This window comes from Lactuca saligna, chromosome 2 (assembly GCF_052625555.1).
Source record: "Lactuca saligna cultivar CGN05327 chromosome 2, ASM5262555v1, whole genome shotgun sequence".
NCBI classification, from domain to species: domain Eukaryota; kingdom Viridiplantae; phylum Streptophyta; class Magnoliopsida; order Asterales; family Asteraceae; genus Lactuca; species Lactuca saligna.
The window spans coordinates 182,481,464-182,553,552 of record NC_136418.1 but is presented as its reverse complement, the minus strand read 5'-3'; the positions used below and the strand labels follow the sequence as shown (position 1 = coordinate 182,553,552).

Here is a 72,089-nt window from a genome sequence, read left to right as displayed (position 1 = left end):
TGACTAGCAATACAAATATTGAACCACACTTTATGGAGAAAAGAAAAGTAAGCACCTCTCCATACTTTACTTGCAATTAAAGGAGCAACCATAACCCAAAAGCCAATTATAAATCCAAGCACAATGCTGATGATAAATCCCCAGTTTTGTCCATCTGATTCATCATCCTCATTTTGTTCTTCTCCGCTTCCTATGCTTGCATCAGGTGAGGCCCATTTCTTGTTGCAGACAACTGTAAGTGGAGGCCCACAGAGTGTGTTTTCCTTGAAGCTCGATTCATTTAAGCTCTGAAGCTGAGTACCTGTTGGGATTTCTCCCGTCAGTTTGTTGGAAGACAAATTCAACCAATTTAAGGCTGACAACCTCGACATGCTCCAAGGAATCCTCCCATCAAGCTGGTTCATGGAAAAATCAAGAGATTCAAGTAATGTCATTTCACCAATCTCCTCTGGAATTCTTCCTGTTAATTGATTTCCTGACAAATTCAACCAACGCAAACCTACAAGCCCCATAAGTTCTCGTGGAATGGGTCCAGAAAACTTATTACCTGAAAGATCCAAAGTTGTTACCAGATATAAAATGGTGCTATATTCAAACTCTCTTCCTTTAGTCACCAACAACGCACTACCAAGAAATTGATCCTGAAATGGCACGTCATATAGAACAATCGGACTTGAGCCTTGCCTTCCAGACATGATGCTGAAGTTGTAGAAGCATCTCGGAAGGGTTCCTGATAGATTGTTATGGGCAAGATCCAGGATCTGGATTGATGTGAGACGACATAGTTCATCAGGGATTTCACCTTGCAGCTTGTTTGATCTGAGGTTGAGTAGTTTCAACTTTGTTTCTTTTCCATCTATCAAGGATGGTATTCTTCCAATGAATTCATTCTCAGCAAGCTCAATAATCTGTAAGCTTTCAGAATTCAATAGAGATGCAGGTAGTTTGCCAGAGAGCGTGTTGTTGCGGATGTTGAATGACAGAAGGGAAAATAAGTTCCCCACAGATTCTGGAATTTCACCAGAAAACTTATTGTTCTCAAAGTTTACAACTGATAAAGCTTGCCAATTCATCCAACAATCTGGAATAACACCCGACATGTTGTTATTGGCTAGATCAAGAACTTGTAGGGGTCTATCTTTTTCCAAACTTGGACACAAGAACTGCTCAATGGAACCTGAAAGATTATTGTTTGATACATCTAGAAAAACAAAGTCAGCTTCAGTGAAATTTCCAGGTAATGGACCTTGAAAATAGTTGTCACTTAGATCAACGATTGCATTTGGTGCAAGGATGCTAAGGTCTCCTTTCAGAATCCCATGGATACTATTTTGAGATATATTCAAGAAAACAATATCTGAAAACGAGCTCCAAAACCAACTTGGAATGACATCTGAAATTCCTGCCTTGGCTATGTCCAAATCAGTCAAGTTTTTTTGTGACTGAATCCATGAAGGAAAGTGAGGGCCTAAACTCCAAGAACCTATTCTCAGGACCTTAAGTTGGAAGGGTGGGACCCAATTTTTGTCTCTTAGTTGTAGCGATAACATGTTTGCTTCTGCCCATATGGTCTTCAATGATGTGAGATTGGCAAAGTGATTTTCCGTTAGAACACCCGTCAATGAATTGTGATGCACACTCATGTAATCCAAGTTCCCAAGGTGTCCTATACTTTCAGGTAGACTTCCATTGAAATTGTTGTAAGAAATCTCTAACCAAAACAATGATGTTAAGTTCCCAAGTGAATCGGGTAGAGGACCAGAAAGGGAGTTAACATTAAGCATCAACTCCTTCAAGAATGACAATCTTCCTAAAGAATACGGAATTATACCAGAAATGTAATTGAATGCAAGATCAAAAGTGACCAAATGTTGAAGTTGTCCTATTCTCTCTGGAATAGAACCAGAAAGGCGGTTTGCAGAAAAAGCTAAATACTCTAACTTAGGAGATTTGCATTCACACAAATTAGTTAAAAGCTCCGATACACTTCCACTGAAATTATTAGATCGGAAATCAATGTGAATCAAGTTGCAAAGGACGCCAAATGAGTTTGGCAAAGCCTCCACAATATGATTTTGTGACAAATCGATACTAACAAGAGAAGTCATATTATGAAGGCCACCAAGAATTGGACTTGAAATATCACAGGTACTAACATCTAGCGACACAAGGCTTGTTAGGCTCATCAACCCCTTCAAAACAGATGGTGAATTCATAAAATCATTTTCAGTAACATGAAGAAATTTTAGATGAGTCAGGTTGTTGAAACCACTAACACTATCAAGAACCGGACCATGGAAAAGGCATCTAGACAAATCCAAGGAAACTAGCTTACTTAGACTAAAAATCCACCCAGGCATCAAAGTGTCAAAGAAGTTATAAGAAAGATCAAGAATGGTAAGCGAAGTGAAATTAAGTTTGGTTGGGTGACGTGGGATTTGAGAAAGATTACATGAAGACAAGTGCAATTCGTTCAATGCTGGAAGGGTGTGGATCGCTTGAAGCCATTCAGATACAGTGTTAAGATCATATCCAGACATGTCGAGGTACTGTAGTAAAGGGAGACCCGACAACCAATCCAAGCTCTTAACAGTAAAATCACTTAGCCATCGTCCAATTCTGAGATCAAGGACAACCAAATTGGACAGATTACCGATTTCATGAGGAATGTTACCTTGGAATTGTGATAGTGAGAGATTCAGGTATCTCAAGTTTATTAGAGAACCTATGAAACTTGGAATTTGAATAGCTTCAAAATCGTTGCAGCTCAAGTCAAGGTACTTAAGTTGCTTCAACGATAGTAGAGAAGGATTTATGCTTCCTCCAAGTCTCTGATTGGATGCTTCTTCAAGATCGGGATCAGGTCCTTGAAGATGAAGCTCTTGGACATGGCCAGTAATGTTATCACAGACGATTCCAGCCCATTGACAACAGTCCATATTCTTGGCACTGCTCCAAGAAGAGAGGCGGTTGGAAGCATCTATCAGATCATTCTTAAACTGCAAAAGCGCCAATCTCTCCTTCTTAATGCACAAAATATGTCCTGGGTTTTTGTTGTCACACAGACAATTAGTACACAATGACGCAACTGATAGAAGCCAAAGTAGCGTGAAAGAATTCATGTAAAGTGTTTAGATTTTATTCTGAATTTTTTTGTGATTATAAAGAATGTTTGCAGGGACCAGATTTAATTGATATATACATATACACCACTTGCATAGGCATGCAGACTTTTGACCATGCTTTGAATCTTATTCAACTTTTGGATACAAAAAAGTAGCAAGAAATAGTGATGTGTACAGATTTTCTAAAATTCTAGAATTTAATAAACCTTTGGTTGGAAAGTGACTAGGTGATAATGATATGAGCATCACATCATTTTCACTTTCTACTAAGAAGGAAACTTCCTTTAACCTATCCCCACTACTCGCCCCTAGCTTCACCATAGAAAGACTTTTGCAATTAATTTGTAATTTAATGGTGGGAAACGGGAATTTGGATCTTTCTTCCCACTTGATTCTAGAAAGATTCATCAAACACGTGAATGATTACAAACCGAACAACCATCACAGCGCCACCCATCTCCGTTCCCGGAAACATTCGCAAATCAGACAAATTATCAATCAAACATTTAAAATATATTATTTGATTAAAAAAAGATATAGCCTAGTTTGCTAAAATTGAAAAGCTTACTCGCTATGCAACAGTCGTCAAGAAACAACCATCTCTAGTTTTGCTAAAATTGCTAAAATTTGTGGTGTTTGGAGACTTCTTTGCAAAACTGGGGCTTGTAAAAAAGGGGTAAAGATTTCTTCATTTTTAATGTTTTATTTTACATAACAGAATATTTACATCTTTGCGTTTCCATTTTTAATTGTTATTTTAAACTAATTATTACATTCTATCTATAAACTTATTTATTTAAATTAAAAATATATAATAGTTATAATTTATCTATAGCTTTTTTACAAATTGCACCATTGAAAACATCTCACCAATAATATCATATATTATTACAAACATATAAATAACATAAAAGGATACATACTTTTTAATGTTAAAAAATATAAACTACAATCAACAAATAAAAAGATAAACAAAATAAAACATCCATCTTAAACTATTTAAAGATTTCTTTTTATTGACTTCATTAGATTTTACAAAATATTACAGTGAATGTGATATGTGACCACCATTAAGCATTAAAGTAATAAAGTTTTGTTTTAGTTCATAATTTTTAAGAACAATACAATGTATTTAACAAAATCACAAACCGTAAAATTTTAATTTAATTTTTGCTAGATGAAGTATGTTATAGTTATCTTAATGAATAACATAATCTTTATGTTTCATTCCCTAACTCTAACACGGAGTTCTTCAACTAAATAAATTGTTTGTTTCTGCAATAGTCATATAATTTTGTTTGTGTATAGCTGAAAGAGTAACATTCAACATTCTACCGAGGCCTGGACAATCAACCAACAACCATTATCCCTTCTATTACGAACACATATACAAACATTCTTTTGCCGTAAGTGGAGTCGACATTAGTCTTTCAAGTAAAGACATACTTCCATTGATTTTGGGATGCTTTGTTCTTATTGGAAATATTACCCTGATATGTATGAAACAAACTACTATATTTTAAAACGATAAAAAAAAAAAATCAGGTTTCATCAGCAGTCATTTTGTACAGCAAACATTTTGGCTATCTACGAAACCTCTTGTTGGAAGAGTTTTTCTTTTTGGGCATGCAAACACAAAACTTACACCAAATATCATAAAGAAACTCAAAATACTTGGTCCTCCATGAGTTGCTACCAATCAACGGACCCACCACAACCCAAAATCCAACCACAAACCCCACCACTATGCTTGTAATAAGTCCCCACTCTGGGCCATCGGAGCCACCGTCACCTTCTTCTTCTTCACCGGCATCATCCTCACCCTCACCCTGTCTTTCACACATTAATCTCACCGGAGGTCCACACAGTCTGTTCCCAACAAAGCTCCATTCCTCAAAGGTCTGAAGCTGACCACTCAACGGAATTCTTCCCGTCAATTCATTGTAAGACAAATTCAACGAATTCAAGAAACTCAATCTTGACATGCTTAAAGGAACAATCCCATCAAGCCGATTCCGAGACAAATCAAGAGCTTCCAACATCTTCATGTCACCCATATTCACTGGGATCTTTCCAGTCAAACCATTAACTGAAAGATTCAACGATCTTAACTCCACCAGCTGTGTAATTTCAATCGGAATATCCCCGGATAAATCGTTTCCCGAAAGATCCAAAATCGTCAATAAACCAAGAATGCTCCCATACCCATTCACCCTCCCCTTCATCATCAACCAAGCATTTCCCCTAAATTCATCTCCGGCGAGCCCCACAATCTGACTTGGGTCAACTTTTCCGGTCATGACACTAAAATTGTTGAAACAGTTTGGTATTCTTCCAGAAAGATTGTTGTCAGCAAGGTCCAGAATCTGGATAGAATCAAGTCTACAGATTTCATCCGGGATTTCACCATTGAATCTGTTTGAACGGAGGTTGAGAAGCCTCAAAGTTGTAGCTTCATCACCGATTGGTATCGGTATGCTTCCGGTGAATTCGTTTTCTGTGAGGTCAATGATGAGTAAACTCTTGGAATTCATTAGATTTACAGGTAATTCTCCTGAGAGCTTGTTGTTCCGCATGTTTAACGACTCTAAAGATGATAAATTCGCCAAAGATACTGGAAGTTTGCCGGAGAAATTATTGTTCTGGATGCTGAAGATATTCAGAAACTCCCAGGTAGAAAAGCAATCAGGAAGAACACCGGAAATATTAGCATTCCCCATATTCAAGTATATAACCTGTTTCTGTTCTTCATTAGAACAAAAGAAATCATCCACAGACATCGATGAGAAATTATTATCTGAGATATTCAAATACTGCAAACCCGAAAACGAATTCCAGAACCAACTAGGAATGTCATCCGAAATCCCGGTGCTTGCAAGATACAAGATGGACAGATCCGTCTGGTTTTGAAGCCAATGAGGGAAATTTGGGCCTAAACTCCATGAATTTAAGTTCAATATTTGGAGTTGAAAAGGTGGTTTCCAGTTATTATCTAATAACTCGAATCTTAACGTATTTGCACTTGCTCGTAAAGTGATTAGGCTTGTGAGATTAGCAAAATGATCTTCAGTTACAACACCGCTTAAAAAGTTTTGTTCGATGTTTAGGCTTGTCAGGTTCGTAAGTTGGCCAATACTTTGAGGAAGAGTTCCATTGATTTCATTATACGAAAGATCTAAGTCCACCAATGATGACAATCTTCCTAAAGAATCGGGCAATGGGCCAGAAATCAAATTGGAAGAAAGATACATCGTTACCAATGTTGATAATCTTCCTATGGAGTCAGGAAGTGTGCCCGAAATGGAATTACGCCCGAGTTGTAGGGTTTGTAAAGATGATAAATTTCCTAAAGAATCTGGAATTGACCCCGAAATGGAATTCCTGTTAAGATCGATATGAACCAAGTTCTTCAGGTTTCCAAGTTGTGGTGGTAAATTACCAGAAAGCCCACTCCCGACAAACCTTAGAGACTCGAGTTTAGATGATTCGCATTGGAACCAACTTGAGAGGACCTCTGATAGATTTTTCCCATCAAATTTGTTCCATGAAAGACTGATTTCCCTCAAGTTACAGATGTTTTCTGGCGTAGTTTGAATACTCGTGAGTTGATTATTTGATAAATCAAGGGTAGTAAGGGAATTGATGTTCATAAGACCAAGAGGAACCGAACCTTTGAATTCACAATTAGCAAGGTTTAAGGAAACAAGACTCCGAAAACTAGAAATCCAACTAGGTATGGAGTTAGTACTGAAATTGTTAAAAGAAAGATCAAGCACTGAAAGCAAACTAAGATTGATGGTTAAATTAGGCGTGATAGGAGGAAGTCCACAATTCGATAAATGCAGTTGTTCAAGAGAAGAAGGGAGGAGGGTTCGAGTCACCTGTGACCAATCGAACACTCGGCCGACCTGAACTCCGCTCAGGTCAAGGTGGCGCAACCGTGAAACACCCGACAACCACCGCAAACTCTCCACCGTCAGCTCATACTGGTCGTCACTATAAAGATTCCGGTGGACACTGAGCACACGTAATGCAGATAGGTTCCCGAGTTGAGTCGGGATCTCGCCGGAAAAACTTGAGTCGGAAAGATTCAGATACGTCAAGTTTCGGAGCGACCCGATGTAGGTCGGAATCGGGTTCCCGCCAAAATCGTTAGAACTCAAGTCTAGATACTCGAGCGAGGTCAAATTCTGCAAGGAGGGGTTGAGGTTCCCTCCGAGCTTCTGTACCGATGCGTCTTGGTTGTCAAAATCAGCCATGTCGTCGGACCCACGAAGTCGGATCTCGGTAACCCGACCCGTTTGGTTGTTGCAGGTTATGCCGTACCATTTGCAGCAATCTCCGTTGCTATTGTTCCAGGAAGAGAGGAGGTTGGCATCATCGATGAGGTCTTTCTTGAACTCCAGAAGTGCGGTTTTCTCGTATTCGATACATAAAGAATAATGAAAGAATGTAAAGATAGTGAGAACGTAAAGGTCTGAGAAACGAAATGTGTGGGAAGTCATTTTTTGATGACCAAGAATCTGTAAACTGAAAAAAAGATTGGATTTCTGAGTAGTTTTTGTAGAGATTGGATGCGGGGACACCAGCTTTGACCTTTTACTAAAAGGTCAATGAAACAACTATAATAGCCGCTGAATGAAGGAAGAACCAAGTTGCCTTTTGTTCCCACTTCCCATTCCCATTCCTATTCCCATTGCTGCAGATTATGAAAACTACATTATATATCGGACAGGATATTAACAAATTTTGAAACGAATTGCTTTTTTTTGAAAGAAGAAAACGAAACTAAATTATATATAGTTAACAAACGTGAATGTATTTTTATTGAAAATTATATAGACAATATAGTCCGTCCGATGTCATATGTTCGAATATTTCCTAAACCTATTTAAAGATAGCAACCCAACACCTAAAAGTTTACTACCTTGCTGTTGAGGTGGTTTCCATTTCCAACGCCGTTGTTTTGGATCAAGACCTTCATATATATTTGTCTCCTTGTGAAACTTGGGAGTTAAGAGTCGCAATTATACTGCCATGTGTGGACCACATTAGGCGAGAGAGGATAAGGTGTATCATGTATGTATACAACTATACAGTATCAACAAAACTAGTAATAAACTAATATATTAGATGCCCATACAAATAAATGGTGATGGTCTTTCTTAAGAAATGGATATCACGTCAGGAATAATATTATATACCCATACAAATAAAGTGAGTTATACGTTGAAGTTAAAAAAATCACACAATTTACCTACTGAACGAAAATAAATAAATAAAAATTTACGGAACTTGGAGTCTTGGAGCCGTAAATGAAGGGATTTGGGCTCTGCAGTCGTAGCAAAACACGGTAAGGCTATAGGAAATAGAGTTCGATAAGGGAGATGCTAAGATGTGTTATGATTGTTACAAGCATCTTCTTAGAGGTGTTAAGCAAATTACTAAGATTATGAAAAGTGGTAACACCTTGTCACATCATCTTTTTGAGTGTCATATCATTTTTCTTTTTAATCATCTAGCTCGTAGCATTTGATAGGGAGTGGTAATACTCATAACACTCTATTTTTCTTTTCTTTTTTTTATTATTTTTTTTCAAATTTAATGGAAAGAGGAAATGGCAAAGTGATTAGGTAAAATTACATTTTTTTAATTAAAAAATATGAAATTTACATATGCAAAATGATGGATTAGGCTACTTTCCTTCCAACCAATCACATTACACCATTTTGTTCTCTCTCTTCTCGTTGTATACATAGGGATACATTCAGTGGCGGACGAAAAAAGTTGTCACAGTAGTGGCACAATTTTTTTTTGTCTGAATATAATAACATAAAAAAAGTTAAAAGTACTAGTACATCAAATCGATCCATTACATCTTAATATCTAAATTTGACATCTACGGGTATATATTTTTTGAAACCGATCCATTACATCTTCGATCTTCACTTTCATAAGTGCTTCTTTTTCAACATAAGAAATCAGGACATTGTTCAAAAAATGATCACCTATTTTGTTATGCAAATCCGTCTTCAAAAACTTCATTGTTGAAAGACATCTTTCGACCGTTGCGGTTGCGATAGGTAAAACCAAAATCAACTTCAACAACCTATAAACCATAGGATAAGACCGATGTTTCCCCGTTTCCACCATCAAACAAGAAAGGTTGGAAATTTCTTGCAAATTAGTGAACCGATCATCTTTATGCAAAGTGTGATAATATATTTCAAGTTCACCATCAAGTTGCATTAGAAACCGAAGGAAATGATTGATTAGAAGGACATAGTCTTTTAGAGGATTATTCAAAACTTAAATCATTGGAAGATGGTCTTTTGGAGGATTCTCCAACACTTGATTTATTGATGCTTGTTCTTCCAAAAAATACTCAATTTTATCCTAACAATTCAATATCAAACAAATAAGCCATCCAAGATTCCAAGTAATTTCAAGTAATTTCAAGGTTAACAAATGACAACTACTAATTTCAAGTAAACAAGTAATTTCAAGGTTAACAACTACTAATTTCACCTAAACAATAAGAAATTTCAACAAAAAAGCAACTAATTTGACTAATTTCATAAACATAAAATTATCAATACTTACTTGTTTCATTGTATTTGTAGGAATTGAAAGGAGTGTCAAGCCAAGCCAAGCAAAATCGAATGGTTGAAATCGATTGAAGGAAGCAAGTCCGAATGTCAGATTTCTTTTGTCTTCGTCGACTGCCTTCACTTCACAGGTGCCGATTTTTTTTCTTTGTCCGATTTCTCATTCGTCCAGGAAGCACTCCAATTTCTTTTCTTCAAAATATCGATGGACCTAATAGAGATTTGGGGTATTGGGCTGATTCTAAATTGGTTTAAAACCTTAATAAGCAACTTGGGTCACAACCTCAAAATGAATTTGGGCTGTTGGGCTAACTTTCTTTATTTTGTTAGACTAGCATTTTTTATACTTTTATTTTTTGGGCCTCGAATTCTCGAAAGTATAATGTCACCCGAACGAATTTGAAGCCGGTGCACCTAATAGAATTTGTTTTACCCTAACGGACCGAAGCGGAGCAGTGGCCCCAGACCCCCCGAGCACCACACACATCTGCCACTGGATACATTGCTAAGGGGTGGTGCTCAAAGGGGATTAGCGAGTGGATTTATCATGTCCACTCCGTTTAGCTTAAAAACGAGATGTTAAGCTGGCAAGGATAGGAGAGAGAGAAGAGAAAGTGAAAATGAGTGTTTTGATTGAATGATGCTTTTTTATTTTATTTTTCTCCTAAAATCAAACCTATTAAATTGACATGCTACCACTCCCTACTTTTTATGCTAGACATGCCAAGATTACGTGGCATTAAAAAAAAATCTTACGTGACAACGTGTTAAAAGTGCTACCACTCCTTCTAGGGTGTTGATCGATGTCGTTGTATCAATCAAAAATAAACCAACTAACCTAAGTAGATAGGGTAAGTCGGGTCGAATCCACAAGGAGTTTGTGGTTAAACTTTATGTAAAAGCAATAAAAAAGAAAAGTATTACTAGCAATTGTCACGAAAAAAAATTAAAGAAAAAAAAAAGAATCAAACAAAAGCTTGGAAATTTATCAATCAAAAATGAAAATCTCAATGAGAAAACTAGAGTGCTCCCGGTTCAGTCATGTACAATTTAGGTTCACACACTTTCTTCCCTAGAATTCTAATTCAACCACTTAGATGCAATTGGGGTTTATTAACTTGTAACACATAGTTTGGGCACACTAAATGTTCATTCAACTAGTTGTCTTACTCATTTATGTCTAAATGGATTAGGAACAATTAGTGAACTAACAATAAAATGTCTTACAACTACCTATTACCGCATTAGGATTCAACATCATAAGTTGGAATAATATATGTTGATTCAATCACTTGTCTTTATTCCTAAACTAATTGAACTTGGAAAAAATGATGAATTGATAATAGCCTATCTTAATAATGACATCAAACAAATCATACTTCCCAATTTCAATTATCATTACCAAAGTGATGGGTTTTGGTCATAAGACATCTTATGTGCTCATACAAACCCTAATGCTTGGATCTAGGTTTCTCTATTGTACATGCTTTGAATCCAAGACTATAAACCCTAATTCTAACATACATATAATCATATTAACATGAGAATAAGTTTATAGTGTTACATTGATTGTTATGTAGCAATAACAATCCCAAATCTCCTTGTATTGACTTTGGAATGCTTAGAGTCACAAGTGTCACTCCTCTAATGGCTTACAAACACCATAAGCAAATGGAGAAGGTATAAAGAAAGAGGTAAGAGGTTAGAATTCGTATCTAGGACCTCTTGGGAAGGGATACACGAATTCATGGCCCTAGGGGTGTTTATATAGGTGTAGAGATAGGGTTTCAGTCATTATCCTTATCTAGTTGATTATCCATTAAGCAACCAATAAGATAATCCTTGAATCCTTATCATACTCTAATTCTAAGGGATTTACACCTCAAATTCGTTCACCATATATATAAGATAATTCTTACCTTATTTTGTAACTATCACATAATTACAAATCAGCCCCTCTAGTTTAATTAATTACATTTGATCACAAAACTAATTCTTAATTAATTATTGACCAATATTAATTAAACAAATATGATTTCTCCTTTAATATATTATTCTTATAACATATTAATAAATCATATTATCCTCTCTCTCTTTATTCATTTCTCCAATCAAGTTGCTTTGGTGAAGGCAACCCAAAAGGACCATGCACCATCGGGTCAAGTACATACCAAAATAGTTATGGACTTAGACACTAATCCAACAGTCTCCCACTTGGATAAGTCTAACAACTATTCTGCGTATGACTTCAGATCCTGATCTGCAATCGTAGCTTTCCAAAGCCGCTGTCAACTCTGATCATATCAGATACGCGTGTCCTTAGATAAGGGATCATATATTCCTCCATTCTAGATATCGTATGAGATATGATTTCTAATCATTCTCTTTGTACTATATCTCGATTTCCGATTTATGACGACAGACTAACTGAACAAATCAAATTAGCCTCAGCCCGGCCGAGCATTTACGTATGTCATCACTAAACCATCGAGGGGCCCAAAGATATCGCTTTTATCCTACTTTGGATAAAAGGAACAGATAAACTTTGATACAATGCTCGCTTGCACTCACTCACCGAATTACACACAACAATATGTTTTATAACACCAAGTTACTGCTGCGTTTACATATTATCAATGTGCAACCAATTCACAAGATACAACTCACACATCTCGGTTTCAAGAATATAAGATGTTATCGTCTCACTAATCACTCGTAATACAATTCATGGAGTGATCCAAGTGAGCGTGGGTTTAATCCAATGCTCAAATCATATTCATAAGCACTCATGAATGTTGCAGCAAACATTTGCTTATGTCTAATACTTTTCTAGACAATCCACACACCAATTCATGACAGTCTTCATTCATATCTACTTCCAACATATGAACGACTGTGGCCCGTTCGAATAATTCGATTATTCTTAATAAACTCAATTATTCTGGAAGTCAAAACATGCAAAGTGAAACACAAGAATAATACTAATCCCATATGGCCTCAAACCTTTGAGTATAAACAAAACACGTTTTATTTATCACCATATCGATTACTCATTATTTGTCGTTTCGGGTAATCAACTTCTTACTTGAATTATTACACTTGTCCCATGCTCCTAGCATGCACACAATGTTTACCTATGGTTCTTACTTTTGTGAAATAGACAAACTGAACACATTTCCAATCATTCTCATTTTACAACTCCAAATCCATTTTCTTAAGTGTAAGAATATCAAATTCTTGCTACTTATAGAATATGCTAGATTCTAACACTTTATGCAACGATCCTTTCGTAATGTCACTGCACCAAAGTCACAAAGACTATTGCCAATGATATTACAAAGTCCTCTATCGGAGATTGTTACAAGACAATCCCTTAGATATGATGTCTCTCTCTCAAAGTACATTCCTTTGAACATCCTTTTGCATAAAGGTTTCTAATCTAGTCATAGATTTTCAATATTTACTTCCCAATATGGACACGCTTCCATATTTTCCATATGACAACTAATTTCTTAATAGAATCTTATCTATTCGTAATGATGTCGATATTGTCCATCCAATATGGAAACATTTCCATTATTTCCAATACTATACTTCCAACTACTCACAAGTGACCAATCCTCGTCGAACTTTGGATTGTCCTTTGATAGTTGTTTAATTATTTTAGTCAAAACCGATTCTAGTCCCTTTTCCCTCTAAATGCACTAGACATTTGGAAAATCTTAGAATGGTCAAACATTAAATCATTTGCAATCGATCCTATACTCGAAGCGTATGGGACATGATGCATAATGTTTTATTTGCTATGTTCTCAAAATTCGAATTGTGAAGAGGAATGCCGTAATCATAATCGAAATTTTAAGAACACACTATGTACCCTTGACTAAATTTATTAACATTCCACAACCTAATCCTTTAGATTTGAAATGAAGAATAATATTCTCTCCCTTAATTATAGCAAAACAACCTTTCAACTCTTACAACTTTGCAAAGTATGACTCTTGTTTTCTATAATTAATATTGCCAACTATGCAATACGTGCCTTAATAATCATACAATCATAACATTTATGCTCCCACTATCATGATGATTATTATAAAACATAACACTTATGCTCCCACTAGCTTCGACATGTATTTATAAACATCTTAACTTTCAGAAAAACAATACTTATTGAATTTCTTAAGTTCATGTTTCTAATACTTAGTGCTTTGATAATCTTTTATCAAGGCTTCTTGAACTTGTACACCTTTGCCTTTGATAGTTGATATGTGTGTCGAAACAATTAAGACTAATTTCCAAACCTCACCATTCAAATTATGGAAAGGGATACCGTAACCATGATTGAATTCGAGAATGCAATTTTACAATCACTATCTTTTAAATTTTTTCTTAGTGAAAGCATTTCCTCACAATCATTTTTCATGAAGGAGGAAATCTTATGACACTTAGATTTAAACGGTGTATGTGTTCCTATCCATGCGAATTTGTTAAAACCAAAGTTTACGACAAATTCAAACTCATATGGATCGAACTTTCTTAATCTTGATTTCTTGCCTTATGGTAGCACAGCTGCCCACCACATCTTCCAAGTAGTTAAGTATATTACCTTTTTCCTATCAATGTACCTTTCATTGATCAAGGTCCTTGCCTTTTACGCATTCAAATGAGAACTCATAGGACTCACATGCATAATTAACTCGATTGGATTGGCACAGAAACAAAATAATGTCTTTACGATAGGTTGTAAACCTCAACTCGTGTGCTAGTGATGATCAATAAGGTTTATTTGATTTGTTCTTGAAACCTTTCAAGACCATTAAGACTCCCACTGACTCCTTGACATATAAGATTCTCTTGTCAATAAACATTTGTTGACAACCAAATATTCAAGAGTTAGTGTAGCTTTTATTAAAACACTTCATAAATTGGTACTAGTTGGCCTTTGTCTTATTCAAGACATCACAACTTCCCACATTTGATGAATGTTATAAACCTTTAATACTTTTCACTCATTGTCACAATCTTAACTTTAAGACTTGTTATGGAACGAAGTATGATAGACTTCTTGATTTAACCATTTCTTCAATCCTTGACTCCTCTTCTTAAACATACAATTGTACTAAGACTCACTTAGAGGATCATTTGAGATATGGTTCTTAATCATTAAGACCTATCATAAAGCATAAAAGCTACTCTCCCTTCTTCTTAGAATGGAGAAACTTTTATCTTTCTGCCTACATGATTCTTCTTATTCGTTCTACTATTGATCTAAACCCTTTAATCAATTTAGAATTACACTTAATCTAGTAAGTATAATCATATTTACTAAGCCTTTTAGTAAATCATGATGAATATCTTTGTTATTCTTATGGTGAACTTGATCAACACACAACTTTGTGTACTCGATCTCCTAGTCCTTCACTTGACACATTGTCAACGAATTTGTCTAATTTCCAAATATGAAATTTCTCATTCATCATGCAACCATGTTGCGTGATTCCAAATTTCTATCCAATTGAAACTTTGGGCGATGAGAAACTCTCCCTATTTGGTAAATTCTTGACACTTCCATAATAACATTACTAAGAATCATATCCATTCGTTGTAGAAATATTCGAACATCAATTTTTCATAACGATTTCATTGCAAGGAAGTAAATAAATAAATAAATAAGTCAAAATTTATTTTATTTATAAAAGCAGCGGAAAAATTTGTCCTTACAATGCAAAATCCATTGAAAACTATGTAAAAGAAAATTTCTAACAACTCTATCATAACTATCTAAGCTCAAAATCCAATCTTCAAGTTCATGCGATCGAGATCCATCACTTGTGATTAGATTCATCTTGCTCTCTGATCAAGCTTCCCTTCTTTTTCACCGATCCTTCAAAACATTCAAATGCAATCTTATCACATCATGTATTAAGAATCAATGAATAGGAACTTAATGGAGTTAGATAGTGGATTCTTACCTAAAGCGTAGTCATACTTTTGACTCTCCCATCTCTTAGATCTCTTAGGTAAATAGGGCAACTTCATCTCCAATGCCCCTTCTCTTGGCAATAAAAGCAAATTGACTCTTTTGGAACAACACATGGAACTACTTCAGACATCGCCTTTCTCTTATGATCAAACTTTTCGATCATTGCATGTCTTTCATTGCCATTGTCTATATCCATAGAGGTCTTGAAGGCAGATTCACCAATCAAATTGCTTTTCTATTGCGCCAAACCATTGTTGGTTCAGCAGCAACAAGCATATAGGTGAGATCTATAAGGGTCACGTCGTAGCTCATCATATAGTACTCTCTTGCGAACTTACTATATGAGTTGGGAAGTGACTGAAGAACCCAATCAACAGCCATTTCCTCACAGACAACGGATCCCAACAGTGTGACTTCATCCCTAGGACGTGTGCACACACCGACTTTCCTTCTTTATGTTCACTTGCCAAAAGGGCTTGAGTGATCTTGAACTTTTCAAGCCTTTGAACTTGTGGGTTAGGGAGAATAATTGGAGGAGGAGGAGGAAGTGAAGCATGATTTCTTGTTCCTCGATCGAATCGTGGAATATCATCTTCATGTGGAATGCTTGTTCCACGGGATTTGAGAAGACCATAGTTGTCGAACTTTGACATCGGGAGAAAAATGAATTCAAGTTAGTTGATTGATTGAGTCCTTGGTAAATCACCCAAATGAAATTCCAAGGCTAGGACCCAACACAATATCCTACAACTCGGGAGAGGGATGCCGTAACCCAAATTGCAGAACATTTGAAGGTAAGTGAATGACGATTCACTAGTTTCCACCATGTAAAAACGAAAAAGAAACTTAAGTTTTAAATCTATGAAAACTCCTAGATCCTTTGAGATTTATTGAACATTTCAATGGCATGTTTAAATCTCGATATTCCCATCTTGTTTGTGACTGGGATGCCGAGGATCACAAAGCGGGTGTGAATAACCATGTAAACTACATGGTGCCCTCACATGTTACAATCACCTATTCGATGTGCCGCTAAACCACACACGCTCCACCGAACTATGACAAACATTGAGTCACCCTTTGCTACCTTTGCTTAGAACCATTTAGTGTGCCGGTAAACCACACACGCTCCACTAACGTCTTCGCAAGGGCACAAAGTGTAATTTCATGGAATTGCATCAATTCACTTTTGCCTAAGTAACTAAGATTGGGAATTTGAAAAACATTTAGTTACTTTGTATTTCATTATACTTATAATGGAAGGTTTCGTCCTATCCTACCCGTTCGGCTAACGACCTTCCACTAGTCAAGAGTGCGGTGGGTAAGAGTGGATACCCATTCAATCGCCATTTTATAGGCAATTTCCTTAAACACCCCTTATAGACCAGCTTCGTGAATGAGGCCTACTAACGGTAAGACTGACTTTTACTCATACATATATATAATGTTAGACCTTTAATGTTATATATATATAGTATAGGGTGTATTTTATACTTTTAAAATACTATATGGTTAACTTTAACAATTACACTTTTAATTCAATTAAATGGTTAACCTAAACTTTTATGGATTTATTAAACCTCTTTTAATTATACTCCTTAATTAATTAATAAAAACATAAGGGTGTGATTTGAACTTTTCAAAACATTACTAGAGTTTTAGAATTTAACATTTCTAATTAAACTTTTAATCAACTTTTAAATTCCAAAACTTGAGGGCAAGTTTTGAAACCTTTTTCAAAACATTAGGGTTTTAACTATTTAAATTTCAAAACAACAAAACTTTTGGGGTTCAAATTTAAACTATAAAACCTAAAGGGATAAATTGAAACTATTTCACAAGATAATTCAAATCTAAATTACAAATAATCAAACTTTATCTAATAAAACAAGTGATTATCTAAATTTTGACAATTATCTTCTATTTAGGTAAGGATAATCACATAATAATGAAAAAATTCGGATTTTATCACAAAAACGAGTTTATGGTAATTATCCAAAGCCAAAACAGGAAGAAAATCGCGAAAATGAGCTGTCAGACACTTTGACTCGTCGAGTCTGGGCTTGGACTCGTCGAGTCCAACTGACTCGGCGAGTTCACCAAGTGACTCGGCGAGTCAAACCTTCAAAACTCAAAAAAATCGATTTTCAGTGCTTATTACGATTAAATATGCATCAATACAATTGAAACCAACCAAGGCTTTGATACCACTGATGGGTTTTGGTCATAAGACATCTTATGTGCTCATACAAACCCTAATGCTTGGATCTAGGTTTCTCTATTGTACATGCTTTGAATCCAAGACTATAAACCCTAATTCTAACATACATATAATCATATTAACATGAGAATAAGTTTATAGTGTTACCTTGATTGTTATGTAGCAATAACAATCCCAAATCTCCTTGTATTGACTTTGGAATGCTTAGAGTCACAAGTGTCACTCCTCTAATGGCTTACAAACACCATAAGCAAATGGAGAAGGTATAAAGAAAGAGGTAAGAGGTTAGAATTCGTATCTAGGACCTCTTGGGAAGGGATACACGAATTCATGGCCCTAGGGGTGTTTATATAGGTGTAGAGATAGGGTTTCAGTCATTATCCTTATCTAGTTGATTATCCATTAAGCAACCAATAAGATAATCCTTGAATCCTTATCATACTCTAATTCTAAGGGATTTACACCTCAAATTCGTTCACCATATATATAAGATAATTCTTACCTTATTTTGTAACTATCACATAATTACAAATCAGCCCCTCTAGTTTAATTAATTACATTTGATCACAAAACTAATTCTTAATTAATTATTGACCAATATTAATTAAACAAATATGATTTCTCCTTTAATATATTATTCTTATAACATATTAATAAATCATATTATCCTCTCTCTCTTTATTCATTTCTCCAATCAAGTTGCTTTGGTGAAGGCAACCCAAAAGGACCATGCACCATCGGGTCAAGTACATACCAAAATAGTTATGGACTTAGACACTAATCCAACACAAAGATCATCATATAAAGCATAAAACAACAATTCAAATTAACTAGAATCAAGTAATAATCAAGTGTGTTCATCAAAAAGTCCTAAACATCCCCGGAAGTAACCCAAATGAATTAGCCTTCCATTGAGTTCACAAAAACACTAACTTGGATGAAATAAATGAAATGCATAATAGAATTCATAATCAAACTTAGAATCATCAAACAAATGTAGCCTAATGATTATCAAAGTATGAAACAAATAAACATTGGGAGGAAGTAATCATTTCTGAAAATTTCTAGAATTGATGAGAATCACCGGTTGAATGATCTTCAAATGTTTCTTAATGATGAATCGAATCGAATCTTGCCTTGAATCCAGATTGAAATGGAATGAACTTGTGTTTCCAAATGTTTCCAAGGATTTTAGAAGCCTCAAAAACACAAGAAAAACTCTGAAAATCGCAGGTGGTAACCCTAAAAACGAATTCATAGGCTCCTATTTATAGTGTGTGACAAAAAGTAAAGAAACCGGGTGATGTGGGACGTTGGACGTCCTAAAAGACGTCGTAGATGTCGTATATAACGCCCAGGCGTTCTTTGTACGTCTTTGCATGCCATCTATCATCCTTCAAATACACTAAAAATGGCCAAAAACATCAGACGTCTTAGGGGACGTCTTAGACGCGTTCTAGGACGTCCTTCCTTGATTTCTAAACTTTCCGAGACACACCGTTCCAACATAGGATGCCCTTAAAACGTCTCGAAGTCCTAGGGGATGTCTTAGACGCCATGTAGGATGCCAACGGGTCCTTCTCTTTCTTTTCTACTCCGAAATTTGACCAGATGCTGACCGTTTGACTTGGACGTTCTAGGGGACGTCTTAGACGCCTGGAGGCGTCCTTCATCTTCCGTGCAAGTTTTGGTGGCCAAAACGACATAAAGCATAAACACAAAACACGAAAGTTGTAGCAAATTTTGTCTAGTTTCTGGAACTTTTTTACTCGTGTCAATCAGGGCTCCAGAACTTGAGATATGACCAAAACATTGAAGCATGGTCAAGTTTCCCAGCAACGTTTCTTCATTCCTTTAGCAATCCGTTTTACTTGCAGATTCCGCCCACTTTTAGTACAACATATTGACCTGCATATGAAGTCCAACAACTCATCAAAGTAGTGCCATTCTTGGACAATTATACATCAATTCAACAGATTTATGACAATTTAGTACATTCATAAAATAGACTTATCAAACCTCCCTAACTTTATTCCAAACTCGTCCCGAGATTGGCCTGAAATAATCAGCATAGTCTTATTCTCTTATCCTAAGAAAAACTCAATGGAATCACGAATTTCGTACTTTTTATCACAACATTTCCAATAGCACAATAATCAACTCAAAACACATGTTATGCTTATTTTACTTTGTTGTTTGAAACCCTCCACTTTTTGAACCCTTTCCAATAATCAACCTCATGAGTAATCAGTTGAACTCATTGCCAAAGTCTCGTTTTCAAGGTTCACTAACATAGTTAGCGCGGTCAGTAACACTTAATGGACCAACCCATACACTTCCGCTATCGAGGGGTCACATATTGTTTCACACAATGTCTTCAACTTGAACTTTTCTTCATATTTATCTTGATTGTGCATTCTTCAAGTTCTTTTATGGCTTCATCAGATTTGATTATCTTTGTATTTGACTTGAGCTTGAATATATATATATATATATATGTATATACACACACACACACACACTTGGAAGTTCTTCAATGTCTTATGATGCTTTTTTTTGTGAAAAATAATAATAGTCCCCTCCCAACCCCAAAGGCGCAGGAGTAAGTAAGACCAAGTACTCCGAGCGTGATGACACATATTGTTCGGTTGGGTCCTCAATTGAAAGATCGTAGGCTCGAGCCAAAAACCTTCATTTTTCAAACACTTAGGTATTTCACATAACAAAATTTTAAATAAATATAAATATTCCCAAACTGGATGAGCAACCCACAAAATCAATATTAAATAAATATTATGACTCGATGTACGAAACTCCTATCATTTTCCATCTTGATGAGTTACATTCAAGATACAAAGATGCTACTAACTCATCACATATTTCATGGAACCAACCCAAGAGAGAATAATAATAATAATGAGTTTAATAACAGTACATTCATCCTAAATAAAGACATGAAAATCAAAAGAAAAAATAAATAAAAAGAAAAATCCTTCATCACACAACCATAAAAATAAAAATCAAAAGAGTATCTCACCAAAGTCCATTGTGGAGGTAGTTGTGGAGGATAACGTGGGTACGGTGGAGGATACCCAAAGATCGATCCAGCTAAATCCTCAAAGTGAGTAGAGTCCTCTGTAGCTGGTGGTGGCTGATAATGCTCATACTCGGATGGCGGTGGATAGTTGCTCGGATCCCCGGATCGGTAGAAGACCAGAGCTGGAGCTCGATATTGATATTGTGGCTGATCAATGTCCATCGGTTCATACTGGACTCGACGCTGTCTGTAGGCAGCATCGACATAGTACTCTTGCTGGTACAGCTGACGAGTGGCAACACTATAAGTGTTGCTAGTTGTAATGCCGACCTGTCGCATCTGCTCAGTAAGATCAGCTAGTGTTGTGTCGACACCCTCCATCCATATATATGTTCTCCCCATCCAAGTCTGCACCTCCTGGTTATGCGTGTTCTGCCTCCCCATAAATTCCTCCCAAGCTGCATGCATGTTCCATCCCTGACCTGCTGCTTGTGTCTGTTGATGTTGCTGATCCCCCTGAAAATCACCAACGAATGGTTCCTCATCCCCCACTTTGAGTGGTGCAGTGTATGTCAGATTTGTGGCAGAATCCCTCATAATATGTCTCCCATTTTCAACATGAAATGAGATGTGTCTGAAAGAAGTAGCAGTCGGGCGAAGGATACGCTGGTATGATGTAGCTCGTGGGACCCTGATCCTATTCCCCAACTCCCTAGTCACATATATTGATATCATGGCGACATGGGGGGTGGTGACTTCGTGCTGGATATCAAAACAGGACCATATGTTGCACATAGCATTATATGCATAAGAAATAAAGATGGATCCTGTCATCAATCCATATAATACATATAAATCATGCGTCCTCACCGCCCTGGGATCATTATTCCTCGGGTTCACATTTTCTGTGATAATGTTATGTAATGCCTTTGCTAAAGGCACCCATTCGCGAAATCTGTCGTATGCCCTCGTCCCCTCACAGAATATTGTACAATATACCTCTGTCATACTAACCCCAGGGTTACCCCCCACCTCGTGTCAATACATCTATACTCAGTCGGCTCATTCTCAAGATCATGCAGATAATATCCAGTATCTACATAAAACATTGTAACACCCCAAAGTTTGGAAAGCCAAGAAAAGAAAGAAAACCTCAAGTTTATGGGAGACTTGGCGAGTCCATGGAGGGACTCGGCGAGTCCGAGCGGGATCCGGGTTGTGGTGAAAGCGACCGACTCGGCGAGTCGGCCAGGGAGACTCGGCGAGTTGGGTCTGAACGGGGAAAACCCTAAACCCGGGAACTTGGAGCCTATTTAAGTGTCTCATTCTCCTTCCTAGGGTTCATTTATTGCCTCTCTACGCCAGAACATCAAACCCTAGCCGCCATTTCCGTTTTTGGAGCTAGATCTTGCCTTGAAGAATGCATTAAGCTTGGAGGAGGAAGAAATACCTTAGAGGTGCAAGAAGGGATTGTAGATCTGGATTGTGGAGTCATTTCAGACCAAGTGGAGGTAATAAGTTATTGCTTGGACTCTCTTTTTCATCTAGATCTACTCTTATGTGTGGGTTTTGGCCATTGTTGGTATGATATGTAACCAATTCGAGTTGGAGGTTCAGATCTGAGGTTGCTACCTCAGATCCATGTTGGTTTTGGTCTAGAATCCCCTAAAGTATCAGCCTTTGGTATGTTGAAGAAGCATGTTTGCCATAAACCCGAATTTAGTGTGTTTTAAGCTTAGATCTCTCAATCTACACGTAAAGTTTGCCACTTTACGTGGGGAATAGGCCCTAGAAGTATGGATCTAGGAGTTGGAAGTTCAGTTTGGCTCGAAAAGCCACTGCATGGATTGAGGAATGGATAGACTCGGCGAGTAGCTTGAAGGTGAGGAGGAACTCGACGAGTAGGATGAACAACTCGTCGAGTCGGATGAAGATAGGCATGGCCTCGGCGAGTTGGATGAACAACTCGACGAGTTGGTTGAAGATTGTCTAGGACTCGGCGAGTCAGATCGCGAAACCCTAAACCCTTCGAGTCGAGACCCGAATCAGTGAGTCGGGTGGTGACTCAGCAAGTTGGACAGGACAGGAATTAGACCTAGTTGGACTCGGCGAGTCATGGATTGACTCGGCGAGTCGAGTCGCGAATAAGAAAGACTCAGGGCATATGAACTCGGCGAGTCAGTAGATAGACTCGGCGAGTAGGGTTGACCCGGAAGGTTGAATTTGACCAGGATTTTGACCTTGACCAGATTTGACCTTGACCAGATTTGACCTAGTAACCTTTGGAGGTCAGTCGGACTAAGTGTTATATTGATATTGGTAGCTTGAGGAGCTAGTGGAGCAGCAGTTCGGAGTCAGAGGTCAAGTAGCAGTCAAGAGGATTAGGGACGGGTCTAAGTCCACAATAGGGACGGGTCTAAGGCCACAATACCGGCCCGTCCAGTTAGCAGTAGTTTCCGGACTTTGGCCCGATGCAGTAGTTAGTATGTTTGATGCCTTCGTGGCTCAGACAGGATTTATGTGCTATGTTTTATGTGTTATGTGTTATGTGTTATGTGTTCCGGGCTACGGCCCGATGTAGTATGCAGTATATGTGTTCATGCTAGTTGATATGTTATGCTATGCTATGTTCAGTCAGTTAGCCCGGACTTCGGTCCGATGCAGGGGACAAGGTCCCAGTCAGTTTTCGGACTTCGGTCCGATGCAGGGGGCAAGGCCCCAGTTAGCCCGGACTTCGGTCCGATGCAGGGGACAAGGTCCCAGTCAGTTTTTGGACTTCGGTCCGATGCAGGGGGCAAGGCCCTAGTTAGTCCGGACTTCGATCCGATGCAGGGGACAAGGTCCCAGTCAGTTTCCGGACTTCGGTCCGATGTAGGGGGCAAGGCCCCAGTTAGTCCGGACATTGGTCCGATGCAGTGGGCAAGGCCCAATATGTGCTTTATATGTTTTTGTATGGTATGTGTTAGATTGGGGGAGTTCACTAAGCTTCGTGCTTACGGTTTTCAGTTTTGGTTTCAGGTACCCAGTTTTCAAAAGAGGAGCTCGGGGAGATTGCAGTGCACACACCGTAGTCAGTTAGCCTGGGAATGTTCGACTTTGATAATGATATTATGTTTTGAATTAATACTCGAGAATTTATGTTATGACTTATGATACAGTTTTTATAAATATGATTCTAGTAATGCTTTTAAAGAAATTTTTGGTCGTGATTTTTGGGTCGTTACAAGTTGGTATCAGAGCCTTGGTTTGAGGGATTCAGATATGCATTCGAGTGTATTTGAACTGAAACTAAGGACACGATAAAGGATTTTCAAAAGAAAAACATTTTTGAAAAAGGGTTTTGGAAAAAGAACATAGAAAGAAAAGATTTTTTGAAAACGAGAAAAGGGTGTGGTGCATGCAATCAGCCGAGCTCAAGTAAGTACTCCCAATTTACCCATACAAGTTATGCTATTATTTTCAATATCAGTTTCAGTATCAGTTTCAGTTCCAGCTTCAGTAGAACAGCATGCTAGAATAGGACTAAGGATCTAAGATGATGCCTTATGTGCCTATTTTATGTGTTCCAGCTTGATGAGAATTGCATGCTAGTAATGAGTAGACAGTAGTAGGATAGCCTGTGTAGGCTATGCCTGAAAGTATAAGCGTAGTATTATATGCTAGTGCAGTTTCTTGTTATGAGAATTGTTTTGCCTGAGTATGTTTCCCTTATCCGAATGCTGCTTGCTTTGTGCTTTGTGGGACTCTGAGTGATGAGAGTTAGCCATTAGGTGAATACGTTTCATCACATGTGATCAGGGTTGAATAATCTCAGAGTGCTGGATTTGGCCCTACTGCGCAGCTCTCGTTTGAGTCCAACCGTTGTAGGGACGAGTCCTTTACTTGAAGGATTATCTGAGCCTCGTCACATGTGATGGTATTCAGGTGGTGACTAATTGGCATTACAAGAAGGCCTTCAGCAGCTGAGGACTGTTTGGGTAGAGTTAGAGGTTCCCTAGGGCAAGCCTAGGATGAGAGTAGCAGAGATCAGTAGAAGAGTAAAGGGGACTTGGTGGAGTTGAGGTAACTCTTGAGGAAAGTACGGATAGATGTGGAAGGTAGTAGGGGCCCATACTACTGAAAGCAGAGGATCCGTACTCGATTCAAGAGGGGCCGAGGCGAAACCAAGGAACTAGTAGAGTATGTGAGAGATCCCTCAGCAGTAGTATGTAATTGATCAGGGATTGTTATATTTTCAGCATGGTGACGTTGCGCGAGATACCAGTTGGCAGTTCAGGTGCAGGGGAGGGGTCTGGCTCGGGCTTTAGAGCCGGGCAGCTTGATGATCAGATGAGGGATTTCATTTCCGCAGAGATTATGCGCAACATCATCGATCAGACTCCAGTGATTTTCGATTCAGTTAAAGAGGCTATTGTGGAGCTCATGGACAGTCATCTTGAGGCCTTTAGGGCCGGGTTAGTTTCAGGACAGATTGGGGCTCGTCTAGGTCCCGAATCTTATGGAATTCAGGGATCCATCAGGGAGGGAGATCCCATTTCTAGTTTCTGCTATCAGGGGGCAGGGGTGTGTGGGGCATTCTGTCTCCAAGAGAAACCATTGCATGATTGGATAGTTGAGGAAGTTTCGCGAGCCATTCGCGAGGGTCTGCCAGACATGGTCGTGAGGATCACTGATAGATTGATAGCGAGGCTTCAGGATCAGACATCTGTTGTTCAGTCAGCAGACGTTACCGTTGGGGTAACACAGGAGCGAGAGTCGGGCAAGGAGTCGGAAGGGAAGAGGAAAATGGATGAGACTCAGGTTGCCACAGGTTCGAGTAAGAGGCCCAAGAGTTCAGATTTGAGGACGAGGAACTATCAGAGCCGCAGTCGATGCGGGAAGTGCGGAAGGACGCACATGGGTGTGTGTAGGCGTAGAAGTGGTGGCGATGCTGGGTGTTTCAAGTGCGGTCAGATTGGTCATTTTAGCAGAGACTGTGTTGTTACCATCGCCCAGGGACTTGATCCGTTGTGTTTCCATTGCAGTCAGAGGGGCCACAAGAAGGCCCACTGTCCGAGTTGTATTCAGCAGGGCAGGCGCCAGCTCCTGCCCTTGGAACTTCAAGTACCGTCAGTGGTTGTCAAGGCCGGGCAAGGGTGCCTACGGCTCGGAGCCAAGTTTCTCCGGTAGATTTCAGCAGGGATTCGAGCAGCACTGAGTAATGGAGGTATGTAACTTTGTGTTTGTCAGCTTATGTTATGATTATATTGTTATGGTTTCTGCATCAATTGTGGTATAAGTGTTGTGTTATGGAGTGGCTTGCTTGTGATTACGTCATATGCCATTTTCATACCTCGGATAATTGGTTGGTAGTTAGGGGATGTGCTCATATGGAGAAGTTTCGGAGGATGCAGTAACTGTAGCATGGTAGGGAGAGATCTGGTTCGTTTCGCTAGTTCGGAGTGGATAGTGGTTTGGATGGAATGGTCAAATTCCTACCTGGCGGGCTTGGGTTCCACAGTAGAAGTTTTGGAATGGTAGTAAAGGTCGGGATCTCTTTTGAATGTGAAGCAGTAAGGGGTAAGCAGGATCGAAGTGGGGGAGAACCCTCCGGGTATACATGGATAAGAGTCACTCAGGATGAGTGCGCGGCCTCTGAGAAGAAGTGGTAGTAGCACAGTGCTGGATGGATTGAGAAGTTCAGAATTGAGAGTTCGAGAACTTTTCCCAACAGTGGGTTCATGTAATGGAGATGGTTAGAAACTGGTTAGGAATCCAGGATTTGAGGACCACCTGTAAAGACTCAAGTGAGTGGAATGAGGAACCCGAGAGCGGGCAACAAGAGATGTTTTGTATTAGTAGCCAGTGTATGAGGCAGCATGCAGGTTGCATAGATTCAGGAGTTGGGAGGTTGGAAACTTCCCAACAATAGCTTCTTGTATCCGGATTAGTAGACAGTTGGGTTGGGAACCAAGCCGGAGAATTCCTCGACGAAGCACTAAGTATATCAAGGATATAAGATGTCGAGGATGATGCAGAATTCAAAGACTGAGGGCTGGTTTGAGAAATCGGGATGAAGAATCACTAGCGGGACTAGGGATAGTCAGGATGTCATCGGGATGGTAGTAGTAGTGTTGTAAGCCTGCGGGGTAGCCGTAGCATTCACTAGCAGTCAGATGGTAGTAGTAGTGTTGTAAGCCTGCGGGGTAGCCGTAGCATTCACTAGCAGTCAGATGGTAGTAGTAGTGTTGTAAGTCTGCGGGGGTAGCCGTAGCATTCACTAGCAGTCAGATGGTAGTAGTAGTGTTGTAAGCCTGCGGGGGTAGCCGTAGCATTCACTAGCAGTCAGATAGTAGTAGAGTGTTGTAAGCCTGCGGGGGTAGCCGTAGCATTCACTAGCAGTCAGATAGTAGTAGTAGTGTTGTAAGCCTGCGGGGGTAGCCGTAGCATTCACTAGCAGTCAGATAGTAGTAGTAGTGTTGTAAGCCTGTGGGGGTAGCCGTAGCATTCACTAGCAGTCAGATAGTAGTAGAGTGTTGTAAGCCTGCGGGGGTAGCCGTAGCGTTCATTAGCAGCCAGATAGTATTTGAGACTTGTGAATCCGCGGGTGTAGCCGTGGCTTTTATCAGATTGGTAGCAGCATGAGCGCGTGGTTGAACGCGGGAATGTAGTAATTCCCACCCGTTCGGGTGCAGCGGTGGGAATATGGGAATCCACGGATTAGATTCGGATTTCCCAAATGGTTCAGTTATGGCTAAGTCAGCGAATCTTGGCTATAGATCGTCACATCAGTTATGAGATCAGAGTAGCAGTGGACCGTTGAGGTTCGGGTATGTTAAGGGCTACCGTCAGTCTGGGAGCCATCATGTTATTAGTCATAGAATGGATGATGTCAGGATGTGAAGTATGGATCCGATCGGTTGGATCGGAAGGTTGTTAGAGCCACAGTGACAGGATAACTAGTGGAAACTAGTCCTTGAGGAAGATTTCATTCAGAAGTCGTGGAAGCGACTAAGGGAGGAGTCCTTTGACTCCACAGTTGGATTTGAGTTCAGTGTTTCAGGCAGCTCAGTGTTTCAGCCAGTTCAGTGTTTCAGGCAGCTCAGTGTTTCAGCCAATTTAGTGTTTGAAAGGTTTCAGAGTTTTGGGTCAGTATTGTATTTGAGTTGGAATACAAGTGTTGACGGTATAGTTGGTTGATTTGGAAATGACAAGTCTCTCTCAGCGGGATCAGTTGAGCCTTCGGCCGAGTGTAAGTGACATGTAAAGATAGCTAGGCAGGTAGCTTTTCTTCGGGATGAAAGACTCGAGTTAGTAGGAGTTGAGTAATCAGATGGGATATAAGCAAGCTGATTCAGTATGGATGACAGAATAGATGGGACAGTTATGGACAGTCGGGGTATCTTACGGAGTCGCTAGGAGCGGCTAGGAGATTGCGATGGAGTGTAGTGACCGGTGGGAGATGGCAACTCAGATATTGGCAGAATAGTTGAGCAAGGGTAGTCTCAGTGCATCCAGTAGGCAGTTGAGAGGCAACATGATTTTCAGTCGGAGGAAGTATCGTTGAGGAAATTATGGAAAGGAGAAAGATTCAGTATGTACCAACAGTAGTGATCGGCATGGTGAGTGGCTGGAGTGCTGGGCATAAGGGTGTTAGATTTTTCCAGACCGAGAGTTGGAGGCAACTCAAAGGCAGTTGATCGTAGCAAACTTCGAGGACGAAGTTTAGTTTAAGTGGGGGAGAGTTATAACACCCCAAAGTTTGGAAAGCCAAGAAAAGAAAGAAAACCTCAAGTTTAGGGGAGACTCGACGAGTCCATGGAGGGACTCGGCGAGTCCGAGCGGGATCCGGGTTGTGGTGAAAGCGACCGACTCGGCGAGTCGGCCAGGGAGACTCGGCGAGTTGGGTCTGAACGGGGAAAACCCTAAACCCAGGAACTTGGAGCCTATTTAAGTGTCTCATTCTCCTTCCTAGGGTTCATTTATTGCCTCTCTACCCCAGAACATCAAACCCTAGCCACCATTTCCGTTTTTGGAGCTAGATCTTGCCTTGAAGAATGCATTAAGCTTGGAGGAGGAAGAAAGACCTTGGAGGTGCAAGAAGGGATTGTAGATCTGGATTGTGGAGTCATTTCAGACCAAGTGGAGGTAATAAGTTGTTGCTTGGACTCTCTTTTTCATCTAGATCTACTCTTATGTGTGGGTTTTGGCCATTGTTGGTATGATATGTAACCAATTCGAGTTGGAGGTTCAGATCTGAGGTTGCTACCTCAGATCCATGTTGGTTTTGGTCTAGAATCCCCTAAAGTATCAGCCTTTGGTATGTTGAAGAAGCATGTTTGCCATAAACCCGAATTTAGTGTGTTTTGAGCTTAGATCTCTCAATCTACACGTAAATTTTGCCACTTTACGTGGGGAATAGGCCCTAGAAGTATGGATCTAGGAGTTGGAAGTTCAGTTTGGCTCGAAAAGCCACTGCATGGATTGAGGAATGGATAGACTCGGCGAGTCCTTCGAGTGGACTCGGCGAGTAGCTTGAAGGTGAGGAGGAACTCGACGAGTAGGATGAACAACTCGTCGAGTCGGATGAAGATAGGCATGGCCTCGGCGAGTTGGATGAACAACTCGACGAGTTGGTTGAAGATTGTCTAGGACTCGGCGAGTCTGTTCTTGGACTCGGCGAGTCAAATCGCGAAACCCTAAACCCTTCGAGTCGAGACCCGAATCAGTGAGTCGGGTGGTGACTCAGCGAGTTGGACAGGACAGGAATTGGACCTAGTTGGACTCGGCGAGTCATGGATTGACTCGGCGAGTCGAGTCGCGAATAAGAAAGACTCAGGGCATATGAACTCGGTGAGTCAGTAGATAGACTCGGCGAGTAGGGTTGACCCGGAAGGTTGACTTTGACCAGGATTTTGACCTTGACCAGATTTGACCTAGTAACCTTTGGAGGTCAGTCGGACTAAGTGTTATATTGATATTGGTAGCTTGAGGAGCTAGTGGAGCAGCAGTTCGGAGTCAGAGGTCAAGTAGCAGTCAAGAGGATTAGCAGCATCAGTTCAGCAGTCTCAGGTGAGTTTCCTTCCAGTAGGGACGGGTCTAAGGCCACAATGCCGGCCCGTCCAGTTAGCAGTAGTTTCCGGACTTCGGCCCGATGCAGTAGTTAGTATGTTTGATGCCTTCGTGGCTCAGACAGGATTTATGTGCTATGTTTTATGTGTTATGTGTTATGTGTTCCGGGCTACGGCCCGATGTAGTATGCAGTATATGTGTTCATGCTAGTTGATATGTTATGCTATGCTATGTTCAGTCAGTTAGCCCGGACTTCGGTCCGATGCAGGGGACAAGGTCCCAGTCAGTTTCCGGACTTCAGTCCGATGCAGGGGGCAAGGCCCCAGTTAGCCCGGACTTCGGTCCGATGCAGGGGACAAGGTCCCAGTCAGTTTCTGGACTTCGGTCCGATGCAGGGGGCAAGGCCCTAGTTAGTCCGGACTTCGGTCCGATGCAGGGGACAAGGTCCCAGTCAGTTTCCGGACTTCGGTCCGATGTAGGGGGCAAGGCCCCAGTTAGTCCGGACATTGGTCCGATGCAGTGGGCAAGGCCCAATATGTGCTTTATATGTTTTTGTATGGTATGTGTTAGATTGGGGGAGTTCACTAAGCTTCGTGCTTACGGTTTTCAGTTTTGGTTTCAGGTACCCAGTTTTCAAAAGAGGAGCTCGGGGAGATTGCAGTGCACACACCGTAGTCAGTTAGCCTGGGAATGTTCGACTTTGATAATGATATTATGTTTTGAATTAATACTCGAGAATTTATGTTATGACTTATGATACAGTTTTTATAAATATGATTCTAGTAATGCTTTTAAAGAAATTTTTGGTCGTGATTTTTGGGTCGTTACAAACATGTCTCGAATACCCTGCACAGTCATCACTATATCATGAGTACGAACCGTACCAATCAACTGCAAGTCTTCCGGTCTACCAGGTACCTCGACACGTCGAAGTGTCCTCATCCATTCCCGCATTATATCAACATAAATTTGCGTGGGATTGAAGTCTAACGCTCCACCCCATCCATTGCGATCATACGTCTCCACAATATTGTACCCAGTGAAGCTCAGTCGCTCCACCATGTACTCTACAATAAAACCCGTAATCGGATGAGTTGCCTCATAAACTCTCGGGGGAATGTCGTCTGGATGCTCATGTAATGTCTGATACTGTGGGTTGAAGGCCACAGGTACATTTGGCTCCGGTTGTCTAATTGGTTGTCTGGCTGCACTGCTTGATGATGCTACCCTTGATCTCTTTGTTGGCATCTGCAAAATCAATCACACACAAAACCACAAAACAAAACTTGCCATTAAGCATATCAAATGTCGCAAAAATAAAACAAAAAATTCAGTTGGCAAGTTGTTCCAAACAAAATTTAAAAAAAAAAAATCAATTTAAATAAATAACTGTTTTAAGTCCTGTTATATTTTCAGTAACTAAATATTTTTCAAAAAATTATCCAATAAGTAAAAACACAGCTAAACCAAAGGTTAACTACAATTGACAAGTTCTAACTAAGACCAGAACAGAACTGTAACATGTAAATATTCAGACTAACAATGCAGTGTCAAAATTCAGTGTCATTCTGAAAATTTCTAAGAACTTGATTTTTTTTTAATCCATACACAAATATAAACATAAAAACGTTTTTCCAACATGATTTTTTTGGAACAATTAACAACAAAAATTCAAGTTTCAGAAAATTCCCAAATCAACACATGCAACTTGTTTGAAACATACTTCTAACAACTACAAATACTAATTCACAAGAATTCATACCAATATATATATATATATATATATATATATATATATATATATATATATATATATATATATATATATATATATATATATATATCATATTCTGCATCTTTTTTCAAAATTTCAAACATATATGAACATACATGAAATTTTTTTGAAATTCAAATAAAAGATGGAGTTTTGAAGCACATACCTTGTTGAAAATGTGTTTATAGTGAAGAAGAGCCAAAAACTTGAAGCAAAGACCCAAAATAAGTAAAAATTTTGAAACTCTAGTTTTTGTGGGTTTTGAAACCGGCCCCAAATAAGTGATTAGAGTGTGTAAATCTTGCAATGTGATGTTTCTTACTTAATTTCTTGAAGATTGCAACAAAAATCACGAAGTTCGGTTGAGTTTTGGCCAAGAAATCGAAGGAAATGGGCAAAAACAAGTGGGTTTTCGGCTATAGCAGTTTAGAGAAGAAGGAGACCAACAATTATGCAGAAAACGTCATAAAACGGATGAAAAACGCGTCGGCATCCTAGTCGGCGTCTTAGACGCGTCCTATGACGTCTTATGTAAGAAAGGGGCATTTCGGTAATTTCAAGTGGGATTTCGTCGGTGGAAAAAACTTGGGCAGCCCGATGGCTATTCGGGAACGTTTTTCGGGTATTTTTCAATTCTTTTTTTTTTAATTTAAGCAAAAGTTAAATACCCCCTCCCAACTATAAACCTTGGATCGTCCTCGATACAAACAGAATTAAAACACACCAAACCACGGGTTGCCTCCCAAAAAACGCTAAGTTTTACGTCTTCAGTCAGACGGTTTACCTCGACTAAGTTGTTTCTGAATATTGTGATACCTCGAGCATTGTTTTCTCCACGAGTGTTGTTTCTCCATCTACCATTCGAATGTATGGTTTGAGTCTTTGTCTGTTTACCTTGAATGATTCACCACCTTTCATGTCCTTGATTTCAATGGCTCCATGATCCGCCACATTTTTCACCACAAAAGGTCCACTCCATTTACTCTGAACCTTTCCGGGGAAGAGTTTGAGACGAGAGTTGAATAGCTACACCAATTGTCCTTCAACGAATTATTTTCGGATAATATGTCGGTCATGAAATGCCTTCATCTTTTCTTTATAGATCCTTGAGCTTTCGTAAGCTTCTTTTAGAATCTCTTCCAATTCAACAAGTTGAAGTTTCCTTTCCGTACCTGCATCACTCAATTCAAAGTTAGGTGGGGCTGGTTTTTTATACTAACCCTCAAAAAACCAACGAGTCATAGACTAAGCATAGCAATTTTATCAAAAGATTAATTGAATTTTTATTCAACCCTATAGAATTATAATTGTTCATTTTTTATTGAGCACAAAATAAAAAGAAGAAACGAATTTCTCATTTTTTGTTCCATCGCTGGATAAAATGCAAAAGGAATAAAGGTTTATTATTCCCCGTCTATAAATATCCAAATTTTGATGCCTAATACCCCATAGATCGTTCGAATTGTATAGGAACAATAATCAATTTTAGCTCGAATGGTTCGTAGTGGTGTTCCAACTCCACTGGGAGATGGCATGGCTTTCCATAAACAAGTCGATACGGGGACATTCCAATGGGCGTCTTACAGGCTGTTCGATATGCCCATAATGCATCATCTAATCTTAATGACCAATCTTTTCAGTCGGGATGAACAATATTTTCTAAGATCTGTTTTATTTCCCTATTTGACACTTCTACTTGTCCACTTGTGTTGTGGGTGATATGGAGTAACTATCCTATGTGTGACACCATAGTGTTTAAGTAACTTTGCAAAATGTCGGTTTTTAAAATGGGAACCCCCGTCACTAATAATAGTTCGAGGGATTCCATGTCCAGAAAATATGTTCTTTTTAACAAATTTACAAACAACACTATGGTCATTCGTGCATGTAACCTCAGCTTCGACCCATTTTGATACATAATCAACGGCTACAAGAATGTATAGATTGCCAAAAGATGTGGGGAACGGACCTATGAAATCAATGCCCCATACATAAAAAATTTCAACTACTAAAATTGGGGTCATTGGCATCATGTCCCGTCGTGAGATCCCCCCAGCTTGTTGGCAACGGATACAAGCTTTAACGAATGTATGTGCATCTTTAAAAATAGAGGGCTAGAAAAAACCGCTTTGTAGAACCCGGTGCCTTGTCTTTTTGGCACTAAAATGCCCTTGACATGCATATGAATGGCGGTGTCGAAGAATGTCTTCTTGCTTCGTATGTGGTACACATCTCCTAATCACTTGATCCGCTCCAATTTTAAAAAGATTCGGGTCCTCCATATGTAGTATTTTGTTTGAGAGTGGAAGAACCTCCTTTGTTGAGCAGTCCAATATGATGGAGTTTCCCCTGTCACAAAGTAATTCACTAAATTAGCAAACCACGGTATAGTTTTGACAGCAAGAATATGCTCATCCGCAAAAATTTTCTTCAATAACTTCCGTTGAGTTATCATTATTAGTTATTCTAGATAAATGATCCGCCACAATATTTTCGGAACCCTTTTTGTCCCGAATTTCAAGATCAAACTCTTGAAGAAGAAGGATCCATCTTATGAGACGTGGTTTGACATCCTTCTTTTCCAAGAGGTGGCGAATGGCACTATGGTCGGTAAAAATTACAACTTTAGATCCCCATATGTAAGATATAAATTTGTCAAGTGTAAACACGACCGCAAGCTACTCTTTTTCGGTAGTAGCGTAATTCAATTGTGCATCCGAAAAAGTTTTGCTCGCATAACAAATTGCAACGGGTTTTTTATTCACCCGTTGTCCCAAGACTGCCCCTACCGCGTAATCACTTGCATCACACATAATTTCAAAAGGTAAAGTCCAATCGAGTGATTGCAAGATAGGGGCTTCAACAAGTTTGTTCTTTAATGTGGTAAAAGATTTAAGACATGATTTATCAAAGGAAAATGGTGCGTCTTTTAAAAGTAAGTTACAAAGAGGTTTTGAGATTGCACTAAAATCCTTAATAAATCTTCGATAAAAGATGGCATGTCCAAGAAAAGAATGGACACCTTTTACCGAAGTGGGTGGGGGAAGAGTATAAATAATTTGTACTTTAGCCCGATCGACTTCAAAACCACACGCGGAGACAACGTGGTCAAGTACAATTCCCTCCTTTACCATGAAACGATTCTTCTCCCAACTTAAAACCAAATTAGACTCGATACAACGTTTTAAAACTCTTTCTAATTGGTCTAAGCATGTCTCAAAAGATGATCAAAAATAGAAAAATCATCCATGAAATTTTTTAATGCATCTCCCACCATGTCTGAAAAAATAGTCATCATACATCTTTGGAATGTGTCGGGGGCATTACACAAGCCGAATGGCATCCTTCGGAAAGCAAATGTACCATAAGGACACGTGAATGTGGTCTTGGATTGATCCTCGGGGTGGATAGCAATTTGATTATACCCCGAGTATCCATCCAAAAAGCAATAAAACTTTTTCCCAGATAAATTTTCAATTATCTGATCAATAAAAGGAAGAGGGAAATGGTCCTTTGACGTTACCACATTGAGCTTGCAATAATCGATGCAAACTCTCCATCCGGTGACCGGTCTTGTTGAGATCTTCTCCCCATCTTCTGTATCTACCACTTTAATGCCCGACTTCTTTGGCACTGTCTGTGTCTGGCTATCCCAATCACTATTAGATATTGGGTAGATAATACCTGCATCAAGTCATTTTAGCACCTATTTTTTAACAACTTCTCTTAGATTCGGGTTGAGCCTTCGTTATGCATCTCGGGATGGCTTTGCTCCAGCTTTAGTGATGATTCGATGCATACATGTGGCTGGACTAATTCCCTTCAAGTCTTCTATGGTCCATCCAATTGCTCCCTTGTACTTGGAAAGCACCTTCAGTAATGCTTCCTTCTGTGGACCTGTCAAATCAGAAGATACGATAATTGGTAAGTTCTTGTTACATCCTAAAAAAGAATATTTAAGATGTGAAGGAAGAGTTATAAGTTCAAGAGTAGGTGGCTCCTCCAAAGATGGCTTAAGTGGGTTCGAAAAATTTGTTGGCAATTTTTCAACTTGATAACTCCATGGTGATCTCTCTTGCTCAATAGCATTTTCAAATGCCTCCTCAACCATATTGATGTCATACAAGTCTAAAACTTTGTACCTGTCATTAGAAAGAAAAAAACTCCAATGGATCGGGGTGTAAGATTTTAGGAGTTAATTGATACACTAAGTCATCAACCACATCCACACGATAGCATTCATAATCTGATGGTGAGTTAGGATACGTATTAAAAATGTTCATTCTAAGTTTCCTATTTCCAAAAGAGATATCCATTGCACCCGTTCTATAATTAATTTGTGCATTTATTGTTGCCAAAAACGGACGATCCAAAATAATAGAAGGTTGACTTTCTTAAAAGTGCTCTCGGTGTCAAGCACAAGAAAATCAATTGGGTAATAGAAATCTTCCACCTTAATGATGACATCTGATAATATACCCCGGGGAATTTTTGTTGACTTATCGGCCAATCGTAAAATAATATCAGTTTGTTCCAAAATGCCTAAGTCATGTTGATCAAAAAGATTTCTGGGGATTATATTAACACTAGCTCCAAGATCAAGGAGCGCCTTTTTGATATTAATATTACCTAGGGTAACATAAATTAAAGGTGCTCCAGGATCCTTAAGCTTGGGTGGAATTTTATTTGATATTATGGAACTTGCATGCTCGGTTAAATCAATCATTTTAGGGAGGTGTGCTTGGAGTTTGCGTTTCTGAACGCACAAATCCTTTAAAAATTTAGCATAAGAAGGTACCTCCTTAATAAGTTTGACTAACGGGATATTTATTTTAACTTGACTAAATAAATCCCACATGTCTTCCATTTTTGGCCTTCGCTTCCCAAATGAGAATGATGTCGGTTTCTCTAAAGCCGAAGGGTATGGTGCGGTATTAACCTCCACACCATGCTCCCCAACTTTAGAGTTATCTTTACCCTTAACTACTTTTTGTTTTTCATATTTGAAACCTTTCTCAAACTCTTCTTTTTCATCAAAGATGACTTCAGTGTCACTGCCATTATCTAATGTATGAGCACTTACCTTGTTATGAACCTTTTTCCCACTACGCAAGGTGATTACCTCGTTCACTTAATGCTCTTTTACGGGTCTTTTGGTGTGAGATGGGTTGACTGTTGTGGTGCTTGGAAACTTGCCATCTTCTATTTTCCCAATTTGCTCCGCCAGTCGAGCAATCTGCTTCTCGATAGCAACTATGGACTTGGAGCTAGTGTCGGCTTTTTGATATGTTTGGGTTATGAACTCCATGATTTTGTCCAACTTCTTGCCATCCGTTTCCTCCTTCTTTGATGTTCCACCTTGGTTAAAGTTGGACTGCTGGAACTGTTTTGGCTGGTTTTGCTTTTGGTAATTCCATTGACGGTTGTTGTTGAAATTCCCATTGTTGTTGTAGTTCCCATATTGGTTGTAGTTCCGATTGAATGATTGTGGATTATTTTGAAATTGACCATAGTCGTGCACTTGATTGATTTCCTCTTGACTTCTCATGCACTCATTTTCAATATGTCCTGAATCTCCACAGATTACACATATCTTCTGTCCCTGCGAGAAAAACACACATTTCTCTTTGCTTAGACTAGAGAGTAGTAAGTCAAAAAATTTATTTAAAGAATTAATATCAGATGTGACTTCATTTTTCCAATTTTTGTCTAGTCCAACTGAAGTAGTAGATGAAACTGGAGTGTCTCGTTTCTTAGCGGAGTAATTGGTTTTTGAACCATGACTCAACTGCTCCAAGAATCGTCAAGCGTCATCACTATCTTGCATCATAATAGTGCCGCCAAATGAGGCATTAATCATGGTTTGATTGGCAGTATCGACTCCATCATAAAAGAAACGTACAAGTTGCCAACGAGGAAATTCATGATGGGGACATGAACGTAACAATTCCTTGAGGCGTTCAAATGCATCATGAAATTCTTCATTGGGTTTTTGTGCAAAATCTTGTATCGCTTTGCTTATTTCCGTTGTTTTACTAGCAGGGTAAAACTCTTGCAAAAATTTAGTTTTTAATTGCTCCCAAGTAGTAATACTATGGGGGGGGGGGGGGGGGGGGGGAAGAGAAGTGAACCAATACTTAGCTTTTTCTTTTAAAGTGAACGAAAATAAGTGAAGTCTAAATAAATCTCTATTAGTTCCTCGCGGAGTATTCGTGTTAGCAATTGCAAGGAACTCATAAAGGTGATTGTATGGATCATCAGTTTTATGGCCTCTAAAGATGGGTAAGACACTAATTAGTTGTGGTCTTACTTCCACATGATGTTCATTTCCTTCCGCGAAAGAGTATAGGTGAAGCATCAACATACTCTCTCGACTGAAAATGAGACGCCACATATTGTCTATTAGGCTGTGGAAAGTAAAGATAAGGGAATTGGTTACCTTCATTGTAGTATCCTCAATTTACATTGTTAAATCCACCATTTGGATTCCTTCGGTATTGATTCCTAAAGTCGTGATTTCCGAATCCATCGTTGTAGCCATTGTTGCCACCATTAGGGAAATTCTGGTTGTTCCAGTTATTGTTGTAGTTCCCGTTTCCACCCCGATTGCCTTGATTCCGCCTATTACCATCGTTGAGGTTATGATTCCAACCAAGTCCATTATCACTTCCATCATCAAAATCTCAGTCATCCTCGTTACCACCATTACCGAATTGAGGACCAACGACACTTCTAGGATTTTGGTTCTGATTTCTGACATTACCACTGTTGTGGTTTCCTACATTGCCTCCCATATTTTGTGCCCAATTTCCTCCGTTTCCACCATTTTAGCCATGGTTGTTTCTACTCGGTTGTGGTTGTACTGGTTGGATGATTGGTGCACCGACATTGTTGTTATTCCCATTATTCCCATTGTTTCCATTGTTGTTGTTTGGGAATTTAGGAACTGCTAGTGGTGGAGGATTGTTGGTTGCATCCTCATGCCCATCGACCATATCTTCCATGACAACGTTATCTACACACATAGTGTTGATGTTCCTTCTGGCGACCCGCTCTGAGCGAGCTGTTCGTTCAATTTCCGGATCAAATGCAAGCGGTGAAGAGCGTCTGCTATGTGTTGTATGCATGCACTATATTGACCTGCATATGAAGTCCAAAAAACTCATCAAAGTAGTGTCATTCCTGGACAATTATATATCAATTCAATAGATTTATGACAATTTAGTATATTCATAAAATAGACTTATCAGGCGTGTTCGACAAAACTAACTGGTAGCGGGTAACTTGTAGCGTTTTGATTAAACTAAACGCTAGAAGCTTGTAGTGCCAAACGAGACTTTATGTTTTAAACAGAGTGTTCTGTCAAACACTAGAAACTAGCAGCTCTCAAACGCTCCAAAATGCTCCATACCGAACACGCCCCTAGTCTAATCCGTTTATCAAAAATGTCAGGTTCACTGAGATCTTTTACTCACTTGCTCATATTAGCTATGAAATTTCATTATTTTTCATATAACAAAATGGATGAAAACTATCAATGTTGAAAAACCGAAAATAATAAAAAATATATGTTTTTTCTATTAAAGCTTGTGTGTTCATTATGCACTAAAACACATTTAGTTGCTTTGGTCGTCTTGCATTATGTGTCATTACATGAAAAACAATGTAACATAGCTTCTTTCCAGGCCTGTCTCAGAGGGTGGGCGATAGGGGTGGCCGTCCAGGACCTATCTTTTAAAGGGATTCAAATTTTTTATGTAAATTGTTATATTTAGAAGATAGTACAAATAATTTTCTTTTAATTATTGAATTATTATAAAAATCTTGATGACATTTATGTTTTTTAAGGGTTCATTTTTTTCTCTTGCCCTAGATCCAAAATATGTTTGGAACGACCCTGTTTCTTTCATGGCATAATCAATATAATATTTTTTTAGTGTTGTTAAATATATAAATATAGCAACTTGCAGACCTCCTCTCGATGAGTTTAAAAATTATATTTTTTAATTTTTATTTTTAGAGATGCTCACAAAAAATTTGATGTTAATGCTCAATCTGCACGACTAGAAAAGACTAGATACCAGTGAACTAACTGAATGAGTCTAGGCTTTATGTAGGCCAATTCTGTTTGGGATGATTTCGTTGATATGATTCTTTTTTTTTTATATATAAAATATGATAAATTATAACTAAAGACCAAATTATCCCAAAATCTTGTCATACGTCATAATACAAGATTAGAAGTAGAAACATTTTCATAAACCTCTAACTAGTTTTATTATCGATAATACATTAATTTCATTTTTTCCCTAAAGAGCTACCACTCAAATCTCGATCTTGCCATGATGCTCGCCACTGTTTATCATAAAAAGTAGCCTCATCCGCTAGATTCTTGAGATCCTGTATAGACTTGGTCTGTCTAAACAGAACTACACCAATGACTGTCGCCAATAAACATATCTTGCATATGAAATTACCACTTTGTCCCACCACATCGAGCCCAGTCAAAACATCCACAAGATAAGCCATAAAGAACCCAATCATTGCCGCCCGACCTACATACACAAATGTAAATACCTCAAATAGATTGATCTCTTAAAAACAAAGTGAAATGCTCCTTAATTTGTGTTGTGGATGTACCCATGTGCCCATGTAGGATATCCGGGTTAATTAACTTAAGTACAAAAGATCAATTAGCAAATATAATGGCGATCGGACTAACCATTTAACAACTCAGCCTCAGGAAGGTGAGAATGTGTGATCCAAGCCCACCAGGGTATAATGGAGCTTCTAAATATCACAGGGTCTTCATTTGTTGCCATTTCCGGATGCAGTTCAAGAGACTTTCTCCTACTAGCTTCTGCAAACACAAAAAAGGTTTCACATTTGATTTTTAAGTAAAACAAGATAAGAAAGAACCAAACCCAAACCGTTTTCTATTATGATTGACATCGAGACTCATGTTAATAGATACAAATTACGATTTTTTGTCTGATTCGAAAAAAGGTGACACAAGGTGGGACATGACTAAGTCTAGGTCTCAAAAACATGAATATCCTTGTCATCTTTGTCATCCAACATAGACCCTTATATATAAGCTAAAATGTTAAAGGAACAGAAGGATAGAAACTATTTACCAGCAACAATTAGAGCATCCCAATCAATTTTTCCAGATTTCACGAACATATTCAAATCCCAAGTCCCGTGTTTCCATCGCTCGTCAGTGAACTTGATGCTACAATTAGTTTCTGTTGCATCATCACCATTCTCAAGTACTCCATTAATCTTGCTCTGGTTTTGTTCTTGAGGTGGGTTTAGAGGCTTTTGGGCTTCAACATTAAGAGATACGAATGTAGCTGCCTGCTTACTTCCTAAGGAGCGGGTGGAAGTGGTTCCTACATCTTTGGTGGTGAGGTGAGGGGAGGAGCTGCAAGCTCTGTGCATTGCAGCATTGATGCCAATAGAAGCCATGGATATTGGATAGCTGCTGCAAGATCCTGTCTCGCATTATATTATCATTGTTTTCTGTTTATTTATTAGAATTGCTTTATATAAAATATAAATAAAAGATGTATTGTAGCCCATAACATGAAGCACAAGAATAAATAACTTATCTCCACGTTATGGAAGGCTTTTGTCATGTATCTTTTATTATCTTCATCCATATTTGTTTTGGTTAGAATAAATTAAATATTTTTGTTTTTGTAAAAGGGTAAATGTTTCAAATACTACTAACAAACAGTAATACTCACACTTATAGCTGAGAGATTAATTATCAATGTTGACATCCATATCCTAAAGAAGATAAACATGAAAAAGTAAATAAAAAGAACGTGTAAAACATCTAAAGCAGTCGACTTTTATAATTAGCTACTAATGTGTTATGAAATTGTAAATCTGGTTATTAGGTTAGATTCCTTGACGCTTTGTCTCAACTAAATATCAATTCTCGAAGTTCAAAGAGTATACAATAATACAAGCTCAATGTTTTACTATTATACTAGTATCATTCTAATGATACGTTGGAATCAAAGTGTGTTCATGCTTATCACTAGATGATTTCTGTTTTTTGCCAAAACAAAACTTAATAATAAGTTTTCATTCAGTGCAAAATTAAAATTACATTTAGTGAGATACATATAAACAAAATATCCGATTTTTAAAAATCATTTCCTGTCAAACAATGGTGAGGAAACCGAAATGTGGAAGGAAACGAGGTTTGTATGAAATATGGATCAACTATGCATATAAAGATTATCCCACATCGGCAGGTGGAATAAAGAGAAAAGGAGGGGAAGCTCAATAAAATGGGAAAGAGGCACACGGAGAACTTACTTACCTGGATGGGGTCAATGGGTGGTCAAGATGGCCCATGGCCTAGGCTAGTGACTTCCATTGCACTTTGGAAGGGTGCTAATCTAAGGTCGGCCCAAGTGGTCGAGCCTACATCATAATTTGTGCCAGTGGGGGCCTGCGTTCGCGCGGCCCCTGCCCAATTGTCCAGTAAAGTTTCTTACGTTTATATTAGATCTGTTGTGCTAAATTAAATTAACTTAAACCCCAGCGAAATATAGAATGCTGCAATTTGATATTTTACAAGTTAGACCATTAAATTTGTCCATTTAATTATATCCTGGTAATCCATGTCATACTTACAACTTATCTACCTTATTATATCATTTGTTTTTTTTTTTTTTTTTAACAAAGTTAACCAATTAATATTAAATTATACAAATGGCCCGGTTTTAATTTGTTCATATCACCGCCACCATCACCTTCACTTCCGGCAGCCACCGACATTTTTTGATCTATAGTTATGTTTACTGGCAGAAGGAGAGCAAGGAAAAGATTACGAGAATACGAAAGACAAAGAAGCTGAAAAAGGTATTGATTATAGCGAGGAAGATGAAAAATCCAACAGGGAGTTGAAGTGCAAATGGACCGTTAGTCGTGTTTACTGATTTGTATACAACATAATTTCTCCATACACAACAATTTGTGTTTTAAATTGTTGTATTGTACAACTCTATTAAACATAAAATGTTGTGTGCGGATAAAAAACTGTTGTGTACGAATCACTTCTTTTTCGTTATTTGTACTACAACAATACACATTTTTAATGTAATGAAGGCGATTATAATTTCAAATTCATTAAAACAATTATCACATTGCTAAACATGAACTAAATAGGTTATTCATCTTTCACATATTATTGGATACGTGAAGTGCATCAACCAATGAATCGACATAACTGACCACCGTTTGTTAGTTGTATGTTTATTAGATATAACAATTTTTTATCTCAAGAAAGTTTTATTTTATTTTTTTTGAAACAACCGGAAAATTTGTTTTGGAACAATGGGAACTACTATGAAAAACACTTATCGTATTAATATGAGTCTAAAAAAACCATGAAATTAATCAAGAAAAAATGACCAAATGTTTATATAGCCATCATAGGTACATTAGGAATATATATCATCGTTTTAGAGAGAACATTTTTTGTTAGTTTTAATTGAAATCCAAATAAGCCAATTATATTTCATTTTGTTTCCTATAGGTTGCAACGATGTCCATAAATCAAAATTACAGATTGAAAATAGCCTAAAAACCACGGGGGTTGCTAAAGGTGAACAATGGTTGCTGTCGAAAGTGAACGGTGGTATCGGTGATGAATGATGTTGATAAAGGACCAACCATGAAAAAAACTAAAACTATAGAGACAATTTGTGTAACTTTAGTAATCAAATAAGGCCAAATGCAACAGTTGGTTGTGCCAAAGTGTCATTTTCCATATCATCTACAATAAGTGTACATGCAAAACTTTAAGAAGAAAACATGTCACAAAAATGGTTACTCCTTAGAATACTCCAAAGATTTGATGCCATTGGAAGAAAGCTTTTGCCAAGTTTTTTCTCAAATGAAATTTAGAATATGATGCAAGGGCAAGTGTAGTTAGAATGTGTATTCGGTCTGTTGACAAACAATGATATAATGGTGATATCTATCTAATCGACGACATATAAGGAATGAAAAAGATGTTATTACACCCATGTACAACAGTACAAGTCACATGTCTTAACGAATCCCTTAAAACGATGTTGATCTTTCAGGACCAAATCTAAACCAAAACCCTCTCATAAGGACCTTTTGTGGGAAAATATTCATTTAGGGATGTAAATCGAAAAATGAAAATGACAATAACCATTTGTACAGTTTACTCCATTAAAATGCAAATGATAAAACAGAACAAAAAGTGTTCCTACGTGATAACAGATAACATAGTTTTTATTTATTTATTTATTTAAAATTTTAATTTTTTTTAAGGCTGCCAAAGTTATAATTGTTAAGAAAAAAAATTAAATACACATAATGCTAATAGGTAAATATTTTGATTGATCTTTACGACCAACAATGAATATAACTAACACGAAGGTGATATCTATGCTTAAAACTGCGAAATTCATCATCAATTTTGACATCTTTATTGTAAAAATAACCATAACTTTTTGTAATAAAAACAAAGTGTAAAACAACTAAAAGGGTAAAACAATTCATGTAATAGTAGTTATCTACAAACACCTTATAGAATTGCAAATTTGGTAATTGTCTTGATTTTCTTGACGCTATGTCTCAACCAAATAGATATGATCATCAACGGAAAAGAGTATACCATACAAGTTAAATGTCCCAATCCATTCTCATATAGGATATGATCAAGATGCCCTAATTTTTTATAACTAGTACTAGGTCAATGTTTTTTTACTATAATTCCGATGATAGATTTAAACAAAAGTATGAGTAAGCTTATCACTAGATGATTACTGTATCTAGAGAAAAGAAGAAATAAATAAAGTTTTAATTCAATGAACCAACTATGTCTTGTCTTATAGTCGTGAAGTACTTTCTAGTTTCTATCCAAACAAAATATCAAATGTTTAAAAACTTTATCAATCCATTTGGTTTCTATAATTGTAAAAGCAAAAGTGTGAAAAAAAAAGAAAAAAAAACTTGTAATGATACATGCATATTAAACTATCCCACATCGGCATGTGGAATAAAGAGAAAGAGAGGAGAAACTCAATAAAATGGGAATGAGGAGATTGGGAAACTCACTTACCTGGATGGGGTCAATGGGTGGTCAAGATGGCTCATGGCCTAGGTTAGTGACCTTCATTGCACTTAGAAGGGGTGCTACCCTAAGGTCGGCCCAAGTGGTCGAACCTACATCATAATTTGTGGCAGTGGGGGCCTGCGTTCGCGCGGCCCCTACACAATTAAGAGTTTAATTTTTTCAATTTGAATAAGAAACTTGTTGTCGTTGGTTAAAGTTGGATAGAATATTTACAACTATTATTAGGGATGACATGGGTTCTGTTTTCTTTAGTGAAAAGGGAAAATATATTTGTCAGTAGACTAGGAATATCGGATTGAACTTTATAAATCAAACTACAGGTGTTCAGATTGAACAACGTAGCAAAGCATACCAAAAATTTGAACATTGATGCTAATAATGCTTGAAGCATTAGGTTATTAATATTGTACCTTGTTTCGTGATAAAAAACATAAAATTGTATGATGGAACATATCATCGGGGGTTGCTATTGCTTACCACTATACTCAAAACTCTTTTGACGCATAAAACATGATCCAGAGAGATGTGTATATGTATGATAATGATTTGATGCAACAAGCTGAGTTGTGGCACAATGTCGAGGTATGTTTCTCTAGTGTTTGATTCCTTACATTTTTTTTTCTTGTTTTTAAAAGAACAAATTATGGTTGTGTACATTACCAGTGATAAACTTAATTTTTTTGGCTTGTTCATATGGAGATGAAATTTGTGATGGAGAACTGTAAGTGGTCATAAGTTTTTTAAACATGTAGGTTTCGTTTGCAATTGTTTGCATTGTTACTAAATCCCTCATCAATCATCTCCTATAATTCGCAATTAGAGTTTCTCATTTTCTATGATGATTATATTTGTGAGAAACATGTCTACTAATTATTAAAATAACCATTATTAAGGTTGTCTAGGTGGTTATCATTAAGGATGAACTTTTGAATCCGACCGAAACCAAACTGCAACGGAAATGTGTGTTTTCACAGTCATAAAATAAACTACAAACATCAAATCACATGTTTGAAAAAAATAAAGTAATTCCGACTTCATACGAGTGAATTATGCGTATTTACAAGCGTGATGTAATAAGTAAAAATTAGTGTAGTAGATTCTCAAATTGTATGTAGTTCTCAAACAGTCTTAATAAAAACATTGTTCCTAATAAAAAGCATTGTCATTTCATACATAAAGAGTTGTGCTCAGCATATCTTGGGACCGAAATTCAAACTTGAAAATGGTGCTTTAGAATTTAGGGTATCTAACGAAACAAAGTCCAACACTAGTTCCGATCTGTGTTCCGATACTTCTACAAAAATCCAAAAATGGGAGATTCAAGATGGATGCTTTGATATTTTTAGACAACTATGGGTATTTAGTCATAAAGAAGATCAATGACTTCAAAGGAAGTCTGCAAAGAATGTCGAAATAACCATCTCGATTTGCAAGACTTCTAATGAAAATGACAAATGCACATGAATTTGACGATTCACCATAAACACTAAGGAATTGTCTTTCTTTAAATGTCTTGCTCACATGCATTAGTCAATTTATTTAAGAATCACTGACACACCGTGTCTCTTAAAAACCCGTAAAAATCGTTGCAAAAATATTTTTTCACAACATTCTATTCAAACTTCTTGTGAAGTTGTCAATCTTCGTTATGACTAAATACCCATAGTTGCCTTGCCTAAAACTACTAAAGAACACATCTTGAATATTGTCATTTGTTTTGTTTGTTTGTTTGTTTTTTTTTTTTGTCTGAACGGTAGCAAAACATATACTACCTCCGTCCCAAATTGATAGTCCACTTTTGAGTTTTGAAGTCTTTTTTCTTTAACTTTGACCTTAAATATTTTTATTTTTGATAAATAATATTTGATGTAAAATATATGAATGATTTATATTTTAACTGTTTTTTCATTGTTATAAGTTTTATGAAGTAATATATAACACAAATAAAAATATTTAAGGTCAAAATTAAAGAAAAAAAACTTAAAAAGTCAAAAGTGGACTATCAATTTGGGACGGAGGGAGTATTAAAAAACCAAAGCTAGCAAGAAGCTAGAAATACAAAACATTAAGGCTGAATAGGATTTTGAAGCCACAAACTCCAATTAGTCATAACCTTAGAATTACGAGACGAAAACCAACTAAAAGAAATATCGACAATAGAATCAAATATCCTATCTTTCCTATGCTTATTGCTAATAAACAAAACATCGTTCTGGAACGTCCAAAACACCCAAAACACCACAGAAATCACCAAGTCTATAATCGCCCATTGTCTAACATTTGGCCTCGCATCAATCCAGTCCATCATGTCTCTCACAGAGGGGAAAACAGGGATATCCAAATCAAGCCAAAGACTAACACACCTCCAAACTTGAGTTGCAATTGTGCATTGAATAAACAAATGCAACACGTCTTTTAGAGCATTGTGACACAAAGGACACACCACAGACTCAACCTCCACCCCTCTCTTCACTAGCTTCGACCACCTAACAGGGAGCCTATCCAATAACACACGCCAAAGAAACACATTAATTTTAATAGGAACTAGACGGTTCCATCGAGTAGGAAAGTTATCCAATGGAAGTCTCGAATCACCAATCAAATTCCTAGTCGATTTAACCGAAAAGCACCCTGGATTATTAAGGACCCACACCCATCTATCTGACTCCCTACCAAGCCGAACGCCTTCCAACAAAATCATCAAACCCACAAGTTGTTCCTGCTCAACCCCTCCTCTAATATCCCGAAGCAAGGCAAAAATCAAACCCGACGAAGACCAATAATCCCTAACCAAAGAATCTACCAAATTGCACTATAATAGGAACATCCAAGCACCAAACTGTTGGATTAGTGTCTAAGTCCATAACTATTTTGGTATGTACTTGACCCGATGGTGCATGGTCCTTTTGGGTTGCCTTCACCAAAGCAACTTGATAGGATGATTTATGGAGAGTAAGGATTAAATATGATTTATTAATGTATTATGAGAATAATATATTAAAGGAGAAATCATATTGTTTAATTAATATTAGTCAATAATTAATTGGTAATTAGTTTTGTGACTAAAAGAGATTAATTAAACTTAAGGGACTGGAATTGTAATTATAAGATAATTGCAATTTGGGCCATGGATTGCCTTGTATTAAGGGATGGACGAATTCTAATGGGAAACCCATAAGGAAATCGTCCATGGGCTTAATTAAAGGAGTCTATGGGTTGCTTAGGGCTTAAGCATCCAAATTAGGGTTTCCTTGTTAGATAACCCTAATAGCCCAACTATATAAAGACCCCTTAAGGCTAAAAAACGTGGCTTATGTTCTTGTAAGGGTTTACACACGTTTTTGGCAGCCTCCAACCTCTCTCCTCTTCATCCTCTTGCTTATGGTGTTTGTAAACCATTAAAGGAGTGACACTTGTGACTCTAAGCCTTCCAAAGTCAATACAATGAGGAATTGGGATTGTTATTGCTACATAACAATCAAGGTAACACTATAAACTTATTCTCATGTTAATATGATTATATGTATGCTAGAATTAGGGTTTATAGTCTTGGATTCAAAGCATGTACAATAGAGAAACCTAGATCCAAGCATTAGGGTTTGTATGAGCACATAGGATGTCTTATGACTAAAACCCATCAGTGGTATCAGAGCCTAGTTTGGTTTCAATTGTATTGATGCATTGTATAACTGAAAAATTCGATTTTTTGGATTGTGGAGACTGGACTCGCCGAGTCCATTGCTGAACTCGCCGAGTCCATGCCTGACTCGACGAGTCAACTCGTCAGATAATGCTTATCTCGGGATTTCTTGCTGTTTTTGTATTAGGATAGTTACCTTATCATGTTAGATCAATATAAATCTGATTTTATGATATATATGACTATATTCTTGATCTAATTAAAGATAATTATCAATTTATAAGATAATTGTTTCCTTATAAGATAATTGATTAATTATTTTGAGTAAATTGATAAATTGTTTTGCAAGAAATCATTAAATAAATCAAATATGGATAATTATGTGATTAAATGTTAATTTAAAATTATTTGTTATTTGATCCTTGTTGTTATGAAAGGTTTCATATTTTTCCCCTTTAGGTTTTATAGTTTAAATTTAAACCCAAAAGTTTTGAAGTTTTGAAATTTAAATAGTTAAAACCCTAATGTTTTGAAAAAGGTTTCAAAACTTGCCATCAAGTTTTGGAATTTAAAAGTTGATTAAAAGTTTAATTAAGAATGTTAAATTCTAAAACCCCAGTAAAGTTTTGAAAAGTTCAAATCACACCCTTATGGTTTTATTAATTAATTAAGGAGTATAATTAAAAGAGGTTTAATAAATCCATAAAGGTTTAGGTTAACTTTTTTTAGTTGAATTAAAAGTGTAATTGTTAAAGTTAACCATATAATATTTTAAAAGTATAAAATACACCCTATACTATATATAAACATTAAAAGTCTAACATTATATATATGTATGAGTAAAAGTCAGTCTTACCGTTAGTAGGCCTCATTCACGAAGCTGGTCTATAAGGGGTGTTTAAGGAAATTGCCTATAAAATGGCGATTGAATGGGTATCCACTCTTACCCACCGCATTCTTGACTAGTGGAGGGTCGTTAGCCGAACGGGTAGGATAGGACGAAACCTTCCATTATAAGTATAATGAAATACAAAGTAACTAAATGTTTTTCTAATTCTCAATCTTAGTTACTTAGGCAAAAGTGAATTGATGCAATTCCATGAAATTACACTTTGTGCCCTTGCGAAGATGTTAGTGGAGCGTGTGTGGTTTACCGGCACACTAAATGGTTCTAAGCAAAGGTAGCAAAGGGTGACTCAATGTTTGTCATAGTTCGGTGGAGCGTGTGTGGTTTACCGGCACATCGAATAGGTGATTGTAACATGTGAGGGCACTATGTAGTTTGCATGGTTATTCACACCCGCTTTGTGATCCTCGGCATCCCAGTCGCAAACAAGAGGGGCATATCGAGATTTAAACATGCCATTGAAATGTTCAATGAATCTCAAAGGATCTAGGAGTTTTCATAGATTTAAAACTTAAATTCTTTTTCGTTTTTCATGGTGGAAACTAGTGAATCGTCATTCACTTACCTTCAAATGTTCTGCAATTTGGGTTACGGCATCCCTCTCCCGAGTTGTAGGATATTGTGTTGGGTCCTAGCCTTGGAATTTCATTTGGGTGATTTACCAAGGACTCAATCAATCAACTAACTTGAATTCGTTTTTCTCCCGATGTCAAAGTTCGACAACTATGGTCTTCTCAAATCCCGTGGAACAAGCATTCCACATGAAGATGATATTCCACGATTCGATCGAGGAACAAGAAATCATGCTTCACTTCCTCCTCCTCCTCCAATTATTCTCCCTAACCCACAAGATTGTAAAATTGAAAGGTTCAATATCACTCAAGCCCTTTTGGCAAGTGAACATAAAGAGGGCAAGTCGGTGTGTGCACACGTCTTAGGGATGAAGTCACACATTGATAGATTAAGAATGATGGGATCCGTTGTTGGTGAAGCAATGGCTGTTGATTGGGTTCTTCAGTCACTTCCTAACTCGTATAGTGAGTTCGTAAGAGAGTACTATATGATGAACCACGACGTGACACTTATAGATCTCACCTACATGCTTATTGCTGCTGAATCAACAATGGTTTAGCGCAATAGAAAAGCAAAGTTGATTGGTGAATCTGCCTTCAAGACCTTTATGGATATAGACAATGGCAATGAAAGACATGCAATGATCGAAAAGTTTGATCATAAGAAAAAGGCGATGTCTGAAGTAGTTCCATGTGTTGTTCCAAAAGAGTCAATTTGCTTTTATTGCCAAGAGAAGGGGCATTGGAGACGAAGTTGCCCTATTTACCTAAGAGATCTAAGAGATGGGAGAGTCAAAGGTATGACTACGCTTTAGGTAAGAATCCACTATCTAACTCCATTAAGTTCCTATTCAGTGATTCTTAATACATGATGTGATGAGATTGCATTTGAATGTTTTGAAGGATCGGTGAAAAGAAAGGAAGCTTGATAAGAGAGCAAGATGAATCTAATCACAAGAGATGGATCTTGATTGCATGGACTTGAAGATTGGATTTTGAGCTTAGATAGTTATGATAGAGTTGTTAGAAAATCTCTTTTACATAGTTTTCAATAGATTTTGCATTGTAAGGACAAATGTTTTTCCGCTGCTTTTAATAAATAAAATAAATTTTGGTTTGACTTATTTATTTGTTTACTTCCTTGCAATGAAATCGTTATGAAAATTGATGTTTGAATATTTCTACAATGAATGGATGTGATTCTTAGTTATGTTATTTATGGAAATGTCGAGAATTTACCAAATAGGGAGAGTTTCTCATCGCCCAAGTTTCAATTGGACAGAAACTTGGAATCACGCAACTTGGTTGCATGATGACTGAGAAATTTCATATTTGGAAATTAGACTAATTCATTGACAAAGTGTCAAGTGAAGGACTAGGAGATCGAGTACACAAAGTTGTGTGTTGATCGAGTTCACCATAAGAGTAACAAAGATATTCGTCATGATTTACTAAAGGTTTAGTAAATATGATTATACTTACAAGATTAAGTGTAATTTTGAATTGATTAAAGGGTTTAGATCAATAGCAAAACGAATAAGAAGAATCAAATAGGCAGAAAGATAAGAGTTTCTCCATTCTAAGAAGAAGGGAGAGTAGCTTTTATGCTTTATGATAGGTCTTAATGATTAAGAACCATATCTCAATTGATCCTCTAAGTGAGTCTTGGTACAATTGTATGTCCAAGAAGAGGAATCAAAGATTGATGAAATGGTCAAATCAAGAAGACAATCATACTTCGTTCCAAAACAAGTCTTAAAGTCTATATTGTGACATTGAGTGAAAAGTATTAAAGGTTTATAACATTCATCAAATGTGGAAAGTTGTGATGTCTTGGATAAGACAAAAGACCAACTTGGACCAATTTATGAAGTGTTTTGATAAAAGCTACACTAACTCTTGAATATTTGTTTGTCAAGAAATGTTTTGATAAGAGAATCGTATATGTCAAAGAGTCAGTGGGAGTCTTAATGGTCTTGAAAAGTTTCAAAAACAAATCAAATAAACCTTATCGATCATCACTAGCACACGAGTTGAGGTTTACAACCTATCGTGAAGACATTATTTTGTTTCTGTGCCAATCCAATCGAGTTAATTATGCATGTGAGTCCTATGAGTTCTCATTTGAATGCATAAAAGGCAAGGACCTTGATCAATGGAAAGTACATTGATAGGAAAAGGTGAGCTGCTTAACTACTTGGAAAACGTGGTGGGCAGCTGTGCTACCATAAGGCAAGAAATCAAGATTAAGAAAGTTCGATCCATATGAGTTTGAATTTGTCGTAAACTTTGGTTTTTAACAAATTCACATGGATAGGAACACATACACTGTTTAAATCTAAGTGTCATAAGATTTCCTCCTTCATGAAAATGATTGTGATAAAATGCTTTCACTAAGAAAGATTTTAAAAGATAGTGATTTTAAAATTGCATTCTCGAATTCGATCATGGTTACGGCATCCCTTTCCATAATTTGAATTGTGAGGTTTGACAATTAGTCTTAATTGTTAAGACACACATATGAACTATCTAAGGCAAAAGTGTATAAGTTCAAGAAGTCTTGATAAAAGATTATCAAAGCACTAAGTATTAAAAACATGGACTTAAGAAATTCAATAGGTATTGTCTTTCTGAAAGTTAAGATGTTTATTAATACATGTCGAAGCTAGTGGGAGCATAAGTGTTATGTTTTATAATAATCATCATGATAGTGGGAGCATAAATGTTATGATTGTATGATTATTAAGGCAAGTATTGCATAGTTGGCAATATTAATTATAGAAAACAAGAGTCATACTTTGCAAAGTTGTAAGAGTTGAAAGGTTGTTTTGCTATAATTAAGGGAGAGAATATTATGCTTCATTTCAAATCTAAAGGATTAGGTTGTGAAATGTTAATAAATTTAGTCAAAGGTGCATAGTGTGCTCTTAAAATTTCGATTATGATTACGGCATTCCTCTTCACAATTCGAATTTTGAGAACATAGCAAATAAAACATTGTGCATCATGTCCCATACACTTCGGGTATAGGATCGATTGCAAATGCTTTAATGTTTGACCATTCTAAAATTTTCCAAATGTCTAGCGCATTTAGAGGGAAAAGGGACTAGAATCGGTTTTGACTAAAATAATTAAACAACTGTCAAAGAACAATCCAAAGTTCGACGAGGATTGGTTGCTTGTGAGTAGTTGGAAGCATGGTATTAATGGACCATATTGACATTATGATGAATAGAAAAGATTCTATTAAGAAATGAGTTGTCATATGGAAAGTATGGAAATGTGTCCATATTGGGAAGTAAAGATTGAAAATCTATGTCTAGATTAGAAACCTTTATGAAAAAGGATGTTCAAAGGAATGTACTTTGAATGAGAGACATCACATCTAAGGAATTGTCTTGTAACAATCTCCGATAGAGGACTTTGTAATATCATTGGCAATAGTCTTTGAGACTTTGGTGCAGTGACATTACAAAAGGATCGTTGCATAAAGTGTTAGAATCTGGTATATTCTATAAGTAACAAGAATTTGATATTCTTACACTTAAGAAAATGGATTTGGAGTTGTAAAATGAGAATGATTGGAAATGTGTTCAATTTGTCTAGTTCACAAAAGTAAGAACCATAGGTAAACATTGTGTGCATGCTAGGAGCATGGGACAAGTGTTGGAATTTGAGTAAGAAGTTGATTACCCGAAACGACAAATAATGAGTAATCGATATGGTGATAAATAAAACGTGTTTTGTTTATACTCAAAGGTTTGAGGCCATATGGGATTAGTATTATTCTTGTGTTTCACCTTGCATGTTTTGACTTCCAGAATAATTGAGTTTATTAAGAATAATCGAATTATTCAAACGGGCCACAGTCGTTCATATGTTGGAAGTAGATATGAATGAAGACTGTCGTGAATTGGTGTGTGGATTGTCTAGAAGAGTATTAGACATAAGCAAATGTTTGCTGCAACGTTCATGAGTGCTTATGAATATGATTTGAGCATTGGATTAAACCCACGCTCACTTGGATCACTCCATGAATTGTATTACGAGTGATTAGTGAGACAATAACATCTTATATTCTTGAAACCGAGATGTGTGAGTTGTATCTTGCGAATCGGTTGCACATTGATAATATGTAAACGCACCAGTAACTTGGTGTTATAAAACATATTGTTGTGTGTAATTCGGTGAGTGAGTGCAAGCGAGCATTGTATCAAAGTTTATCCGTTCCTTTTATCCAAAGTAGGATAAAAGCGATATCTTTGGGCCCCTCGATGGTTTAGTGATGACATACGTAAATGCTCGGCCGGGCTAGGGCTAATTTGATTTGTTCAATTAGTCTGTCGTCATAAATCAGAAATCGAGAAGTAGTACAAAGAGAATGATTAGAAATCATATCTCAGACGATATCAAGAATGGAGGAATATATGATCCCTTATCTAAGGCCACGCGTATCTGATAGGATCAGAGTTGACAGCGGCTTTGGAAAGCTACGATTGCAGATCGGGATCTGAAGTCATACGCATAATAGTTGTTAGACTTATCCAAGTGGGAGACTGTTGGATTAGTGTCTAAGTCCATAACTATTTTGGTATGTACTTGACCCGATGGTGCATGGTCCTTTTGGGTTGCCTTCACCAAAGCAACTTGATAGGATGATTCATGGAGAGTAAGGATTAAATATGATTTATTAATATATTATGGGAATAATATATTAAAGGAGAAATCATATTGTTTAATTAATATTAGTCAATAATTAATTGGTAATTAGTTTTGTGACTAAAAGAGATTAATTAAACTTAAGGGACTGGAATTGTAATTATAGGATAATTGCAATTTGGGCCATGGATTGCCTTGTATTAAGGGATGGACGAATTCTAATGGGAAACCCATAAGGAAATCGTCCATGGGCTTAATAAAAGGAGTCTATGGGTTGCTTAGGGCTTAAGCATCCAAATTAGGGTTTCCTTGTTAGATAACCTAATAGGCCAACTATATAAAGACCCCTTAAGGCTCAAAAACGTGGCTAATGTTCTTGTAAGGGTTTACACACGTTTTTGGCAGCCTCCATCCTCTCTCCTCTTCATCCTCTTGCTTATGGTGTTTGTGAGCCATTAGAGGAGTGACACTTGTGACTCTAAGCCTTCCAAAGTTAATACAAGGAGATTTGGGATTGTTATTGCTACATAACAATCAAGGTATGATCTTAAACCTAATTACATATTAATATGATTACTTGTATGCTAGAATTAGGGTTTATAGTCTTGGATTCAAAGCATGTACAATAGAGAAACCTAGATCCAAGCATTAGGGTTTGTATCAGCACATAGGATGTCTTATGACCAAAACCCATCATGCTAAAACCGAATAGTATCTCCATTCCCAATCACTCTAGACATAGCATTCGGAGGCATCAAACCACTCACATGGCGGTGATTAGTAGACCTAACAATTTTTTGCCAAACACCTCCACCACTTGGAATTCTCTCTCCCCCCCCACCCACCTCCCCTAAAAACCTCCCCCATCCCTATGTAAAAACTTTAACACTTTCACCGATAGAACCTCCGACTCATTAAAAAATTTCCATTTCCATTTATAGAGGAGACCCAAATTAAAAGCATCTATACTACCGATACCCAAGCCACCTTGATCAAGAGAGTTTAGAGCCAAGTTCCAGTTAATCCAATGGATACATTTTTGACCCTCCTCCATACCCCAAAACAATCGAGCCCTTATATTCTCCAAAACCTGCAAGACAACAACAAGAGTCCGAAAAATAGAGAGATAATAAACACCAAGACTATCCAGGACCGACTTAAAAAGAGTTAAACGACCACCAATAGATAACAATATAGCTTTCCAAGATTTTTCAGCTTCTTCTTGAACCGATCTATAATAATTTTCCATCCTTTAACATGCGCCATAGACTCGCCAACCAGAATATCGAGATAACCAAATGGAAAAGAGCCAGCCGAGCAGCCTATGAAAGAAGCGAGATTGGTAAAATTTCAGACCTACCAACCCCCACACCATAGAAACTAGATTTGGAAAGGTTGAGATTTAGCCCCGAGACTAAATAAAAACATCTCAAGACTCAAATCAAGTTCCAAACATTATTCTCGTTCCACCCACCCAGAAAAATAGTATCATCTGCATAAAACAAGTGATAAATAGCTAAATCATCAGACTCCAACTGGGCCCCCCTAAACACACCCTCCGACACCGCATCCTCTATATCAATATGAAGGCCCTCCATGACAATAACGAAGAGAAAAGGGGACAAATGGTCTTCTTTTCTCAACCCCCTAAACAACTTAAACTCATCTGTAGGGCATCCATTCAGAAGCATTGAAGATCTAGCATTAGAAAACATCCCCTTAATCCAAGCCCTCAATCTCTCACCAAAACCGAGAAGCATCATAATCATGTCCAGATAATCCCAACTAACCGAATCCTACGCATTCTAAAAGTCAACTTTAAAAATCATCAGTTTCTTCCTCCTCTGCTTGAACCACCGAACCATCTCATTCACTAAAAGAGGGCCATCTAGAATTTGCCTAGATTTAAGAAAAGCAGATTGCTCCAACCCAATAACATCATGTAGAACTGGTGCTAACCTATTAGCCAACAATTTAGCAATAATCTAAAATTACATGCTAATGAGGCTAATATGACGATAATCATTAATACGAATAGGATTGTCAATCTTCATAATCAATGTGATAAAAAAAGAATTACACCAATTAGGAAACCTAGGATTGACACAAATTTCGTGTACAAAAGCCATGGGCGGTCCTAGCTAGGTGCTCGGTGTGGCACCGGCAACACCTAGCTTCCGCATACGAAGTAGAATTTTATTTATTTATTTATTTATTTATTTTTACCTATTGTGCCACTACGTAAAAAAAATCGTGCACCTATTAAAAAAATTGTGCAAGTACATAAAAAAATATTGTCACTCTTTCGGGAATTACCGAACGAAAAAAATAATAACGAGCCAAATGTTTTATTCAATTGTAGTTAGTCCAATTATCTAAAGCCCTAAAACCCAAATGAAACTTAATTTGATAAAGTAGCAATTTGGCTAATTGCTTGTAAAAAAGATAGCCCAATAATCCTAATTGTGAAATTTTAATTAAACCATCGGTTGAAAGGGAAAAAAAAACACACGATCGAAGACTTAGAAGGCTGAAGCGACGAACGAAGCAGTAGGCACGACGTCCACGACTATCGACTTTTGGCCCCAAAATTCAATCGATCAATCGACCTTGAGGGCTGAGGCTTGATCGATTTCAATGGTTTGATGGATCAAAATTCACAATATTTGATGTCTTGATCGATTTCACAATGAAGCAAGTAAGTTTTACCAATTACCAATTCATTAAGATATTTGAAATTGATATGTGTTTTTGAAGTTAGTGATTGACTTGGGTGAAATTGATTTGTTTTGTTGAAGTTATATTGTTTGCTTAGGTTATATTGCTATGTTTTTTATTGAATTGATTGTTTGATTATGTGAAATTGATATGTTTTATTGAATTTATTGTTTGATTAGGTGAAAGCAACTTGTTTTATTGAATTGATTGTTTGATTAGGTGAAATTGATATGTTTTATTTAATTTATTGTTTGATTAGGTGAAACCAACTTGTTTTATTGAAGTCATTGTTTGATTAGGTGTAATTGTTATGTTTTTATTGAATTTATTGTTTGATTAGGTGAAAGCAAGTTGTTTTATTGAAGTCATTGTTATGTTTTTATAGGTTAAACTAAGTGGTTTTTTTACCAAAAGACAAAGACCTAATCCTAATGAAAGTGGTGAAGAATGTTCCCAAATACCAATCACCAATCAATCAATGCCTTCCGTTTCTAATCCTAATGAAACTCCACAAACACCAATCACCAATCAATCAATCCCTTCGGTTTCTAATGCAACTCCACAAACACAATGCTCTAACCAACCTAATGATAATGTTGACTTGAAGGATCTTCCAAAGGACCCGGCGGATAGGCCATTGATTACAAGTTACAAACCAAATATAAGAGATGATGTAAGAAGAGCATATTTGCTTCAAGGACCGTGTCAAGTAAGGGCACATAAGTTTCCTAAAAAAAAATAGGTGATAGATTTAGAAGATTCGTTCCTTCATGGTTTGATGACTTTGATTGGTTGGAATATAGTGTGAAAAAGGATAATGCATATTGTTTATATTGTTATTTGTGTGGGGACCTAATGGGATAAAAAGGAGGGAGAGATGCATTTGTTTCTCAAGGTTTTGATACTTGGAATAATAAAGATGCATTTCGGACTCATGTGAGTGGTATTGATAGTTTTCACAACAAAGCAAAAGAAAAGTGTGAGTTTTTAATGAGGGGAAAACAAGCTATCAATGTAGTCTTTAGGAGGCAAACCGAAGCAGAGGATCATAAATATAAAGCTTGATTACGTGTTTCTATTATTGTTGTTAGACTTTTATTGAAAACCGGTTTACCGTTTCGTGGTCATGACGAGTCAGTTAACTCGGAAAATAGAGGGCTATACATTGAAGTGTTAAAAGCCATTCGAGAGACTAGTGAAGATATTTTCAACAATACTTTAGAAAATGCTCCAAAAAACAATCAACTAATTTCCCCTAAAATTCAAAAAGAACTTGTGCAATGTTTTGCACAAGAAGTACTTTTAAGTATTCGTGAAGAGATTGGTCAAGATGTTTTTGCTTTACTAGTTGATGAATCTAGTGATCTTTCAAAAAAGGAACAAATGGCTATTGTTTTGCGTTATGTCGATACTCTTGGCTTTGTGAAAGAAAGATTCATAGGTCTAGTGCACGTGAAGGATACTTCTTCTTTGACACTCAAAAACGCCATAAATGAAGTACTTACAAGTAATAAGTTGAGTTTTAGTCAGGTAATTTATTCTTTAGTTTTTTTATTATTTCAATTTAATTAATATATATATATTAATTGTTTTAAATTTTAATAGATAAGAGGACAAGGTTATGATGAGGCTAGCAATATGCGAGGGGAATTCAATGGTTTGAAAGCTTTGATATTACAAGAGAATGACACGGCTTTTTATGTACATTGCTTTGCACACCAACTTCAATTAGTAGTTGTGGCTGTAGCAAAGAAGCATGATGGTGTTAGTGACTTTTTTGAGCAAATTTCGTTGGTGGTTAATGTAGTTTGTGCATCGTGTAAAAGAAAAGACTTACTACGAGAGCAAGCAAGAGAAAGGGTGCAAAAAGGCTTGTGTAGTGGTGAACTTGAAACCGGAAGAGGGTTAAATCAAGAGACCACACCTATTCGAGCGGGAGAAACAAGATGGGGTTCACATTTCAACACACTCACAAGTTTGATGAAGTTATTTGCGGATGTTCTTGTAGTTTTAGATTTTGTGAAAGCGGAGGGAGGGTCATTGGCAAACCGTCAGCAAGCATCTGGAATCTTAGCATATTTTAAATCATATGAGTTCGTGTTTTACTTACATATGATGTATGACATTTTACACCTCACGGGTACATTGTCAAAGCAACTTCAAAGAAAAGATCTAGACATTTTAGAAGCGGCTTTGATGGTTAGAGGGACAATGGAGGCATTGCAATCTTTTAGAAACATAGGGTTTGCTAGCATTTTGCTAAAAGTATCCTCTTTTTGTGAAACACACGAAATTGATACTTTGGATATGGAAGAGTTGTATATTGGTGCGAGAAACCGTAGGACTACAAAGACTAATAGGTTTCATTTTGAGGTTGAAATCTTCAACACGTTGGTAGATATGCAACTTACAGAATATCGGGATCGATTTAGTGAAACAAGCACTCAATTACTAGAATACATGGGTGCTTTGAGCCCTTGTGATTCATTTGCACAATTTGACAAATCAAAGTTATTGAAGTTGGGTAAGTTATACAAGTATGACTTTGATGATTCAGATATGATAGACCTTGAAGGACAACTTGAGATATTTTATCACTTTTGCATCAAAGATGAGCGTTTCGCTAGTTTGAAAGGAATTTCTGACCTTTCTCGTTTGATGGTTAATACGGGGAAGCATCGATCTTATCCTTTGGTTTATAAGCTATTGAAGTTGGCTTTGATATTACCTGTAGCGACCGCAAGTGTAGAAAAATGTTTTTCAAAGATGAAGCTCTTGAAGACCGACTTGCGTAACAAAATTGGCGATAAATTTTTGAACGACGCATTGCTGTGTAATATCGAGACCGAAGCACTTGCGAAAGTTGAAAATGAAAAAGTAATAGAGCGGTTTCAAAAGATGTCTGCACGAAGAGGACAAATTTAAATTCTAGTATATCGTTGTTATATTATGTTTAACCAGAAAAAAAATTGTATTAGATGAATAGATGTTTTATATTATGTTTGACCGGAATTTTTTTATTTTTTTTAATGTTTTATGTTATGTGTGACGGGAAAAAAAATTGTGCAACCCCTATTACTAATTCTTGCGTCCGTCCCTGACAAAAGCCACAACATCATCTCCCAATATCTCCCAAGAAAGTATGAGAAACCGAAAAGAAAAACCATCCGAAACCGGTGCCCGGTCCAGCCCACAATCCCAAACCTCACTCTTGATCTCTTCACTAGAAAAAACCAAATCTAAAGAATTAGCCACACCCAGATAAGGAGATTTGAATCCATCACTCATGCGGGCCATCGAAACTCCCTGAAAATGTTAGAATTTAGTAGCATAAAAAGCATAAAAGACTTTTTTTTTGACTAGAGGAGGATCCGATACCCACTCCCCGTCAATAAAAATGCCTCTAATATGATTCTGACGTCTTCGCTTCTTCAGCATAGCATGGAAAAAAGCTGAGTTCTCATCCACCTCAATAACCCAATTAATCCATACTTTTTGAGTTGAATCATAAGACTGAGACTTTTCCAAGGAAGCCAAATCACCGAGAATAGTCCTTCTCTCCCGAACCAAATCCTCACACGAGGCACCATCATCAAAGATCTTATCAATATCAACCAATCTAGATAAAATCTGACTATTGAAAGTATGATGATTTTTAGATGTAAACGATAGGAGTATCTTCCCTTTTTTTTTTTTTTTTTTTTTTTTTTTTTTTTTTTTTTTTCGATTTTAACAATCAAGTAGGTTTAATATATATATATATATATATATATATATATATATATATAGCTCATAAGGTTTTTAATTTTTTTTTACAGTTGTCCTAAATACATCTCTTTAGTTCATTGTTTTAGCTAGGTTTTGGGTAAGTCTTTAGTTAGGATAGAACCCTTTTTGTAACGGAATTGTTGCGTGGTTTCTTTTCATTGTTTATTTTTGAAATATATTTTTTCTTGAGGTTTTTATTTAGTTTTAACGTCTCAAAGATTATATGTGTTGTTTTCATTTTGTGTCCCAGTTAGTAAGTTATCACAGTATATTTGCTGAACTGTGTCAAAACATCAAAATTTGGCAAGCAAAAAAGATCAGGTGTCAACTCTGGATAAATATGGTTTTTATGATTAATAGACAAAAATATATCATTCTTAGATAATATGTTGTTATAAAATATTATGTGGTTATTATGTTTTCTGTTATATGAACCAAAAATTTTTAAATATCAAGTTGTTGGTCGATTAAGTAGTTTGACATCTATAAGGATCTCTAACTGTATATCATGAGTTATTAAGTTTTTAGTTTTGTTCAATTGACCTTACACTGAGTAAAAAGTGGCGAAGAAACCGCTACATTTCTATTTGTTTTCCACTACTTTATTGATGGGTTACAAATAGGCATAGAAAACTGTACCTTAAAAAATTATGAAAAAGAAACATAGATAATTTACCTTTTTCCGAAAAGACAAATTGTAACAAGACCATTGCAATCCATCTACTAATATATCATCAAATGTAGACATTGTGGCCAATGGCGAACTTTGTTGTGGATTTCCATCAAAGTAGAACAAAGACCCGCATAATCAAATCGTAACAAACCTAACCTAAGTTGAATAAGCATGTTGAAAAATGAAGGAACGTAAAAAGGGTAAAGCAGTGAAGAAAAACTTGTCATAAATTGTGGAAATAAAATCATAATATCCTAATTGTTATGTTCGTTAGTACACCATTAATTATACAAGGACATAAAGAAATATACAATAGCAATACATCCAGCCTGTACAAAAAAAAGAAGGGAAATTCATGTTTTCAATCAATATATAATACATAACCAAATATACACGAACGAAAACAATGATCAACTATTTCCTTAAGCTAACAAATATTTTCAACCGTGATGACAACCATCTAATTATTTGAAATCGACGACCTTAGAAAACTTGCCTCAAAAGATATAGGCCAAAATGAATTGAGGTTTAAGTTGGTCAAATTGGTTATTTTGTCTCTTCTTTGATTTCCTAAAATACTATTTGTTTTATGAAAAATTTAAAAAATCTCAAAATGTTACAAATATTTAATCACATTTTAGGTAGATTTGAACACATTCGGTATCCTCCCTAATAAATAAAGATCCTTTTGCCACATATCACATTCTCATTTATTTTGCTACATGTAATTTTATGGTTATTTTCAATTAATTTTTATTCCACATGTCATTTTGTGGTTTTTTTTCTTCATTTTATTAATTTTCACATAATATTTAAATATAATAATTGCAATAGACATAATAATAAATGCATATCAGTTTCATTAATTGACTTCCTTTTAATTTCAAATTTTCTAATTAAAGTTTTATTAGTTTCCTTTGTTTATTTATCTACATTATTTGTTTAATTAAAAAAGCAAACAATTTAATTTTAACAATTCAATATTTTTCGATTTTTTTCTTATAAATTCAAATTTCTCAAATGTTTAGAATTTCGTATTTTTTTCTTTAAAAATGAACCTATGTAATACATGTTGGATGTGGACCTAGGAAGGTTTTTTATGTATTTCCACAATACTTCATATCCGAATTTGTATAGTAGACAAACAAGTCCTCTTAATTAGACAAACAAGTCGCTTGTCCATTGAGCTTCATCACATCTCACTTAGGTTAGTTATGTTCGTTGCATGTCAAATGGTTTGTATCATCATCATCATCATCATCATCATCATCATCTTCCCTCTTTCTTTCCTCTCTTTATCAATCAAATTTCTTCAATTTCCTCAAACTTTTCGCATATTTTTCATCACCATGAAACTTTATCCATCCAACAATATCACATAACAACCCTCCCTAGCTCCGGCCAGTCATCCACCACCAAAATTCACCGGAAAACACCATTTCCGTCGTCATGAGAACACTAGAACAAGAAATATCATCAGATCAATTCCCTACGGCTCGAATCCTTCTTGGCATCTGGATTTTCTCCGTTGTGTCTCTTATATTCATATATCTTGGATCCGACAAAGATGGATCTGTGTCAATAACCAACATAACCCACAGGTTTTACCATCCTACACATTTACCACCACCACAATCACCATCTCCATCATCAAAAGCTGATGAAAACAGTTATGGAGCTTTGTTAGAAGAGGCATTGGCAAAAGTTTCAAACGAAAACAAAACTCTGATCATAGCCTTTGTGAATAAAGCGTACATAGAAGGAGATAAACCGATGCTGGATATATTTCTTGATGGGTTTTGGGTAGGAGAAGATACATATAAGCTTACTAGACACCTTTTAGTCGTTGCAGTTGATCAACCGGCTTACGACAGGTGCACCTTTTTACAATTGCACTGCTACAAATTGAAAACAGAAGGTGTCGAGACGCTTTTCATGGCGGATGATTTACTACAAATGATGTGGCGAAGAACCCTTTTTCTTGGAGATGTTCTTAAGCGTGGCTACAACTTTATTTACACTGTACGAAAAAACAACTGGTCAACCAACCAATTAATAAAATTTGTGTAGTTGAAGCTTTAATTTTGTTCTTGAAATTTACAGGATATGGATGTATTATGGCTAAGGGATCCATTTCCAAGGCTGAACCTCGACGAAAGCTTAGACCTTCAAATCAGTGTTGATAAGTTTAATGGCGACCAGTGGTCGGAAGACAACCCGATTAACACGGGGTTCTACATGATCAGATCAAACAACAAAACAATTGCTTTGTACGATGAATTGTATGGAGAGAAAGACAATTCAGTAGTAGGGAAGAACGAACAAGAAGTTCTATTGGATCTGATGCGAAGAGGGGAGTTTGAAAGATTAGGTCTTCAAGTAAGGTTTTTAGACACCATCTTTTTCAGTGGATTTTGTGAGAATAGTAAAGATGTTAAGAAGGTTTCCACTGTTCATGCGAATTGTTGTCGGAGCATTAAGGCAAAGGAATCTGATTTGATCAAGGTTCTTCATGATTGGAGGAGGTTTAAAGCTTCCTTCAACGATGATTTATCAGAGTTTCATTGGTCCGATCACCGAGCTTGTCGTAATTCATGGAATCGAAGATGATTGGAGTACTGTTTTGGACTTCACTTTTGTAATATTCTATAAGTATATAATAAGAAGACTTGAAAATTATACGTTTATACCTTCTGGTTTTATTCCACTATGACATGATACGTACATGATTTGAACAAAATAATCGTAACATTTAAACAATCTGGAGTATGAAAACAATAATTTACAACTCATTTCGAAGGAGATAACAAACAACCCCATCATATATTGGATCATCGATCTTACCATCAAATTAGTAGAAGTTATGAAATCCATGATTTTTGGCAAGCTGAATGACTGGACCATCTAAATTCCTCCATGGTTTTATTGGCTAAGGGTGAAGGTGAGAGATCTTTAAATCTCTTCCAGTCATGAATAACAGAAGTTAAATCGGAGACTTTGGCTTTGATTCTCCGGCAACAATTGGCATGAAAGGTGGAAACGATCTTAACATCTCTACTATCTTGACAAAACCCACTGAAATAAAGGGTGTCCAAAAACCTAACCCTAATTCCCAACCTTTTAAAACTTCCTTTCTTCATTAATTCAATAAGAACATCTTGTTCCTTTTTCCCAGGTGATTTGTTTCTTTCTCCATACCATTTATCGAACAAAGCGATGGTCTTGTTGTTGGATCGGATCATGTAGAAACCAGTGTTTATGGGGTTTTTCTGTGACCACTGGTTGCCGTTAAACTGGTCGACACTGATCTGAAGGTCAGCAGTTTCGTAATTCAGAGTTAGGTGTGGAAATGGATTTCTTAGCCATAATACATCTGTGTCCTGTAATTGATTCAACTTACAACCATTAGTACCAGATTTCAACACAACATATCAATTGTCAAAGAGAACCATGACTCAAGTTTCATCACAGAATGTCAAAGAATCGTATGGGTGAGGGCGCGCGTGATGCAATTGGTGTATATTTTCATATATGTATAGGTATAGCCGTATAGGCATTAATAGATAGCGATATTAAATTTGATAGTTGATACATGCGATTTTTCTTTTTTTATTATTTATTATTTTTTATATTTTTTATAAATAGACACGTCAATATCACATCATTACGGGGAATATATATGGGGCAATTAACGATACAATTTTTTCGATTTACCTAGAAAATTGCATGTAGGATAAAATTTTCGGATTAGTTTTATTTAACATCAAAAGTACGGAGCAAGTCTTTTCATATTTATTTTTTGGATTTCACATTACGAAACGAACATCACAATTAACAAAGTAAAAAAAATATATTCCAAAATTTGAGGAACATGTCGGCTTGAATTACGAAATCAATTAAATCCAAAATTTCAAAAAAATCCTTAGTTTATTACCAAAATTTAACAAAAAGAAAATAAGAACATATATATTTCACTTTAAGTGAGACAAAATTATAAAAACCATGTGTGGTTGTTAAAAATATATGCTTTTAGTCCAAAAATAACAATTTTACATTTACCAACAATTTCTAAAATTATGTCTTTTACCAAACCATAATAACCATTTCTCCATGTTATTATTATTATTTTTTTTTAATTTTATTGAATTATAAAATATTTTTCAAAAGTTACTTTTTATTGGATTAAATATTTTATTGTATTATTAATAAATATTATTTTAATATATAATATTTATATATTAATAAATATTATTTAATTGATTTATTAATTTTATTTTTTAATTTCATTTTTATTGGATTAATTAATTTTTATTGGATTATTATATACTGTTAAATATTATTTTAAATATATAATATTTATATATTAAAAAATATTGTTTTACTGGATTATGGATTTTTTTAATTTTTTTTAGTTTTTTTGAATTATTATACATTAATAAATTCTTTTTAATTCTGCATCTATTTTTTTTTAATTTTATTGAACTATTATACATTTTTTTATTTGATTAATTCTTTTTTATTTAATTTTTTAAACTTTTTTTTAATTTTTTTAATTGTTTATTTATTATTTTAAATAAAAAACCCTAAAAAATCACACTTATCCAATGTATCCTAATTTATTTTAAATATTTGGAAGATAACATATTTTATACAATAACAACACCATCACTAGGTTCGTGAGTGATGTTTTCCAAAATATGTCTAAAAACCCTGACAAAAAAGAATTAATGCAATAAAAATAAGTTAACTAAAAGAAATCAATAATCCAATAAAGTAATATTTATTAAAATATAAATATTACTTATTAAAAATAATATTTATTAATATATCATAATTCAATTAAAAGAATTAATCTAAAATAGGGACCAAAACCATATAATATATCTAAATTTGGACCAATGAAACACATATTTCTAATAATTACATATATCATTTTTTCAATTTTGTCATTAATTAAAATATCAATCGTAGTAAACATTTTGGATTAAAAAGGATATATTGATTTTTGATATTTGTTTGGTTAGCAAATGAAAGAAAATATATGTAGAGGGATAGGAAAAAAGATGGTGCTTATAGCTTATTACTTAGTCCAACCACTATAAACTAAGTTTAAGTGTTTGGATATGAAACACTAAAAATCATTTTATTGCGATGATTTTTTGTGAGTTATCCATTTAATAAATAGTATTAAGTATTGGTTATATGCATAAAATAGTTCTTTGTAAATATAAAACACATGTTATATGTCTGTTTATGAAATGATTTTTTTATCCTTTTCCTATTTATGCCACAAAGTTGTTTTAGAGACGAAGTACACATCAATCATCATCTAAAACTGAAATATGTATATTTTGCATGTAAAAATGAAATATGTAATATATATATATATATATATATATATATATATATATATATATATATATATATATATATATATATAATATATGGTATAGAACTATCAAAATCAACTTTATTTTTATTATAAAACACAATTTTCTTTCATTTTAGCTTCTTCCTAATGTTTTTGAAATCATATTAATTTAGATTTCGTGATTCATCCTCAACATCTATGTACTTTGAATGTGTGTTTTTATTAGACCTCTTGTAAGTTTTATAATTTCCTTTGACATCTATCTTATGTGTAATTGTATAGTTTTTTTTGATAGGTTATGAAATTAGGTTTATTGAGTTTTTTAATGAATACTTTTAATCTTTCACTATAGTTTTCTATATTAAATTTTAATATGAAGACCTATAGGTAATTTATAAAATATTCTTATGTACGATTTGTGTTGTAAAATTAAACTTGTAAAACTCCATAAAAAATATATACAAAGCCTAGCATAAGGTGTAATAGAAGATGTAAGAAAGATGATAGAAATATTTGATTGCATTTGGTTAAAACAATGTAGTTTTTTATGGTTCTATATCTAATATTAGGTACATAATAGCTATATATATATATATATATATATATATATATATATATATATATATATATATATATATATATATATATATATATATAATGCACAAAGTTCAATCCAGTAATTTTATATTATTATTATTATTATTAATATAATTAAATCTTGTTTATTAATTCATCTTCCGTTATGGTTGTGGACTTACTGTAGATATTAATGAATGGAAAGGGAAACGTTACAGTTGATAGATCCCTTGGGTCATACAAACTAAAATTCTTTGAATTCCATACAGAAGAAAGGTCATACACATTAAAAGTCTTTGAATTCTATATAGAAGAAAGGTCATACAAATTAAAATTCTTTGAATTCTATAAATAAGAAAGGTCAAAACTGAAGTTGTACTCTTTTAAATGCCTAAATATACCTAAAAAATATGTTTGTAAGAGGTAATTGTTTTTTATACACAATAATCACTTTCCAAAAAATATATAGTAAATAGCTAGCGGCACAGCTTGTTGCCCGTTTGCCTTCAATCGATATGTATTGAATCCATTTTTATTTTAATTAATTAGAAGCATATGTAACTTACTGGAGACATTGTTTATTCTCTTTCTTTACATTAAATATAGTAAATAAATCACGTGTATCATCATTTTTGTTTTTGAACACTTAGACTTAATTGAAACAAAATTAACAATTAACAATAAAAGGTAGATAGTAAAGACAAACAAACAAAATTAAACCCAAGAGACCCAAACGAGTTTCCCAATCCCTTTTTCCCGTACAATCAGTTAAGCCAATTAAAGGCCAGATACTTAACATAAAAAATAATTAAAACCATTGGTAAAACGATTAATCCAAACATTTAGACAATTAAGGAATTTAATTATTTCTAAAAAAATCTATTATAGGTAATAAGGGGGTATTTTGATGCATTCATCAACTACAAATAATGGAAATCAAGTAATCAGGGAGTATTTTATTTTCATGATATAATAAGAGCTTTCTTAATTTCATTTTTCTCATGGTGACAACTTGACAAGTGACAACGCGTAATTCACATAGCCACTCACCAATTAAATGGATTTATAACTTTCGAGTCAAATCTTTATTTCCGTAGCTAAAGATGTTATAATTAAGTATAAAGAAATTAAGATGAAGTAATTAAAACGGACTTACCGTAAAAACAAAGTTGTATCCACGCCGGAGAACATCTCCGAGGAAACGGGTTCTTTGCCACATCATCTTTATGAACTCCTCCGACATGTAAACCTTCTCTCCGACGAAATCCTCGCCGTCGGTCTTCAGTCTGTAACAGTGTAATCTAAGAAACTTGCATCGGTCAAACGCCGTCTGATCAACTGCGACGATCAGAAGGTGGTTCGTTAAAGATCGTGTATCTTCTCCAAGCCAAAACCCATCTAGAAATATATCTAGCATCGGTTTATCGCCCTCAGTGTAGGCTTTGTTCACAATGGCTATGATAACGGTTTTGTTCGCCATGGAAGCTCCCCGCAATGCTGCTTCCAATTCATCTCTATACGTCGAGGTCTTACGCTGCAATCACAAGGTAAAAAGACGATATCTTTTTAGTATGTATTAATTACTTGTTTAGTTTTGTTCTTATGTATATAATTCAAGAAAATGAATGAAAGTATGATGGATCCTGTTCCTACCATGGATGATGAGGGTTTGGAAGGAGAAACCTTTTGTGTTATGGAAACCGATGTGTTTTTCTCTGATAACATGTAGATAAAAGATATGGATATAAGCAATACAGTGCAAAGGGCAATAGGGATTCCAGCTTTGGTAGATTGATCCATTGCTGCTGCTTCTGTTTGGTGAATACGATGATGACGTGGTGGTAGAGGAGTGCGGTGGTTTGTGGTGGTCGGAGGCTGTTTTATTTTTCTATTAATATATTTTTGAGGAAGTCGAATATGGTGATTTGGGATGTTAAAACTTAAAATCGGAATTCATATGGAACTTGACTTCATATAGTCGTAATATGGGGGGTTTTGATTGGTTCGTTTTAATAGTTATGATTTTTATAAACGTTTCGTATTTGGAAACTTAGAGAAATATTAATATATAGTTATAAAAATGAAATAATCTCTATTTGTATGTCTGTGCTTGCTTTTTACAAAGTAATTGCTAAAAGTTATGATTTCATTTTATAAGATTTTATTGTTTTTGTCATGTGAAACGACATTTTTAATATTTAACGATATACGTAATATTTAATTTCACTAATTAAATAATACCTCTATTAAAGTACTAATACAATGTTTATGGGTGATAATAATCAACTAGTTAAACAATTAGATAAAAAAAATTCAAAAAGAAAAAGAAAAAAGTGATTGTTTATCACATTTCACCTGTTAATTTTTTTTTTTAATAATTTTTTGTTGTATATATTAAACTTTATTTGATTTAGAAATGAAGTACATAATTTTTTTATAATTTGTGGATAAAGATTGGCGTTAGACTCCTCTTATCGGTAATATGCGTCAACACATAGCACATATAAAAAAAAGTAATTTATAAAAATAAAAGTTTGAGGATATGTTTGTTAAATTAGCATGTGGTTTGTTAAATTATAGATAAAATTGCAAAAATGGTTCTTATTGTTGTTAATTTTATGTGCTTTTGGTCCAAAACGAAATGTTAGTGCATCACTGGTCCAAAATTGGATATTTCTATTGTTTTTGGTCCTTATTTACTTAAAAAGACAATTATGCCATTATAATTTGTTTTTCCATTTTTTATTATCTATTTTTATTCAAAATAAAAAGAAACTCACCACCATCCCCCCTCCCCCTCTCTCTTTCTCTCTCTTTCTCTCTTTCTAAATCTTCATCTGGGTTCTTTAACTTCATCTTCTTAAACACACACACACACATAATACACAAATTTATGAAGATCCTCGTCCGATGGAGAAAAAGAAATACGAATGGAAACAACCCCAAGGTCGATCGATGGTCGAGTGGTATAGATCTTGTGCTCTTCTGTCTCGGAAGAAGGATGCGAAGGAAGGGGGGTCGATGTGGCTAGGGGTTTCAAAGGGAAGGAGGCCAGAAAAGAGTTCAGACGAGAAGCACGACATCGCAAGTGGTTCGGTGGCGTTTGCTTTGACGGGAGAAGAAGAGATGTGTGAGATGTGAGGCTGCTGTCTCGATGGCTCACCGAAGCACCACTACAGCCGGAAGTGAATCGAGTGGCTGGCCTCGGGTGGTGATGTCTGAAGATAACGACGACAACAACGGGGGTGGTGGCATCGGGTGGTGACGACGGAGCTATGATGACAGCGGGTGGCTCCGCCGCTTCTTCTCTCTTCTGTTAGGTAGCTTGATGAGGAACATATAGAAGGCAGCATGGGCGTTGGGGTGTTTGATGGTGGTAGGTCACGACAGGGGGAGGTCGGGAAGGGATTTCGATGCCATCAGCTGTGGTGGGTAGTGCTGGTTTGCATTGGTGATTTGTGGTAGTCAACTTTTGGTTTTCTTGCTTGCTCTAGCGATTCACGACGGGGAAGGGGAAGTAGCGGTCGATGGGAGGTGCTGATCGTTTATGGTGGAACATGGTGGCCAGAAGGATCATTGAGGTGGGCAGTAGAGTGTTATGGCTTCTTCCTACTTGTTTTTCGGCCTTACAATGGAAGAGATGAGGGGTCGGTATTTTAAGAGATGAGTATAAAGATCATGAGAAAGAGAGAGAGAGAGAGAGAAAGGCGGGTTTATTTTGTTTTTGTTTTTCATTTTATTATAAGAATAAGAAAATAAATAAAAGTTATTAAAATATAATTATTTAAGGGGCATTGGTGATCCCAGACGCGGTTCATGAGATCCATGAACGCGGCAGGAGCATTGGTGATCCCAAACGACATCACCACGAACTCGTAATGACCATAACGAGTCTGAAAGGATGTCTTCTGCACATCATTGTCCCTAACTCGCATATGGTGGTAACCGGATCATAGATCAATCTTGGAGAACCAAGATGCACCCTCTAGCTGGTCAAATAAATCGTCAATCCTCGGGATGGGATAACGGTTCTTCACTGTTACCTTATTCAACTCCTGGTAAGCTATACACATCCGATGTCACTCGTCCTTCTTCACAAACAAAATCGGGGCTCCCTATGGTGAACTGCTCGTTCTGATAAATCCTTTGTCTAACAGATCCTGCAGCCGTGTAGACAACTCATGCATCTCCGGAGGAGCCAACCGATATGGTGCCTTGGCAATCAGAACTACACCAGGAACTAGGTCAATCTTAAACTCCACCTGTCT

At 36.4% G+C, this 72,089-nt stretch overlaps 4 protein-coding genes, 3 non-coding genes and 1 pseudogene across 8 annotated transcripts in view; 5 read left to right on the top strand and 3 right to left on the bottom strand.

Annotated features, from left to right (window-relative positions):
* LOC145028440 (receptor-like protein EIX2) overlaps positions 1-3,175 on the bottom strand; it is a 3,265-nt gene extending 90 nt beyond the window's left edge. The window contains exon 1 of the mRNA XM_078977127.1: positions 1-3,175. This exon is cut by the window's left edge and continues 90 nt beyond it. Coding sequence (XP_078833253.1) covers positions 1-3,122 — 3,122 coding nt within the window. The 5' untranslated portion in view covers positions 3,123-3,175.
* A 34,545-nt stretch (positions 3,176-37,720) lies between these two features.
* On the top strand, positions 37,721-37,827 carry LOC145033194 (small nucleolar RNA R71). Its single transcript, XR_013677431.1, has one exon. It is a non-coding gene; the product is annotated as a small nucleolar RNA R71 (small nucleolar RNA).
* Positions 37,828-40,100: 2,273 nt separating this feature from the next.
* On the bottom strand, positions 40,101-41,273 carry LOC145030478 (light-harvesting complex-like protein 3 isotype 1, chloroplastic pseudogene; annotated as a pseudogene). Its single transcript, XR_013676607.1, has 3 exons — positions 40,976-41,273; positions 40,525-40,665; positions 40,101-40,357 (listed from the first exon to the last, which is right to left on the bottom strand). The product of XR_013676607.1 is annotated as a light-harvesting complex-like protein 3 isotype 1, chloroplastic pseudogene (transcript).
* An 860-nt stretch (positions 41,274-42,133) lies between these two features.
* Positions 42,134-42,294, top strand: LOC145033057 (U1 spliceosomal RNA). Its single transcript, XR_013677302.1, has one exon. It is a non-coding gene; the product is annotated as a U1 spliceosomal RNA (small nuclear RNA).
* A 2,620-nt stretch (positions 42,295-44,914) lies between these two features.
* Positions 44,915-45,075, top strand: LOC145033059 (U1 spliceosomal RNA). Its single transcript, XR_013677304.1, has one exon. It is a non-coding gene; the product is annotated as a U1 spliceosomal RNA (small nuclear RNA).
* Positions 45,076-57,404: 12,329 nt separating this feature from the next.
* Positions 57,405-60,358, top strand: LOC145030477 (uncharacterized). The gene is made up of 5 exons (XM_078978842.1): positions 57,405-57,413; positions 57,819-58,142; positions 58,302-58,369; positions 58,525-58,963; positions 59,039-60,358. The coding sequence occupies exons 1-5, from the start codon at positions 57,405-57,407 to the stop codon at positions 60,356-60,358; spliced, it is 2,160 nt and encodes a 719-aa protein (XP_078834968.1).
* A 2,844-nt stretch (positions 60,359-63,202) lies between these two features.
* Positions 63,203-64,537, top strand: LOC145028437 (uncharacterized protein At1g28695-like). The gene is made up of 2 exons (XM_078977124.1): positions 63,203-63,896; positions 63,978-64,537. The coding sequence occupies exons 1-2, from the start codon at positions 63,324-63,326 to the stop codon at positions 64,482-64,484; spliced, it is 1,080 nt and encodes a 359-aa protein (XP_078833250.1). The 5' UTR covers positions 63,203-63,323; the 3' UTR covers positions 64,485-64,537.
* A 13-nt stretch (positions 64,538-64,550) lies between these two features.
* Positions 64,551-69,846, bottom strand: LOC145028436 (uncharacterized protein At1g28695-like). The gene is made up of 3 exons (XM_078977123.1): positions 69,475-69,846; positions 68,978-69,355; positions 64,551-65,254 (listed from the first exon to the last, which is right to left on the bottom strand). The coding sequence occupies exons 1-3, from the start codon at positions 69,619-69,621 to the stop codon at positions 64,736-64,738; spliced, it is 1,044 nt and encodes a 347-aa protein (XP_078833249.1). The 5' UTR covers positions 69,622-69,846; the 3' UTR covers positions 64,551-64,735.
* Positions 69,847-72,089: the final 2,243 nt, after the last annotated feature.

Excerpts from the sequence above, each read along its gene's own strand:
- LOC145030477 (XM_078978842.1), top strand. Across the intron at positions 58,143-58,301 it reads TGCTTCAAGGACCGTGTCAA|GAGGGAGAGATGCATTTGTT; the intron begins GTAAGGGCACAT and ends TGGGATAAAAAG. Across the intron at positions 58,964-59,038 it reads ATAAGTTGAGTTTTAGTCAG|ATAAGAGGACAAGGTTATGA; the intron begins GTAATTTATTCT and ends AAATTTTAATAG.
- LOC145028437 (XM_078977124.1), top strand. The coding sequence starts at position 63,324 with ATGAGAACACTAGAACAAGAAATATCATCAGATCAATTCCCTACGGCT. Across the intron at positions 63,897-63,977 it reads GCTACAACTTTATTTACACT|GATATGGATGTATTATGGCT; the intron begins GTACGAAAAAAC and ends TGAAATTTACAG.
- LOC145028436 (XM_078977123.1), bottom strand. The coding sequence starts at position 69,621 with ATGGATCAATCTACCAAAGCTGGAATCCCTATTGCCCTTTGCACTGTA. Across the intron at positions 69,356-69,474 it reads CCAAACCCTCATCATCCATG|CGTAAGACCTCGACGTATAG; the intron begins GTAGGAACAGGA and ends TTGTGATTGCAG. Across the intron at positions 65,255-68,977 it reads GATACAACTTTGTTTTTACG|GACACAGATGTATTATGGCT; the intron begins GTAAGTCCGTTT and ends AATCAATTACAG.